The 72,089-nt window shown below is 41.1% G+C and overlaps 1 protein-coding gene across 1 annotated transcript; it reads left to right on the top strand.

Moving 5' to 3' along the window:
* The first annotated feature begins 46,769 nt into the window (after positions 1-46,769).
* cxcl14 (chemokine (C-X-C motif) ligand 14) lies at positions 46,770-71,651 on the top strand. The gene is made up of 4 exons (XM_034182005.1): positions 46,770-47,061; positions 60,921-61,026; positions 68,977-69,090; positions 71,274-71,651. Exons 1-4 carry the CDS (start codon positions 46,998-47,000, stop codon positions 71,287-71,289), a joined length of 300 nt encoding a protein of 99 aa, XP_034037896.1. The 5' UTR covers positions 46,770-46,997; the 3' UTR covers positions 71,290-71,651.
* The last annotated feature ends 438 nt before the right edge of the window (positions 71,652-72,089 follow it).

Here is a 72,089-nt window from a genome sequence, read left to right as displayed (position 1 = left end):
TTCTTCACTGTAGGGATGGTGCCTGATGTCTGGCATTCATGCCAAATAGTTCAATCTTTGAACAGAGACCTTTGTTTGACAAACTCCAGGTGGGCTGCCATGTGCTTTTTACTAAGGAGTGGCTTCCATCTGGTCACTCTACCATACAGGCCTGATTGGTGGATTGCTGCGGAGATTGTTGTCCTTCTGGAAGGTTCTCCTCTCTCCAACAGAGGAATGCTGAAGCTCTGACAGAATGACCATCGGGTTCTTGGTCACCTCCTTGACTAAAGCCTTTTCCCCCCGATTACTCACTTTAGACAGCCGGCCAACTCTAGGAAGATTACTGGTGGAGTTGAACTTCTTCTGTTTACAGAGAAGGCAGCCACTGAGCTCACTGGGACCTTCAAAGCAGCACAAATGTTTCTGTGCCCTTCCCCAGATTTGTGCTTTGAGACAATGCTGTCTCGAAGGTCTACAGACAATTCCTTTGACTTCGTGCTTGGTTTGTCCTCTGACATGCACTGTCAACTGTAGGACTTTATATGTAGACAGGTGTGTGCCCTTCCAAATCATGTTCAATCAACAGAATTTACCCCAGGTGGACTCCAGTTAAGCTATAGAAACATCTCAAGGATGATCAGTGCAAACAGAATGCACCTGAGCTGAATTTTGAGCTTCATGGCAAAGGCTGTGAATACTTATGTACATGTGATTTCTTAGTCTTTCATTTTTAATACATTTGCAAATATATATATATATATATATATATATATATATATATATATATATATATATATATATAATGAAACTTTTTTCACATAGTCATTATTGGGTATTGTATGTATAATTTTGAGGAAAACAATAAATTTCTTCCACTTTGGAATAAAACTTTAACATAACAAAATGTGAAAAAAGTGAAGTGCTGTGAATATTTTCTGGATGCACTGTAGAAGAAGAAGAAGAAGAGCCTTTATTGTCATACATATATACATTGAAATTTGTCCTCTGCATTTAACCCATCCTAATTACAGTTAAACACATTCGAACCACTAGGAGCAGTGGACAGCCACAGTCGGGTGCCCAGGTACCAACTCCAGATGTAGAGATGCTGCCTTGATCAAGGGCAGAGAAAGGAGCAGACCCTTAACATGTTTTGATTTGATTGTGGGAGGAAACCCATGCAGACATGGGGAGAACATACAGTCTCCACACAGAAAGGGCAGGAAGCGATCTTGTTTGTCTTGCTGTGAGGCACCAGTGCTGACCACTGAGTACTGTGTACCATGTGCCATATGTACTCTGGGCAAAGCATCCAATACAGCAGCAAAAATATACAAATACGAGGTCTGTTAGAAAAGTATCCGACCGTTTTATTTTTTCAAAAACTATATGGATTTGAATCATGTGCGCTTGCATCAGACAAGCTTGAACCTTCATGCGCATGCGTGAGTTTTTTCACGCCTGTCGGTTGCATCATTCGCCTGTGGGCAGGCTTTGAGTGAGCACTGGTCCACCCCCTCGTCGGATTTTTATTGTTTAGGAATGGCTGAGCGACTGCCGCTTTGTTCCATGAAAATTTTTTCAGAAACTCTGCCAGACAGCCAGATGGAAACCATTTGGAAGATTCAGATGGCTTTCGGTGAAGATTCTATCGGTATCACACGGATTAAGGGCCATTAAAACTGGATTAAAAATGGCCCACGGTGGTGGAGGGCGCACCACGCCCCGAGTGGCCATCGACAGACTGGAACGAGCAGATCACTTCCAAATTTAAGGCTCTGTTGATGCAGGACATCGTGAGACTATCAGAGAAGTTTCAGAAGAGGTCGGGATCAGCACTTTATCGGCACATTCCACTGTTAAAGGAGATTTTGTAATGAAAGACGTGTGGACGGATTCGCGCGTCGCGACGCAGCCACTCATGGCGCGGGACAAACAACACCTCCGTTTTGGAAGTCTCACAGGACAAGTTGGAACATGCCCAGCTGTTAAACAATTTCTCGGATACTCACTCAACTGAAAAGCCACCGAAAGCTGTCTGAATCTTACGAATGGTTTCCAACCATTCCAACCTCTCCGTTACTAACAAGACTTTCATTTTGAATGATTATATTCGGTCCAAGGACCTGGAATTTTTGTTTCTAACTGAAACCTGGCAGAGGGAGATGGAACACGCCCCCCTCATTGAACTCTGTCCCCAAAATTTCCGATTCTTCAGCTTGCCGCGTTTGTGTGGACGTATTGGAGGACTTGCTGCAGTCTGTAGGACCAGCTTTGTATGTCGACATGTCAGCTCAGAATCGTTTCCATCTTTTGAATCACTGATTTTAAAAGTTGGGAGAACTAATCCTTTTTATTGTGTTTTAATATATCGTCCACCTGGTCAATGCACTTCCTTCCTCAAGGAGTTTAGTGACTTTTTATCTACAACTCTCAAGCTGTCCAGACTTTTAATTGTTGGTGATTTTAATTCCATGTTGATGATGCTTCTAATAAATCTGCTGCTAAATTCATCAGTCTGATGGAATCTTTCAACTTGATCCAACACGTGTCTGGCCCACCACACAGCAAAGGTCATGTTTTAGATCTTGTTTTTACTCTGGGTCTTAATATTGAGTCTATTTATTCTGAGGATATTTTTATTTCTGATCATGTTTGTATTCTATTTCATTTGTCTCTTAATCTGGATTGTCCGTCTGCTCCTCCTGTGATCTGCTCTCGCATTTTTAATCATTTTACTGCAAATGTATTTTCTGCTGCTTTTAACCTTGATGAGTTGTTTAGTTCAGATGATGTTGATATTTTAGTTAATTCTTTTAATCATCATTGTCTCTCAATTTTGGACAGAGTGGCTCCTTTTAAAACCAGACACGCCCCTCTGAATAACTCCTCCCGCTGGATGAATGACAGTATTCGTAGTGTTAAGTGATCATGTCAGAAAGTGGAGCGGTTGTGGAAATCTACAAAGCTCCAGGTCCACCTCCTTCATTTAAAGGAGCTTTTAATCTCTTTTAATAATATGGTGAAAGATGCGAGGGCTGCTTATTTTTCCACTTTAATTTCTAACAGCCGACGGAATCCAAAAATTTTGTTTGACACAATCAGAGACATTGTTACACCTGCATCTCCTGCTGCTATCATTCAGTCAAATGAAGACTGTGACAAATTTTTGTCCTTTTTTATCAGCAAAATTCGTGATATCAGGGCAAATATTAATCCCTCTCTTTCTTTTCCTGTCCCCTATCTTATCCGGCCATCAGTTCTGGATAGTTTTAAACCTATATCACTGAAAGAGCTCACTGGTCTGGTGGACAGATTGAAACCTTCCTCCTGCCCACTTGATATCGTCCCTACCTCCTTTTTTAAAAAGGTCTTCCATTCTAAAAAAAAAAAAATTCTACTCCCAACACCCCATAATGACAACATGAAAAGGTTTTTGAAATTTTTTGCAAATTTATCAGAAATAAAAAACAGAAATCACGTACATAAGTATTCACACCCTTTGATCAATACTTTGTTGATGCACCTTTGGCAGCAATTACAGTCTCAAGTCTTATTGAATATGATGCCACAAGCTTGGCGCACCTATCTTTGGGCAGTTTTGCCCATTCCTCTTTGCAGCACCTCTCAAGCTCCATTAGGTTGAATGGGGAGCATCAGTGCACAGCCATTTTCAGATCTCTCCAGAGATGTTTAATTGGATTCAGGTCTGGGTTCTGGCTGGGCCACTCAAGGACATTCACAGAGTTGTCCTAAAGCCACTCCTTTGAAATCTTGGCTGTGTGCTTAGGGTCATTGTCCTGCTGAAAGATGAACCATCGCACCAGTCTGAGGTCAAGAGCGCTCTGGAGCAGGTTTTCATCCAGGATGTCTCTGTACATTGTTGCATTCATCTTTCCCTCAATTCGGACTAGTCTCCCAGTTCCTGCTGCTGAAAAACATCCCCACAGCATGATGCTGACACCACCATTCTTCACTGTAGGGATGGTGCCTGATGTCTGGCATTCATGCCAAATAGTTCAATCTTTGAACAGAGACCTTTGTTTGACAAACTCCAGGTGGGCTGCCATGTGCTTTTTACTAAGGAGTGGCTTCCATCTGGTCACTCTACCATACAGGCCTGATTGGTGGATTGCTGCGGAGATTGTTGTCCTTCTGGAAGGTTCTCCTCTCTCCAACAGAGGAATGCTAAAGCTCTGACAGAATGACCATCGGGTTCTTGGTCACCTCCTTGACTAAAGCCTTTTCCCCCCGATTACTCACTTTAGACAGCCGGCCAACTCTAGGAAGATTACTGGTGGAGTTGAACTTCTTCTGTTTACAGAGAAGGCAGCCACTGAGCTCATTGGGACCTTCAAAGCAGCACAAATGTTTCTGTGCCCTTCCCCAGATTTGTGCTTTGAGACAATGCTGTCTCGAAGGTCTACAGACAATTCCTTTGACTTCGTGCTTGGTTTGTCCTCTGACATGCACTGTCAACTGTAGGACTTTATATGTAGACAGGTGTCTCTTTTAATAATATGGTGAAAGATGCGAGGGCTGCTTATTTTTCCACTTTAATTTCTAACAGCCGACGGAATCCAAAAATTTTGTTTGACACAATCAGAGACATTGTTACACCTGCATCTCCTGCTGCTATCATTCAGTCAAATGAAGACTGTGACAAATTTTTGTCCTTTTTTATCAGCACAATTCGTGATATCAGGGCAAATATTAATCCCTCTCTTTCTTTTCCTGTCCCCTATCTTATCCGGCCATCAGTTCTGGATAGTTTTAAACCTATATCACTGAAAGAGCTCACTGGTCTGGTGGACAGATTGAAACCTTCCTCCTGCCCACTTGATATCGTCCCTACCTCCTTTTTTAAAAAGGTCTTCCATTCTATTGGCCCGGTTGTCTTATTGATAATAAATAGATCACTGCTTTCCGGCTATGTCCCTCAGTATTTTAAACAGGCAGTTATTCACCCTCTTTTAAAAAAGCCTAATGCTGATCCTTCACTCCTTCAAAATTTTAGACCAATTTCAAAGTTGCCTTTTATTTCTAAAGTCTAAGAGAAAGTGGTGGCCAAACAGCTTAATGAAGTTTTAGCTGAACATAATATTCTTGATAAATTCCAGTCTGGGTTCCGTCACTTGCACTCTAGAGAAACTGCCCTTCTCAGAGTATCTGTTGTGTGGGCCGCCAGAAGAGGAGGTACTGCTGGCCCACCACCAGTGGGCGCCCTGCCTGAAGTGCGGGCTTCAGGCACGAGAGGGCGCTGCCGCCACGGACACAGCCGGGGTGACAGCTGTCACTCATTATCTCTTGACAGCTGTCACCCATCTACTCAACATCATCTCACTCCATAAAGACCAGACATCAACTCCACTTCGTTGCCGAGATATCGTACTTCGTTGGAGGTAATATTCTCAGCCATTTGTGTTACAACATATCTGTATATTGTGAGTGTTTGCAGGAGTACCGGTCCCTCTTTCCGTGGAGGCTGAGTGAGTGCAGGACGGCACTCTTTTCCCCTGAGGAATCACTGCGGTACTCTGCAACATATTGAGTGAGAGGTGGAGGTGGCATTCCCACCGTTGTTGTTACTGGGTGTACACACACCCACACTTGACTGTCTTTGTTCTCGCCAGCAGTACCAGATCCGACAGTCGGGGACGGTGATCACCTGGGAATTCGGGACTTGGCGGCTCCAGTATTCACCAGGTTCGGTGGCGGCGGAAATCGTGTGGTTCCGGCTCTTCTCAGGACAGACGTCTTCTATCCTCGAGCCTGCCCACACGTCACCTTTGTGGATTGACTGTAATCATATTCGGAGATTGTCTGTATGTTCGTTGTGCATCTTCACAACATTAAAGTGTTAATTTTTGGCTCATCTATTGACCGTTCATTTGCGCCCCCTGTTGTGGGTCCGTGTCACTACACTTTCACAACAGTATCAAACGATATTTTAATGCACAGAGATGCAGGTGAATATTCTGTACTTGTCCTTTTAGATCTCTCTGCAGCTTTTGACACGGTGGATCATGGAGTCTTAGTCGAGAGACTAAGGACTTGGGTGGGCATTTCTGGGTCTGCTCTGGACTGGTTTTTGTCTTATCTTTCACACAGGACTTTCGCTGTTGCTGCTGGTAAATTTATGTCCTCCTCTGCCATGCTATCCTGTGGTGTGCCTCAAGGTTCTGTTCTGGGACCTATATTGTTTGCTCTATATTTGCTCCCACTTGGTCATGTCTTGAGCAGTTTTAAAGATGTCTACCACTGTTATGCGGATGACATCCAGCTGTATATTTCATTCACTCCTCTAACTGTCTCTAGGGTATCTGCTCTTCAGAGCTGTGTTGAGGTTATTGGTGACTGGATGGCGGCCAACTATTTGTCCTTAAATATAGCAAAAACTGAGGTCCTTGTTTGTGCTCCTGACGACTTTGTTCCCACTGTGGTTGGGAATCTTGGTTCTCTGGCCCCTTTTGTTCGCTCAGCAGTGAGGAACTTGGGTGTTACGTTCGATCACTCCCTCAATTTTGACGCGTATGTTACCCGCCTGGCACAGTCTTGTTTTTTCCATTTGCACAATATTGCCCGTCTGCGCAGCATTGTGTCTTGGGTGGAGCTGGAGATGATCATTCATGCATTTGTGTCATCACATTTGGATTACTGTAACTCACTATTTTTTAGCCTAAGCAAGTCCTCTTTGGACCGCTTACAAACGGTTCAGAATGCGGCTGCAAGGCTGCTGACGAGGTCATCAAAGAGGTCACATATAACCCCAATCCTCTCCTCCTTGCACTGGCTCCCCATCCATTTCAGACTCCAATTTAAAATTCTAGTACTGACTTCTAGAGCTCTGCATGGTCAAATGCCATCTTATATCACCGAGCTATTACATCCATATGTGACAAGTAGTTCTCTGAGGTCTTCGGACCTGGGCCTATTGGTTGTGCCTAGGACAAGACTGAAGACCAGGGGAGACTGTGCTTTCGAGGTGGTGGCACCTAAAATGTGGAATGCACATTTGGACCTACGCTCCGTGGACTCTGTTGAAACATTTAAAGTGAAGCTAAAGACCCTTTTGTATAGGCTGGCTTTTACCTAGTTTTTATGGTTTTATGTTTCTGCTGCTTTTTATTTCTTTGTTCTTATGTGAAGCACTTTGTGATTTCTATCTTGAAAGGTGCTATATAAATAAATCTTACTTACTTACTTACTTACTCTGGAGGTGCTATTCTGCAAAGGGGACAGGACGACAGCATATTGAAGGGAGGATGGATGGGGTCATGTATTGCGAGATTTTGGCAAACAACCTCATTCCCTCAGTAAGAGCATTGAAGATGGGTCATGGCTGGGTCTTCCAGCATGACAGTGACCCCAAACACACAGCCAGGGGAACTAAGGAGGGGCTCAGTAAGAAGCATTTCAAGGTCCTGGAGTGGCCTGGCCAGTCTCCAGACCGGAACTCAATAGAAAATCTTTGGAGGGAGCTGAAACTCCAAACCTGAAAGATCTAGAGAATATCTGTATGGAGGAGTGGACCAAAATCCCTGCTGCAGTGTGTGCAAACCTGGTGAAAAACTACAGGAAACGTTTGACCTCTGTAATTGCAAACAACGGCTACTGTACCAAATATTAACATTGATTTTCACAGGTGTTCAAATACTTATTTGCAGCAGTTACATACAAATAAATTATTAAAAAATCATACATTGTGATTTCTGGATTTTTTTTTGTTTGTTTGTTTGTTTTAAATTATGTCTCTCACAGTGGACATGCACCAAAGATGAAAATTTCAGACCCCTCCATGATTTCTAAGTGGGAGAACTTGCAAAATCGCAGCGTGTTCAAATACTTATTTTCCTCACTGTACTTTGACAAGGGTAAGACTGTGACCTTCCAGAATGTACCGTATATCCATGGAAATCAAAACAAAACTAAACATTTCACTGGGTACATCAAATTTCAACTCCAAGTCTGTAAAAATTTCAGCTTGTTCTCTTCCAGCATTTATATCAAATAATATACATAGATGGCAATTAAATGCAGTAATCACATTTGGTGAGTGCATTAATCAAAACGTTTCTTCAAGTGGAGCTTCTGGAAACATGACAAGATGATCAACCACATGACAGCCAAACACAGCTGTCATAGGTGTGCTTGTGAATGTGCATGCTAGTGGCACATTCACACTGTGAGGTGAAGTGGTTGACGCTGGCCGAAGTAGCAGATTCTCAAAAATCTCTGTAAAACTCCGGAGAAGGCTCATTCCATTGATTGTCTGATTTGCCAAAGGAAAGTGAAAAGTTGATTAATGTCAACCAGCGCCAAGGTCCGCCAGACTAAGCCAATGTCAGTCAGGCAATGCTGACCCTTTGTCAAAAGCCAGGCTAATCGTCAGAGTGTGAATGCACCCTAACCTACCTATCAGAATTAAATGTATTGCCAAGTAAGTTCGAACATACAAGGAATTTGATGTGGTGTCATTGGTGCATAAACAATAAGAAAAGAAAAACACTTATGTAAGTAAAAGAGATTAGAGAGTAAAAGGGATATAGACAAAACTATATTCACTGCTAAATAAATATAATGTAATGAAATGAGACTCTCCAAAAAAAAGATTGAAGTACAGATGTACAGTACCTTTCAGTGCAGGGATGACCAATCTGTACTTTATGGTAGTGGGGGGCAGGGTAAGTGGGGGTCTCTGGCATTATTTATAAGTCTTGCTGCGGATGGAAAGAAGCTGTTTTTGTGTCTTGAGGTTTTGGTCCTGATGCACCTCAGCCGTCTGCCAGAGGGGAGGGTGACAAAACGTTTGTGGCCTGGGTGAGAGGGATCGGCCACAATCTTCCTTGCTCGTCTCAGGGCCCTGGAGGTGTATAGGTCCTGTAGGGATGGCAGTCTTCAGTCAATCACCTTGTCTGTTGCATGGATGATACGCTGCAGTCTGCTCCTGGCCTTAGCAGCGGCAGCAGCGTACCAGACGGTGATGGAAGATAAGAGGATAGACTCAGTGATGGCAGTGTAGAAGTTCACCATCATTGTTTTTCGCAGGTTGAACTTCCTCAGCTGCCGCAGAAATGTGTGATGATCTCAAGGAGAAAATCTTGATGAGTGTTTACTTATGAAAAAATAAAAATGATACTCTTCATTTTAAATCTGGAATTTGGGGAGCAGCAAACAGTCGCAGAAACACACAGATTAAACATCAACCTGTTCAGTAATATCACAACTGGCTGTATTCTTCTCATTAAAATTTTATCATATGTTTATTTTTCTTGAATATGGTAGCAGTACTACTGATTGTTGATGTGAGCAAATGTGGTTTTTGTTTGTTTAAACTCATGAGGTTAATCAGCGTTCATGTAGCGGCGCTACAATCCTGCATGTTTGTTTGTTTTGCTGCATCGCTATGGTGCCGTCATTTTCATCACCATGGTGCTGGAATATTGTTCAACAAAAACTATTTTCTCATTTACTAACAAAATTAACTCTGCAGGCTATTTGGTGTGAACGACTCCAAAATTACCACTCATCTCAGGTTTATGATTAATTTCCTCCTGTCGTTGTTCCTCACGTCAGACTCTGTCAGTCATTACTTGCAGTTATGTGGCTCGTTAAAGTCATTAAGAGCACACAAATTATCTGGAAGAGCCTCGGGGTGGTGCGTGTGACGGATTTAAGAGTCAAGCTGCAGAACTCGTGCCTTCTTGTATGTCACAGCAGGGAAAAAAAAGAATTAAACAAAGGCACCTGGAACACAAGTTTGTTTCTCTGCAAGTTTGGTTCCTACTTAGGGACCATCTCAAAAATATCTGTGGTACCACAAGCTGCACAGTCTGTTGTATAAACATCTAAAATGTTTAGAACCTTGTTCACATTACATCATGGAGGAAGGACGACAAACTTAACAGCCAGGAATTGATACATTTTTTGTTCTGAGGATCTACCAGAACCTCTAAACTAAAGTTAAGGAATAGAGGAAGTACAGTCAAAAAAACTGTCAAAAAATTAAATATGTGCTGTCCCAGCTAAATTAAATTATCTTGCATGGATGTGCTTTTTTTTTTTTTTTTTTTTTTTTTTTTTTTTAGTTGGGGATATATTTATGTTTATTAGATGGAAATCCTTCACATAATTGAATTGAGTTCATCCACTGAGTCATTTTTTGAGTGTAGTTAGAAACATCAGATAGAAATGTGACATCATTAATGATGACCATGCACTACGTAGAACACCTTGAACCAGTGAGGAGACCAAGTCAAGTCTGGGAGCACTGGTTCACGTGGCCACATCCACAACCAGGTTTGGGTAGGATTACTTTGAAATGTAATCCAAAAATAATCAGATTACAAGTAATCCAAATGTATGTGCATACATACATATAATCCACATGTATTCTTTCAAAGTAATCCTACCCAACCTTGTCCACAACACTACAGAGCCACCCCGGGTCCTGGATGGCCCTTAGGCATTCAACCGAACCATCTCCACCCCTCAAAAGTAACCATCTATCTGCTGCAGTCAGGTGAAACATGGCTGACCACCTTGACCTTCTCCAGCAACTCTGATCCTCAACACTGAGGCACTAATAAATACTTTGCAGTATAACTTTTTTTACAGGTTATATACTGTCCTGTTTGGTGTCTCATGTATTGCGTTACTTTTTTCTGTTTGTACAAAACAGACCTAATGATACTATATTTTGTGTGTGCGTGTGCATGTATGTGTTTATATTGTGAAATGACAGAACGTTACTTTAAATTCTTAGAACCACTGTTCTGTTCCCGTCAATGATGGAAGGCCATGGTTTGGTACTGCCTGGCTGGCTGTAATCCCAGTGGGGAGGTTAGGCAGAAGTTATTAACTTCTCTGAAATGCCAGACAGCTTTTGAAACCATTTCAACAAAACAAGCTTGTTTTACGAAGGCCGTTCTTTTGTCACCAAACCTCTGAGCAGCTGCCACTTCCTTCATTTATAGTCGAGAGTTGTGTTGGCTGAATTTGAAATGTAATCCCTTACTGAACAGAAAATGCAATGCAGATGGAATACTTTGGATTACTTGTAATCTGAATAAAACTAGAAATATTTGTTTTACGTATATGATGTTTTGAATATTTCTGATTGTGTTTTAGTATGAAGTGCGTCGTTTCCAGTAATTGCTTCTGAAGTAATCCAAACGTACTCGGATTACAAATAATTCAAAGTATTCTTATTGTACTGTATTTTCTATTCAGTAACTGATTGCATTTCAAAGTAATTCTACGCAACTCTCTTTGTGGCATCATTCCAGCTTCATTCTAATGTAAACGGTGCACCTTTGCTGCTGTTCGCATTCAGCACAACATGTAATGTTTAAAATCCACCAAGAAGAGCAACATCAGTTCTTTTTTTAATGTGAGAAGATTTGGCTCAGACCACACGTTCAGCAGGGGACAGGATTAGTGTCAAATTAAACCATCACTGTAAAAGTTGCATAATGGCTGCACTTGCTCTTATATGTATTTTTAGTCTATTAAAACCTCTGCAGTTGCCGGTATCTGGAAAGGGATTTATTGGTTTATTTTAAGCCAATAACACAAAACCAATGACACAAATCCTATATATATATATATATATAGAGAGAGAGAGAGAGAGAGAGAGAGAGAGAGAGAGAGAGAGAGAGTTCAGTATTAAGTCAATGTAGCCAAGTGACTCCCTTTGAAGGTATGTGACAGATTACAGACAGTTTTTTTTTGGGGGGGGGGGGGGGGGGGGGGGGCTGTTTGGAGACGTTTCCATTATCTCAACTCTGATAAATTGATAACGCCACTGCACACCCAATTTGGAAGGTTGTTTTGCATGTTTTTCCATGTGTTCCTATAAAGTGTGGCACCAGGAATTCAGGAATGGAGGTGGAGGTGTTGGGGGGTGGGGGGGAGCTAATGGCTGAAATTCAAAAATGCCACAGTATCCTGGAAATGCTGAACAAACCAGCCATTTGAGGTGAAGAGTTGAACACGGATCATTTATATCACCCTTTGACACTGCCTTCAGTAAGAAAAGATGAATTTCTCACCGACTCACTGCGTTTCCTGCTGTCAGAGTTGCACTCTGTCATTTCATAACATCTGGAAGTCATTTGTCAGTATCTAATATCTTAATAGCTTCTGGTGTATAGTGATTGAGATGGATTTGGACAAACAACCTGTGAAAGTACGTGAAGACCGTTAATCCAACAGGAATGTGATTCTTTTATCACAATGATTCTGGCCTCTTTTTTACTTTTGAACTGTAACTTTCTGACGTCATGGACTAATGAGACGTGAAGTTACTTCATGTTCTGATTGTTAAGATGTGTGGAAACCAATTTTGTTTGGTATTTCTCACTTTCACTGAGCACAGCCGCTGTCACAACATTCTGCTATGACCGTTACCTCTGCCAAGGAGCTGGTGTTTTCATATACGAGGGCTGTCCGTAAAGTATAGGTCCTTTTTATTTTTTTCAAAAACTATATGGATTTCATTCATATGTTTTAACGTCAGACATGCTTGAACCCTCGTGCGCATGCGTGAGTTTTTCCACGCCTGTCGGTGACGTCATTCGCCTGTGAGCACTCCTTGTGGGAGGAGTCGTCCAGCCCCTCGTCGGAATTCCTTTGTCTGAGAAGTTGCTGAGAGACTGGCGCTTTGTTTGATCAAAATTTTTTCTAAACCTGTGAGACACATCGAAGTGGACATGGTTCGAAAAATTAAGCTGGTCTTCAGTGAAAATTTTAACAGCTGATGAGAGATTTTGAGGTGATACTGTCGCTTTAAGGACTTTTCACGGTGCGAGACGTCGCGCAGCGCTCTCAGGCAGCGTCATCAGCCTGTTTCAAGCTTAAAACCTCCACATTTCAGGCTCTATTGATCCAGGACGTCGTGAGAGAACAGAGAAGTTTCAGAAGAAGTCGGTTTCAGCATTTTATCCGGATATTCCACTGTTAAAGGAGATTTTTTTAATGAAAGACGTGCGGGCGGATTGCAGCGTCGGCTCGCAGCCGCCGCGACGCTCCGCCACAGGAAAAAAACCTCTGTTGGAAGCCTTGAGGACACGTTGGAACATCTCCAGCTGATAAACAATTTCTCATATACTCACTCCACTGAAAGCCATCAAAAGCCAACTGGATTTTACAAATGGTTATCAACACGGAGGTGTTTTTCCTGTGCCGCCGCGCCGCGTCGGCTGCGTCCCGACGCGCGGACCCGTCCGCACGTCTTTCATTAAAAAAAAAATCTCCTTTAACAGTGGAATATCCGGATAAAATGCTGAAACCGACTTCTTCTGAAACTTTTCTGTTCTCTCACGACGTCCTGGATCAATAGAGCCTGAAATGTGGAGGTTTTAAGCTTGAAACAGGCTGATGACGCTGCCTGAGAGCGCTGCGCGACGTCTCGCACCGTGAAAAGTCCTTAAAGCGACAGAATCACCTCAAAATCTCTCATCAGCTGTTAAAATTTTCACTGAAAACCAGCTTAATTTTTCGAACCATGTCCACTTCGATGTGTCTCACAGGTTTAGAAAAAATTTTGATCAAACAAAGCGCCAGTCTCTCAGCAACTTCTCAGACAAAGGAATTCCGACGAGGGGCTGGACGACTCCTCCCACAAGGAGTGCTCACAGGCGAATGACGTCACCGACAGGCGTAGAAAAACTCACGCATGCGCACGAGGGTGCAAGCATGTCTGACGTAAAAACATATGAATGAAATCCATATAGTTTTTGAAAAAAATAAAAAGGACCTATACTTTACGGACAGCCCTTGTAGTGGTGTTTGTTTGGTTTTCACAGATTTCACTGAAATTTGGAGAAATATTACCCCTGGGTCAGGGAAATTTTGATTACCATAATTTGTGGTGTGGTTGCAGATCAAGGTGTGGTTTTTGCCATGATCTTTGTTTCAAATACCTTTGATCCTAATCCATCCTTTGACTGTGGACCTCTGATCCTTATTCCTTTGATCCTGTAGTCATGATTGCTGATTAGCTTAGTGATCATAATCAAAGGTCGGGATCTACCTCTTGATACTGATTCCTGATCAGATGCCATTGGTCACAGGCATGATTTAGATCTGGTCCTGGAGACCATTTGCCCTGCCTGCTTTACTCACAAGGTTGTTTGTTTTTGTTTTCACTCTGGTGTGTCTCAGCTTTTGAACACACCAGACTGAGTTAATTAGCTGTGGGTGAAGCAGTGAAAGTTAGAAAACAAGCAGGACAGATGCTCTCCTGGACTACAGTTGGAGATTCCTGATTTAGATCAAGGAGCAGACCTTGTCTTAGAAATTAATACTGAGAAGGTTTAAAGCTCAAAGTTCCCCGAAAACACCTGTGGCCAGTATTACAAAAGACTGAATGGGTTCAAAGGTCAGCATTCAGGATCCACAGATATTAGAGGTCAATGAAATAATCTCATAATGAACAAGAGCAATCAGAGATTTCTGTTGTCCACCAATCTTCCTGCCCTGATATCTATCTATTAGGGCAGCAATAGGTCAGTTGGTAGAGCGGGTCATTATATGACCGAAGGGTCAGCAGTTCAAATCCAGGCTCCCAACCAGTTGAAAATCTGCATATTGCCATTATGTCCTTGGGTAAGATACTTAACCTTGCCTGTGTATGAATGAGGTAGTGGTCGGAGGCAGAATGGTAGAATGCCCCAGGGTGGGTGTCTTGATAGATGTTCTATAAATACAAGTCATTATTGTTATTATCTGTGGTGAAAATTTAGTCAGAATCCGTGAAGTAGTTTTGCCGTAATCCTTAAAAGCCTATAATGTGAAATCCTGAGTCAAAATCCAGATCCAGATCACCTCCAAAATTCAGTGGCGTCTTCCATGGCCTAATATCTATCTGTGGTGCAAATTTGGTGAGCATCCGTGAAGAGGTTTTGACGTAATCCATCAAAGCCTATATAAAGTGTAATCTTGATCCAGAAATCTTGATCCAGAATCTGGATCCGGATCCAGATCACCTCCAAAATTTAGTGGGGTCTTCCATGGCCTAATATCTATATGTGGTGAAAATTGGGTCAAAATCTATGCAGTGGCCTTCCGGTTTGGGTCAACATGTGAAGGCAGCGTACTTTCAGTCTCTTGCAGCGACAACTGATAAAATTACATTTTCTTTTAAAAATCCCTGACTGCCTTGAAGCGGAAAGCTATTATCAGACTTTTATTTATCCCGGGGAATATGTCAAAGCCATCTAAAGTGTCTAAAAAGAGCGAAGTGGACGTTTCCTTGTCGGACAACAGCGTGACGCTAAGTAGCATAGCCACCAGGTGACCGAGCGAGCATCGCAGCCAACTTCAAAATGTCGTTCACTGCATTGGAAGTGAGGCTTGAAAAAATACAACTGGCAATAACAGACCATGACCAGCGAATTGATACATTGGAATCGCATGCTAAACTGCAGGATCAATGAATTCAAGCACTTGAGAAGTGTGCAGCATTAGCCAATAGCAGTAGCAAGCTAACAGCTAAAACTATCGATCTCGAGAGCTGCAGCCGCAGGAATAATATCAGGATAATTGGCCTTCCAGAATCCATCGAGGGATCCAGGCCCACAACTTTCTTTGCTGATCTCCTGGTGGAAGTACTCAGTAACCAGACTCTACAGTCCCCGCCAGAACTGTATCGGGCTCACAGGACATTGACCACCAAACCTCAGCCAGGCACGCGTCCCAGGCCGGTGATTCTACGACTCCACCGTTACCAGACGAAGGAACTGATCATCCATGAGGCTCGAAAAAGACGAGGGAGTTTAAGTTACCAGGGTTCATAGATCCAGATTTTTGAAGATTACACACCAGAAGTCGCGATGGAGCGGGTTAAGTATCATTCGGTGATGGCGGATCTCTACAAACTCTCTTTATGGCCGGCCCTTCTTTTCCCAGCCTGTTTGCAGATCACTCTGGAAGGCGGCGTGACAAAGAGATTTGCTTCACCCGATGAGGTCTCCACCTTCATGGCACAATTTCAACGGAGCACTGGGAAGAGCTGAATCTCCTGTTGGTTGGCTGGACCTGATGGGCCCTGGGCTAGAAGTTTATTTTTCACCTTCTTTTTTTCTTTTCTTGATCCGTAGTAGTTGTTATCAGATTATTATGCTGAGTTAGCCCCAGAGCTAATAATACTTTGTAACTTTAACATAGTTGTTGTTGGGAGAAAAGGGGGAAAAAAGACTAATCTCATTTATATTATTAGAATTAGACGGCATTATAGTTGTTGTTGGGAGAAAAGGGGGAAAAAAGACTAATCTCATTTATATTATTAGAATTAGACGGCATTGCTTAAATTTTCATTGTTACGCAGATGATACCCAGCTTTATCTATCCATGAAGCCAGAGGACACACACCAATTAGCTAAACTGCAGGATTGTCTTACAGACATAAGGACATGGATGACCTCTAATTTCCTGCTTTTAAACTCAGATAAAACTGAAGTTATTGTACTTGGCCCCACAAATCTTAGAAACATGGTGTCTAACCAGATCCTTACTCTGGATGGCATTACCCTGACCTCTAGTAATACTGTGAGAAATCTTGGAGTCATTTTTGATCAGGATATGTCATTCAAAGCGCATATTAAACAAATATGTAAGACTGCTTTTTTGCATTTATGCAATATCTCTAAAATTAGAAAGGTCTTGTCTCAGAGTGATGCTGAAAAACTAATTCATGCATTTATTTCCTCTAGGCTGGACTATTGTAATTCATTATTATCAGGTTGTCCTAAAAGTTCCCTGAAAAGCCTTCAGTTAATTCAAAATGCTGCAGCTAGAGTACTGACGGGGACTAGAAGGAGAGAGCATATCTCACCCATATTGGCCTCTCTTCATTGGCTTCCTGTTAATTCTAGAATAGAATTTAAAATTCTTCTTCTTACTTATAAGGTTTTGAATAATCAGGTCCCTTCTTATCTTAGGGACCTCATAGTACCATATCACCCCAATAGAGTGCTTCGCTCTCAGACTGCAGGCTTACTTGTAGTTCCTAGGGTTTGTAAGAGTAGAATGGGAGGCAGAGCCTTCAGCTTTCAAGCTCCTCTCCTGTGGAACCAGCTCCCAATTCGGATCAGTGAGACAGACACCCTCTCTACTTTTAAGATTAGGCTTAAAACTTTCCTTTTTGCTAAAGCTTATAGTTAGGGCTGGATCAGGTGACCCTGAACCATCCCTTAGTTATGCTGCTATAGACTTAGACTGCTGGGGGGTTCCCATAATGCACTGAGTGTTTCTTTCTCTTTTTGCTCTGTATGCACCACTCTGCATTTAATCATTAGTGATTGATCTCTGCTCCCCTCCACAGCATGTCTTTTTCCTGGTTCTCTCCCTCAGCCCCAACCAGTCCCAGCAGAAGACTGCCCCTCCCTGAGCCTGGTTCTGCTGGAGGTTTCTTCCTGTTAAAAGGGAGTTTTTCCTTCCCACTGTCGCCAAGTGCTTGCTCACAGGGGGTCGTTTTGACCTTTGGGGTTTTTACGTAATTATTGTATGGCCTTGCCTTACAATATAAAGCGCCTTGGGGCAACTGTTTGTTGTGATTTGGCGCTATATAAATAAAATTGAATTGAATTGAATTATTATGGTATTAAATTATTATTATTATTATTATTATTATGGTATATATTATACTAGCTGGGGTACCCAGCGCTGCCCGGCTTAACCTGTTTTAGACATAAGCCAAATGCAAATAATTTTAATCAAAACAATTGCCCAACATTTGTTTTTGTAATGCTGATGTCTTATAAATATAATAGTTAATGGGCTAAAGTTTGTCCAGCAGAACTATAAGAGGTGGACTCCCCAAATTAAGTCGAAATACTTAGTTAAAAGACAAACATATTTGAAGTCCTTCATGCAGACTTTGTTTTGCAGTCAAATTTATAACAAAATTACACACAAAAGGTAGGTAACAGTAAATATAAATATCAATGAATCAGAATTGAGGTAGTGGTGTATTTCACTGTTTTTACATTGCAATTTTACAAACATAAAATGAATGTATTCAGACAGGAAGGCAAACAGGGTTGTACAGGACAGTCAGGTGCTTAACAGTTGATAAACATAGAGTAGCTGAGGAAAGGGATTAAATCAACAGAGATGGCCAACACATATACAGGGCTGGAAATTTGAATCTGCCTGGTCATAACCACAGCCTCAGCCTAAGCATGTTGTTGTTTTGCTGAGTGTGCTGTGGCTGTGCTGTGCTGAGTGTGCTGTAGAAAGGGATTAAATCAACAGAGATGGCCAACACATATACAGGGCTGAAAATTTGAATCTGCCTGGTCATACCCACAGCTGGCTATTTTAGGGGTAATTTTCAGTTTAACTTTTTAAAAAATTGTACCAGTTTGTTCCCCATGTGTAATGCTAGCAGCCGCTGTTTTTCTCTTTTCTGCAAATATATGTACTTATGTCTCCATATACATTTCTGCATGCTTTACTTTTTCTTGTTCCCCCTTTTTAATATTATTATATTTAAGTAAATATGGGAGGAGTGGGATACAATTAGTTATACCTAACAGCTAACGTTATCTTATCTAGCCGGCCTTAGCAACGTTCATCGTAGCTTACAAAATAGTTGGTTCCTTTGTGTTTGATAACAATCTTCTCCTGTGATGTCTTATCCTTCTTATGTCTTTTACTTATTATATTATATACGAGGTCTCTTAGATAATAAACCGACCCTTTTATATATTTTTTTAACTATATGGATTTGAATGACATGCGATTACACCAATCATGCTTGAACCCTCGTGCGCATGCGTGAGTTTTTTCACGCGTGTCGGTGACGTCATTTCCCTGTGGGCAGGCCTTGAGTGAGATGTGATCCCGCCCTCTCGGCTGAATTCCTTTGTTTCACACGCTGCTCAAGACGGCGCGCGTTGCTTTATCAAAATTTTTTCTGGAGCTGTGAGGAATATCCGAGTGGACACTATTCGAGAAATTAAGATGGTTTTCTATGAAAAGTTTAACGGCTGATGAGAGATTATGGGGTGTTTCTGTTGGTGTAAGGACTTCCCACGGAGCGGGACGTCCTGCAGCGCTTCCAGGCGCTGTCGTCGGCCTGTTTCGAGCTGAAAACATCCTAATTTAAGGCTTAATTCACCCAGGACATCGTGAGAGAACAGAGAAGATTCAGAAGAGGCCGGCATGAGGAATTTATGCGGACATTCCACTGTTTAAGGACATTTTTTTAATGAAAGACGTACGCGCAAATTCGCCGAGTCGTTTCCGTGACGACTTTGCAAATCTGTGTGCGCCGCGACAGGAAAAACACCTCCGTGTTGAAAACCATTTGTAGAATTCAGGCGGCTTTTAATGGCTTTCAACAAGTGAGTAACTGAGAAATTGTTTAACAGCTTGGGCATGTTCCAACTTGCCCGTTAAGATTTCCAACGGAGGTGTTTTTCCTGCCGCGACCCCCCGCGGTCGGGTCCAGCCCGACATGCGACTCTGCCCGCACGTTCTTTCATTACAAAATGACCGTTAACAATGGAATGTCCGAATAAACTCCTCATGCCGACTTCTTCTGAAAGTTCTCTGTTCTCTGACGACTTCCTGGGTCAACAGAGCCTGAAATGTGGAAGTTTTCAACTTGAAACGGCGAGACGCTGCCGCCTCGAAGCGCAGATCGCCGTCAGGCGCCGTGGACCGTCCTTAAAGCGACACTACCAGACCAAAATCTCTCATCAGCCGTTAAAATTTTTACCGAAAACCAGCTGAATTTATTGAATGGTGTCCACTCAGTTGTGCCTTACAGTTTTGAAAAAGTTTTTATCAAACAAAGCAACAGTCTCTGAGCCATTCCTAAACAATGAAAAAAATCGACAAGCGGGTGGACGACTCCTCACTCAAAGACTGCCCACAGGCGAATGACGTAACCGACAGGCGTGAAAAAACTCTTGCATGCCCACGAGGGTTCAAGCATGTCTGATGTAATCACACGTGATTCAAATCCATATGGTTTTTGAAAAAAATAATAAGGTCGGATACTTTTCTAATAGACCTCGTATACCTTTTTCTTGAGCTGCTTGGGTGGGTAGGGAGAGTTCCCATGGGATAAAAAAGCTTTTTAACCTACCATCCCTGGTTCTCAAGACCAGGCACCTAAGTGGATCTACTCTACTCTTTTCTACTCTCCTATTTTACTCTTCCTTTTTAGATATTTAGATATACCTTTGTATATGAGGTCTGTTAGAAAAGTATCTGACCTTTTTATTTTTTTCAAAAACCTGATGGATTTGAATCACGTGTGTTTGCATGAGCCAACCTTAAACCTTCATGCGCATGCCTGAGTTTTTTTCACGCCTGTCGATTGCGTCATTTGCTTGTAAGCAGCCTTTGTGTGAGGATGGGTGGAGTCTCTCGTCGCTTTTTCGTAGCAAGGAAATGGCGGAACGACTGGAGCAGCGCGACTGCATCAAATTTTGCCAGAAACTGGGCGACAGCCAGGTGGAAACCATTCGGATTATTCAGACGGCTTTCGGTGACGATGCTATGGGCATCACACAGATTAAGGAGCGGTACAACTGGTTTAAAGACGATCGCACAATGGTGGAGAGCAAGCTGCGCTCCGGGCGGCCATCAACATGCTGAAATGACCAGATCATTTCCAAAGTGAACGCTGAGGTGATCCGGGACCATCATGTGACTATCCGAGAAATTGTGGAAGAGGTGGACATCAGCACTTTTTCGGCACATGCCACTGTGACAGAAGATTTTGCCATGAAAAGAGTTGCAGCGAAATTCATGCCGATGGCTTTGGCACGAAGCTGATGGCGCAGCAAAAGCGCCACTGTGTTGAAGCCTCACAGGACATGCTGTAACATGCCCAGCTCTTCCACAATTTCTCGGATAGTCACACGACTGAAAAGCCACCGAAAGCTGTCTGAATCTTACGAATGGTGGAAGAGCTGGGCATGTCACAACATGTCCTGTGAGACTTCAACACAGTGACGCTTTTGCTGCGCCATCAGCTTCGTGCTGATGGCGCACAAAAAAGAAACGCTCTTCAGCGTTCTCAATATCTTTTGTCATATTTTTAGACCTCGCTACCACAGTATAGTAGCTATAGAAATGGGGTGTGTCTGTGTCTGTGTTTGTCCGTGACCTTCTCTGCTCTATTTCCCAATACCAGTCTTCACAGAACCAAGATATTTGGAAGATGAGCTCATTTCACAGCCCTCTCACATCAGTTCAGATACAACCAAGCTTGACATATTTTTATGGGTCAGAAGTGGGTCAAAGCATAACAATAAATCTGTGCAGTGATGTTACACCAAATTGTCATGAAACCAACATATTTAAGGTATACGTTCTTCTCACAACCATCTCATGTGAGTTCAGAGGGCACTGACATTGACCTCATTTGGGTCAAATGAGGAAGGATTCATTGTCAGTGAGAGTCTGAATACATGTCCCTCAAATCTGCAGTACAAATTCAGTGCGATGTACAAGTCTGTTTTTACTCTTGTATTAAATGTTTCCCTCAAATCATCCATGTAAGTGTTTTTCAGTTTACATTCATGGGTATTGTGAGCAGAAGGTTAAAAAGTCATGCACAGTACACTGTAAACATAAGAAAATTATCATTATTGCAGTCACGAGTGTTTTATTTTGAAAACAGTAATTACAATTTCACCTCAGGCTCATCCATTTAAAAATACCTCAGTGACAAATAGTCTGCACGCACAAAACAGTCATTTCATCTCCTGCTCCAGAAGATTGTGTGTTTTACTTGTGAAAAACCTGTTTGCTAAAAGAGTTTTCCAAAATGATGTGATTTTTGCTGGAATTGCACAAAATGTCGCTTCACGACAAATTATCATCTTAACTGTTTCATCATTCTCCTTTATGTCTTCTGTCTCTGTTTACAACTGCATTTTTCTTTTCTTTTTTGGTCTTTTTCTGACAGCTAAGAGCTTCATTGATCATTACACAACACATTGTGCCATAAATGATGCAATGCTACTACTTGTCAGTCAATTACAGACTAGGATAATACTGCGCAACAAAGAAGAGGCAAGAGAGAAAAAAGGAAACAAACAGTATAAAATGTTCAGAAAAATTGTTCAAAATTCGAAAGTACAGCTCAAATGTTCCGAAAAAACATCTCAGGGTTCATTTCTCAAAGTTTGCTTGTTTGAGTCAGCTGCATGCCATTGGCATCTTCTTTCGTTTTCCCAAATTTCCCAGTGTCTGTGAACTGCTTCGCCGCCTTCCCTCACTACTGTGTACCATCCGATCCAGTTCTTCACCAACATCTCCAGCTGCTGATAGCTGATACCTGCCAGGCCAAGGCAACCATGTCCTTAAAATGCAGTCACAGTCAACCACGGGGCCTTGTCCACTCCTTCAGCTCAGAAAACAGCAGATCTTGTGGCAATCATTCTTCAGACATCCTGATTATGTGTCCGGTCCATCTGAGTTGTGAACAGGTAATCATGGGTTCCATAGCCGGTATGCCCACCCGCCTCAGGACCTCAACGTTGATAATACGCTCTTTCCAGGTAATACCCATCAGTCCGTGAAGATGGCATTGGACCAGGACAGACAGCCCTCTGACATGGTGGGCATACATGGTTGACGCTTCAGCTCTACAACCCCGTATACGTTTAGCTCCGTGTTTTGTCTTATAAGTTTCACATTCCACAGCCAGTCCTGAAGGCATACGTACGCAGTTGAGGTCGATCTCACTGTCCATGGAGTTATCATTTGCCACGCTAGATCCCAGGTATGTGAAAGTTTCTGCCTCAACAAGTGGAGTTCCACACAACAAAAAAATGTGACTATCAAAAACTATTCCCACAGTAAAGATATCAAAGATCAGGTCCCCTGTGGATCACAATATAAATCATTACATTTTGGGGCTGAAACAATAATACAAAAAACTTGATTTTTTTATCCCCCAGAATGAAATACGGGGGATAAAGCAATCAGCATGTCCGTCTGTCTGTTTTTGCTTCAAGAACCAATTGACCAATTTCATTCATATTTAGCTTAGGATGCACTTGGGTGATCCCCCAACACCAGTTACAGTGACCTTGGGGTCCATTTCAAGGTCACAGCAAGATATTCAAGATATTGTCATAACGAGAGATGGGAGTAAGTCACAGTCAAGCCATTCTCAAGTCATGAATCAGCAAGTTCAAGTCAATTCTCAAGTCATAATGACCACCAAGTGTTTGACAGCTGACTTGAGACTTGACTTAGGACTTGCAGATTGATGACTTGACAATGACTTACTCCCACTTCTGGTCATAACCACTCTTGTTAGTGTGATATCTGAAGAAGCAGTTGACCAATTTCATTCATACTTATAAATGTGTACTTGGGCGATTCCATGGCACTTTGTGTAACTGATTTGTGGGGAATTTGTCATCTCCCGATGATTCTTGTTTTCTGCCTTTGAAAACTGTTGACGAGCCGTAGAGCAGAGATGTTCACAAGTCCTTTTTTGCAAGTCCAAGTCAAGTCTCAAGTCTTTATGCTTGAGTCCAAGTCAAGTCTCAAGTCTTTGAGGGTAATGCCAAGTCAAGTCTCAAGTCTTTTGTCCCAAGTCCAAGTCGAGTCTCAAGTTTCAGATTACTAGAATGAACGTTCTTTCATCAGATGTTATCTGAAATAATACTGCATTGCTGTATGTTTTGGATTGAAAGAATGTATTGTACTACATCATCTATTATAATTATACACACCAGTATCAACATTGATCAGAGCATGGTCACTTAGGAGGGCTATGTCAGTGTGCAATGTGGAGAAACATCATGAAAGCTTTGTTTGAACTTGATAAATATATTTTGAAATGCATACCACAGGATACATTAAAAAACAGTATGCTGTGTAACCTAACATGTTTCTACCCCCAGTCATGGCGCAAAAGCCACCAAACTGAAAATTATCATTTAACAACTGCAAATAACAAGAGGAAAATAACAATGTATAACAATTACAACATGAAAGTCTGCCTATAGGTGACCACCACATCTACTCTCTCCCTCTCTATCTCTGTCTGTTTCCAAAATCTCTTCCTTTTTCACACACACGCACACACACACACACACACACACACACACACACACATACATACAGTCAAGCACATACTCTGACTGAACATTTAATTTAAAGAACATTGCAGTGGGAATTGCAAGGCCAAAAATTGTTCTGATGATGCCAGGTGAATCTTAGATTAACAATCCCAGCTTTTTGCACCACTTTTTGAACATGATCTAGGCCAATATCCTGGAGAGAAAGGTTTTAGACAACAGAATAGTTGCATTTCAAAAACATTAATTCTGACAGTGTCTTTGCAGTAAGTCTGGCTCTGTGAGGGCGCATGATGATCCCACCCTGGCTGAACACCCTCTCTACTGGTGCACTGGTGGGAGGAACAGCCAGGACCCTCATAGCCACCAGATAAAGCCTTGGGAAAGCCTTCTGGTGCCTTTTCCAAAATTCCAGACATCCTTCATCCTCTTCATTAGCTGAACACTGAATATAATGGATCAGCTCTGCCTTCACAGATGAGCCATGGTCAGTACTTCTCTTGCTTTTTTTTGTATCCAGAGAAGAGACGTGGAATTTTCTCAGGTGGTGATGGCTCTTGGTCATCATCACCACTACTACTGCTGTCTGGAACAGTGACTTTGCGTGCCTCAGCCAAGACGTGATCATAAAAAAAATCAATAAATCCACACTTAGTCATAAAATAACAATAATATACACAGTGTTAAGGGTAAATTTAATAAACAAATGTATCTTATTGTTTTGTATTGTGTTCTATAATGTGATGTTCAGGTGTTTGGCAAAGCTGTGTACTGTATGCCTACCTATAATCATCTCCTTCACCTCACTCTTAACTTCATCTGGCCCTTGGATATCTTGCTCCAGCCCAAAGAAGCAGAACGATGGGTCTAGCAATGCAGACATCATGTAAACAGTATCTCCAAATGGCAGATCCACAGCCAGGTCATTGGAGTCATGCATCCTGACATTCACAAACATCCCCTCAAATCTGGAGGGACTTCTGTAGAGCTTTCACTAATCCCCCCAGGTGATGCGTCGAACTCAGCATCCTGATGAGGTGACTATTCAACGAGAGTACATAAGGTAGTGCTGCACTAATGGTAACCACTTTTTCTCCTTGGGTAAGGTCTGCGGCTTGCTGAAATGGGGCCAAAACATCAACAAGTTCTTTCAATTGACCCCATTCCCTGGCTGATAGGCACAAGTTTTTATGACCTTGGGCTTCAAGGAGTGCATTTAGACTTTGGAGGTCCAAGTCAGTGACTGCCTCCACAAGGCGGAGGGTACTGTTCCATCGAGTTGATACAGCTGAGGGAATGCTAGGGTTGGCTCCATACTCTGTCTCAAATGCTTCTTTTAGCCCACAAGTATATAGTAAACTGCAGAATTTGGTCACCTTTCCAATGGCACTGTTCAGGACTTTCGTCTCTTTCAGTCCATCTCGCACCACAAGCTGCAGTGAATGAGCAAAGCACTGCAGTCGTTGTTGACGGCAACTGCTCTGGATAGTTTCCAAATCATCTTGGTGCTCCTCACTTAGGTCCTCCCAGAGATCACTGTTTTCCAGGCCTTCATCATCATCATCACTACTTGTAGCAGATGGAAAACAAACGGTGAATGCTTTCTTCATGTTTGAAGCATTATCACAGATAATGTGATTTATTTTGTGCTTTATGTGATATTTGTCACAAACTTCTTCAAATGCATCACTAATTCTCTGACCAGTGTGTGACCCTGTGAATCTTTCACGACTTAAAAGAACTGTCTGGAGTCTTGGGCTACTTCTGTCTAACTCCATGAAGTGGGCTGTTACCCCTAAAAAGCCACGCATTGTCCTGTCTGTCCAACTGTCCACAGTCACAGACACAGTGTCTGTCTTTTCTAGTTTTAATTTGGTAAAGGCCTGTTTCTCTGATGCTAGATCACTCAGCCTTCTTGCAATCGTGCATCAACTTACTGGATTATATCTCTCCTCTATCACTGACAAAAATTTCTTGAAGCTGGGGTACTCAATCAAAGACAGGGGCAAATTGCATCCAATGACAAGGTCATTGACTACAGATTCAGTGATGATCCTCTGTCTAGGATGACCCTGGTGGTACACTTGCACACCTCTCATCTTAACCAAGAAAGTCTCAATGCTGCTCTGTCCCTCTTCACTGGTCCCTGTTTTTGCTTTGCTGAATTCTGCAAACCTGTAAATAAAATTACATGAACATGTCAATTAATTTACTTACTTACGTACTATACAATATGGATGACAAATCTAATCTTGTCATATAGACAAAATAGGTACTATAGGCTACTGTATGTGGAAATACATTTACCACTAAAACCCTGCTGCAATTTTATGTTAACTGTATTACAGCAATAATTTTAGATAATATTGCATTTTTCCTGTATTTTCCTCTATTTTACATACATTTGGGTTGTCACTGTCCAAAATATGATGTTTACTGCAGTAAAATTAGAGCAATACAACCCCTGGCAATAATTATGGAATCACCGGCCTCGGAGGATGTTCATTCAGTTGTTTAATTTTGTAGAAAAAAAGCAGATCACAGACATGACACAAAACTAAAGTCATTTCAAATGGCAACTTTCTGGCTTTAAGAAACACTATAAGAAATCAAGAAAAAAAAGATTGTGGTAGTCAGTAACGGTTACTTTTTTAGACCAAGCAGAGGAAAAAATATGGACTCACTCAATTCTGAGGAATAAATTATGGAATCACTCTGTAAATTTTCATCCCCAAAACTAACTCTCCATGGTCTGTGTTGATTTAAAATTTGTTGCTGCACGGACGTTACGTAGTGCGCAATATCAAGGGAGGGAAACTGTTCAATCAGCCTCCGATTTACCATAACGCTAGGCAACTCATTGGAAAATCTGAAACAAATGAAATAATGAAATAAATAATTCCATGAAATTACTATTGTTCACGAGTCACAACACCCAAGTCGAAGTCAAGTGTCAAGTCATTGAGGGCGAGTCTGAAGTCAAGTCGCAAGTCTTTGTTTGTGTGACTTAAGTCCGACTTGAGTCCGAGTCTCAGACTCGAGTCCCCATCTCTGCTGTAGAGACTCTGACTGTGGGGAGCAGGTGGCAGCACACACTTGATTTATTCCATGACAGCCAACTTAATCCAGGAAGCACAAGTGGGTCTCAACTTTCACAAATTATCAAGATTTATAAGCCGATCCACCACAAACTGCACTCCGAGATGGTCCTACATCTTATATAGGAGAGGACCATTGGTGTAGATTTTTTTTATACCTGGATTACACAGATTCCTTCCCTTGTCAAAGCCAATGCCCATGTGGAGCTGGGTGGACTAGGACAATGTAAATAAATTGTTCTGTCCAATGACACAGACCAACGTGACCAGGAATTGAATGCACATGTACATTATTAGTAGCCCAGCATGTTATCCATCTAAGTTACCTACTGCACATAGCTAAGGTGGACTGTCAGCTGTCAAGTGATGTTAACCACACTTTCTGAGCAGTCTCTGGTGAGCTCTGTGTTGCATTGGTGACAGCATCACGCTGGTTAGTTTCCTCATGTACATCACCAACAATATTCAAGAGTCCGCAAGATGCTGTCATAAACCGCCCATCATATTAACAAGACACAACAATAAATACTCTTGCAAAGGGTTTGATTCAGTTGACTGGGCTTGTTTCTGGGACATTTTGAGAATTTGTGGGATCAAAGGAGTTGCTGGAGGTCATAGACTGACACTTCAACATAGTGGATCATTTCTGAACACTCAAAAAAAAAAAACTTATGACGTGTCATGGGCAAGGAAGGCTCATGACAGTGTATCAGGAGGTGATGCCCAGTGTCAGAGAACTCTCAACAGCTCTCACCAAGTTTGAACTGGCCACCAGTTTGGGGAGCATTGTATTTGAAATTAGTGTAACATATACCTTCTGGTTTCAGCTAAATTAAGACTATGATTTGTTTTGTGTATTTTCAGTTGTTTCAACATACAGCATCAAATACAACTACACTACTACTACAACGTACAAATACAACTCAACAATCTTAAGTTAGAAAATACAACAAAACATGTGAATAATACTCAGAATTCAACAAAGAGTACACTTTTCCTGAATGGGGGTAGGACTTGAGCAAGTTGGGGTTTATTCACTTTTCCAGGGACATCTTAACATAGTGCATCTGCAAAGTATTCAGAGTTTCACTTTTTCCACATTTTGTTATGTTACAGCTTTATTCCAAAATGGATGAAATTCTTTTTTTTCCCTCAAACCTCTACACACAATACCCCATAATGACAATGTGAAAAAAGTTTTTTGAGATTTTTGCAAATTTATTAAACATTTTAAACTTTTTTAAGGACATGTCATTATTGAGCTCATTTGTTTTACTTAAACCAAATGGGTTTTGAGTAAATTCTATTTCTAATTACTTATATTTGATTACCTTTACATACATTTAAAAAAAAATTGAAGTAAACATTTTCCTCAACTTTGTCAGTTCTACCGACTTCATTGTATTTACATCTTGGAAGTGTTTTTTTTTCTTCTTCTTCTTCTTCTTTCTTTTTCACGTTTATCATTATTGCTAGAGTATGCAATGTACTCTGGGAGGCTTCCTTATGGTGAACCTGACCATAGGATTATCAAATTACTCCATGATATTTCCCATCATCTCATTTACTTTGCCCAAGGATTAGGATTAGGATTAAAAATATAACTTTGTAAGGTTGTCTTCAAAGCCTCGTTCAGATGCACAATGGCCCCTGAAGAATTTGTTGACACCACCTAAAATACTCCATGGTTACACTGTGTTTACATATATCCTGTTAAGTGTAGTTTCTTGAGTGTCTTTACATGTCCTTGAATCACCACCTGCAAAACAGTCTCTGCAAGGTGAAAATCACATAAATCACTATCATCAGCTCTATAACATCACATTTCTTCACAGACACTTCAACTGTGGTCCTGTTGGGTGGATATTTTCCACAGCAAAACAAACATCTTGGATGATGTTTGATGGCTGTTTGCATGAGTGACGCCATCCAAACAGTGTTTTTGTTTGCTGAAAAGGATGTTCTGGGTTTGCTTTCTTCAGGAAATAGGAATACAAAGAAGGCCATGGGATCGATTCCCACCTGTGGGTGTTGTCTTTGAAGTTTGCATGTTCACCTCGTGTTTGGGTGGGTTCCCTCCAGGTACTCCGGCTTCCTCCCACATCCAAAGACATGCAGGTTAGGTGGATTGGAAACTTTAAATTGTCTGTAGGTGTATATACAGGTGTGAATATGTTTGTTTGTCTATATGTGGCGTCCTGTCCAGGGTGTCCCACCTCATGCGCCATAACTGCTGGGATAGGGTCCAGCAACCCTGTGACCCTTAATTGGCCTTAATTGAAGAAATATATGATTAAAAAAAACAAACAATCAGCAATGTAAAATAACATTCCCATTACATGCAGCCTCATCCAGGGCTGTGGAAGCTTTTTGTCTTCACAGCATGGTTTTGTGATGCGGCTCACTGTAGCATCTCTGAAAAACACATCAGGCTCGGTCTGGGTCCAGCAGCAGAACGTGATGCCCTTTCATAGGACAGCAGCTTCGGATGGGTCGCGTTGTTATTGCCCGACTACCTGCTGTCTCTGTTCACCTTGCCCTGTCTCCCCACAGGCAGCCGTGTCTGAGAAATTAGGTTTTGGCTTCCTGAGGCCTCCTCCTGTTTGGATGCACGGTGTTGTGGACGCGGGCCGTGCATGAGGACAAGTGCAAGGACTTCTTTAAATGTGCAGCAGAGTTGAAGTATTGTTGCATTTTGGCAGGGATGCACATCAATATCAAAATGCCTGTGCATTGTTTGATGATCCATAATTCGGGCATAGATGTGGCAAAGCAGAAAAATAAAAGTTATCTTTAAGTTGGTGAACCTGTATTCGCCCTCATCTCCCCGGCTAATAACTCTGGATCTGGATATTGTATATCCCGCTTACCATAAAGTGCAGAATCTCTTCAGTTTATTCAAGACCCCATGCTCATGTGGGTTGACTTCAGAAACCTTCTTGCTGCAGTACATTCCGTGACTGTCACCAGGCAAATATGTTATTAAGTTATGACAAAGATTAGATGGCAGACACTGCGCTTCCATGAATCCCACTCAGGGTCCTTCAGCGCATGAAGTGTGTCATAAAGTGTGTGCGTGCTTGGAGGGTTGCAGAATTACGTCAATCACTTTTATGCAGCCTTTTGTGGAGTAAAGAAAGGTGTCCTTTGTTCAGTGTCAATATCGTTTCCCGTCCAGCCCAAACAAGCAGGCGGACGCCACGTGAAAGCATCTCAATGATTCAAAATTTAGAAAGATTCTCATTCAGCCTGTGGTGACTCAGTGCACAATCTCGACCTTTTGTATTCACCTTTCCGCAAACCGTTTTTTTGGCGGGGGGGCGGTTGCTGTATCCGGCGTTACATTCTGTCAGACTCAGACAGTAGAGAGCAAGCACGGGCTTGTTCTGTACACAGAGACAAGCTCAATTAAGGCCATTTCATGAGATTAAGTGCAGTCTGGGAGCACGCACTGCTGCCGCCTGTCGCCACATCGACCAAACCATAGAACTGCCTTGGGTCCTGGATGGCAACCACCCAAGCAGACAACCACTCAGATTCCTTTGACTTCATGCTTGGTTTGTGCTCTGACATGCACTGTCAACTGTGGGACCTTATATGTAGACAGGTGTGTGTCTTTCCAAATCATGTCCAGTCAACTGAATGTACCTGTCTCCTCCAGCTGTGCACCTAATAATCGCCTCTGCAGACTCCTGGCCCGAAGAAAACATGCAATCTTGTTATCCACATCCATCATATCTTCCATATTTACGGACTGTTGTGCTGCTCACCAAGTTTTCAATTCGTGGACTTTTTGGGCGTGTAGATGTGATTTAGCCGGGAAGTTTGCATCGTAGCTCTGGTGGATCATCTTGGAATGCCATTCCAAATTCCCTTCAGTAAAGCCATATTTGCATTTCAGATAAGACAGATGGACTTGGCATTTGAATAAACAAAAAATAATCCTCCTCCCACTCTGAATGAAAATGGTACGTTTTAGCTTTGTTAGCTTCTGCCATTGTAGTATCCACTCGACCTACTGTAGCTTCTTACGCCCTTTTGAACCTGCGTGTGTGCAGATAGAAAGAAGCGCGTGAGATTTTTTTTTCCCTTCATGTGATCAACTGATTGGGCACGCTGGCTCTATTCATTCAGGACTTCTGTAATATATGTCACAGAAATGTACAACAAACCATTTTGGAATTAATGTATGCTTATCAGTGTTTCTGCTTACACAGGCAGATAATTGTGGAACTCTGAGAATCTTTAACATGAAACTGAGCCATATTTAACTGTGACATTCTCAGAAATATTTTGCACAATATGACCCTTTAAACCTTTCAGCTTTGAGAATTGTAAGTGTGTGTGTGTGTGTGTGTGTGTGTGTGTGTGTGTGTGTGTGTGTGTGTGTGTGTGTGTGTGTGTGTGTGTGTGTGTGTGTGTGTGTGTGTGTGTGTGTGTGTGTGTGTGTGTGTGTGTGCGTGCTTGTAAATGCCTTCCAAACACTGGCCTTATTTACTGACATGAAATATTTACTTACTATGGAGAGGAAGAAGAACCCATTCATCCAGTTTCTATGTCGTCATTTATGCCTGAGTCACAATGTGCTCCAGCTCCACAATGAGCCGGATTAATGTGCATGAGATCTCAGAGCTATCCCTTTACGTGACACATGAATTTTTCAAATGTCTGGTCACATTTCTGTGGGTGTGCACCGAGTCTCACGCAAACATCAGCTGATCATCCTCTGTTTTAGACTATACAGTCAAAACTATGTGAATGTTCACTTCTGCAGTTTGGTGTAACAGCGATGATTTACTGTAAATTCATCAAAAGGTGCCAACACGTGTCCGGCGTACATTTAAATCTATTTTTTTTTTTATTTTACTTTCTAAAAACATTTTTTTATTTTGTTGTTTCTGTTCAATAACTTTTCATTATTTAAAAAAAAAAATTTCTTTGCATTTGTTTCTGAACATAATTTTAAAATGAGTACTTAAAATGTCGGTGTAATTCTGACCACAAATGTAACCATTGATGAATTATAGCCATTTTTATTCATAATCTGTCCACTTTCAGAGATCATAATTAATTGGACAAACAAAAAGTTGATACAAATCACAACTCAAACAGTTTGGAGCTCATATGGATTAAAGATGGTGGAAAGGTTGTGTAATAGTTTTGGGGAAAGTGTTTACATTTTGGACAGAATTCATTAATTGCCAACACTGCAGTGAACCATATATTATAGAAGGGGTACCCAACCTTTTTTGAACCAAGATCTACTTTTAAAGTTGACAGTGTATCGAGATCTACCAAGCCATATCGAACGCCATAGCGTAGCTGCAATTTATCGCGCACCAATATAATAACACAATTTTCCTGGTACAAAGATAAAGTTTTAACAATAATAATGTATTATTGAAGTAAATGTGCAAAGAATAAGCACAAGTAGGCTTAGGACTGCCCTGTAACAACACAACAACGAACAACTCGAATTACACAACGCCTAATTAAAGCTGGAAAAGTTGTTCCCTACCTTCGTGGGACTTCTGGCACTGAGAGGAGGCAAGAAATAAGAAAGGCTAAATCCAAAAGCTGTGCATATTCAGCATGGTTTGAACATTTCAGAATTTTTTTTCATTTCGGGCAACAATTCATGAAACTGTTCCAGAAATTTACGTCTGTGTGCAGCAGTCCTCCAGCTGCACATGGAATAACAAAAAAATAAATAAAATACAATAAAATAAAACCACAAACACTGTCATCTTTATCAAAAGCAGGAAATCACAGTATTAATAGTCACAGTTTATCTCTGTATTACACTATCACAGATTTCGACTGGTTTGTGAACAATATTTGAGGGAAATGGTGATATTGTGTACGTGGAAAAAGTTTTAGATCTTTGAGTTCATCTCATACAAAATGGGAGCAAAACCAAAAGTGTTGCGTTTATATTTTTGTTGAGTATATATTTATAAACTGTTACAGAATCGGTTAACCCGTGTCGCTTTTGGAAAAATTACACAAAATAAATGCTCAAAAAAATTTAATAAAATCTCAAACACAGTCATCATCTTTAACAAAAACAGTAAATGACAGAATTAATAGTCACAGTTTGACTGAGCTAATGGCTCACTATTTGCGTTCACAAACACAACAAATGCATGAAAAATAAATTAATAAATATAGACTTTTGAACTGTTTACATACCATTTTTGTCGACAGTGTAACTTATTTTGGCTCTTTAAGCTGTTATGTTGCTTCAAAAATGTTTTTTTCTCAATTTAATTTTTTTCTCCTCTGCATCCTTCATCATAGAAGAAGAGGAGTAGTAGTAGTAGTAGTAGTAGTAGTAGTAGTAGTAGTAGTCCTTTTCTTCTTTTATGGTGTTTAACGGCAGCCGACATCCTTATTGGTGCAGTGCTGCCACCTTCTGCATCAGTCTGTTATAGCAGCACTGTCCGTTACAGCACCAGTGTCATGCGATCGATGGAACTCAGCTGGCGATCGACCAGTCGATTGCGATCAACTGGTTGGGCACGCCAGTATTATAGTATCATTGCATCACAAACGTAAGTAAGTCCCTTCGGCTCACACCAAGGCTGATATGCATGTTGATTTGGCACAGGTTTTACACCAGATGTCCTTCCTGACAGAGCTCCATGCTATATGGAGAATGGGCAGGGATGGGTTTGATCCGGAAACTTGTCCCACTGGAAACAAACACACTTAACTGCTTGGCCACCACCTCTGCCATCACTGATTCACAAAACAGAAATTTATATTATTTGGTCTTCAAAGCCTGCATGGAGTAGGTGTTGGGTAGGGTTGTGGAAACTAGTGACATAATTGCCTTTGTTCACAAAAAAAAAAAAAGAGGTTTGACCTCGAGTTCGCAGACGATGCTGTGATCTTTGTGGAATCAATAGATACCCTGATTGTAGTACATGAGAAGCTGAGTGAGGAATCAGAGTGTTGAGGATTCCAGCGGGTGGAAAAGGCAAAGGGGATGCCCACGCTTCACCTGGCTGTGGCAGATCGATGGCATTGGTTACCATCAAGAGGTGGGAATGGACCAGTTGTCTACTTCTGTGGTTGCCATCAAGGAACCAAGGTGGGTCCATGGTGTGTTGGATGCAGAGATGTGTGACACCTGCACATACTCCCAGACTTGATGTCAAGTACGTATATAAGACGTGGGTGTTGCGATTCCTTGTATATCTTCTTTGAGCCCATTTGTATTCTTGCTTGGGAACCTGCACCATTAATAAGGGACCTTAGTACTTCTGGGTGGGATCCAGGGAGATAAATCAGAGGACTTTGACTCTCTTCAATGAAAGAAAACATAATTTCACAGTTAAATTGGACATTATATCTTGGTTGCTTTTAAGCAGATGATGCATTCGGCAACAGTTTACACAGCAATGGCTGTAATCAACCTGAAAGGCTGTTGTCTGCTTTAGTTACAGACTGCAGCCTGTAGTTAAATATTGAGGTGCTCGGTCTGGTTGCTAACACACATCACTCACAACAAGCTGACTCTCTCTCTCTCTCTCTCTCTCTCTCTCTCTCTCTCTCTCTCTCTCTCTCTCTCTCTCTCTCTCTCTCTCTCTCTTCAACTGCTTCTCTCTTTCCACTTTGCCTCTTCTCACACATTGACCACATTTCATTCTAAAGTAAACAGCACCATTTCACTCTCTGACATGTTTGACTTTGGGGTAAACTGTACAATTTCAATACGAATTTAGTCTGCATTCGCAGTGCAGCCAAGTCTGTGAGACACAGTGCAGCTTAGTTCACGAACACAACAGGGTTTTAAATTGCTGAGTGCACTCCAGGTTCATCTAAATCAGTGGTCCCCAACCCCTGGGCCGCGGACCGGTACCGATCCGTGGATCAATTCGTACTGGGCCGCCGGCTGCCCAAGAAATTATTAATTATTTCCATTGTATTTATTATCCGAGTCTGAATAATGTCTTATTTTGAAAAATCTTTTTCTCGGTTACATCTCTATCACTTGAGCGCCAAAAACTTAACCCACAAGTTAGCAAAATGAGTAAAAAACACGTCTTTGGAAGTTTCTCTTCGAAGGGGAAAAGGCCCAGTGAAGAGACAGAAGAAGAGCCTACAACTTCCAAGAAAAAGAAAGCTTTTAACAGGCAATACCAGGAGTTCTAATTGAAATATAGATTTATCGTGACAGGTGATGCCCACAGACCAAGCCCGCTCTGCATAATATGCGGCGACCAGTGTTGGGAAAGGGTCGTAACACGAACCCACAACAGGGGGCGCAAAAGAACGGACAATGGATAAGACAAAGAGTAACAATTTAATGTTGTGAATCGCACAACTAAATACAGATACAGATAGTGCCAATTGTACACAAGGTGACGTGCGGGCAGGCTCGAAGATAGGAGACCTCTGGCGATCTGAGAGCCGGGACCCACACAGCTTCCACCACCAACGGCCTGAAGAACACCGGAGCCGCCAAGTCCTGAGTCCCCAGGTGGTCACCGCCTTCTGTTGCAGACCCTGGTACTGCTGGCAGAAGATGACAAAACAGTTAAGGTGAGTGTGTATCCACACACTCAGTAATCCTTGGAACTAGTTCCTTCGGGAGGGAGAACCTCCACCTCCAATAAAGAACAAACGTGCAGCTCCTGTCAGTCGCTTCCTTAGGAGGAGTGAGAGGCGAGGACGTCGCTGACTCTCACTGTATACCACTCCAGCAGGGACTGAGACGCAGGAACACGGCTGCAAAGCAGAATAATAATGATAATAATATCGTTAGATACAGCAGAGAAGATTACCTTCGACGGTAGTAGATTTCTCGGCGAGGAGGTGGAGTAATGATCCGGCTTTTATAGAGATGACGGTGATTGTGGACAGCTGGTGTAAATGAGTGACAGCTGTCACTCTGTCTTGGCGCCCTCTCATGCTTGAAGCCCGCACTCCAAGCAGGGCGCCGACTGGTGGTGGTGGGCCAGCAGTACCTCCTCTTCAGCGGCCCACACAACAACCAGCTCTCTAATGAGGCAATGAAGCCTTCGAAACTGCTTCGCCACTTGGAGACCAAGCACCCTGGATTAAAAGACAAGCCCTCCTGTTTATTTCGAAAGAAAAAAACAGGAACATGAAGGACAGAAAAAATTACTGAGAGCATCATACTTGGTGGCTAACCGTATTGCTAAGGCTAAAAAGCCATTCACTATTGGTGAAGAATTGATATTGCCCTCCCCTGAAGACATTTGCCGTGAACTTCTAAGAGAGGCTGCTGTTAAAAAGATAGCACAGGTGCCTCTGTCAGCTAGCACCGTGACTCGGCGCATTGAGGAAATAGCCAAAGATATTGAGAAACAATTGTTGGAGAGGATTAATACATCACCGTGGTACGCACTCCAGGTTGACAAATCTACAGATGTTGACAACAAGGCAATACTACTTGTTTATGTGCGATATCTTTATCAGGAGGATGTACATAAGGATAATTTATGTGCACTATCGTTGCCAACCAACACCACAGCCGCAGAACTATTCAAGTCGCTGGATGGTCATATATCAGGAAAACTGAAATGGTCCTTTTGTGTCGGCATACAGTAGTGTTCAGAATAATAGTAGTGCTATGTGACTAAAAAGATTCAACCAGGTTTTGAGTATATTTCTTATTGTTACATGGGAAACAAGATACCAGTAGATTCTGTAGATTCTCACAAATCCAACAAGATTAAGCATTCATGATATGCACACTCTTAAGGCTATGAAATTGGGCTATTAGTAAAAAAAAAAAAGTAGAAAAGGGGGTGTTCACAATAATAGTAGCATCTGCTGTTGACGCTACAAACTCAAAACTATTATGTTCAAACTGCTTTTTTTTAGCAATCCTGTGACTCACTAAACTAGTATTTAGTTGTATAACTACAGTTTTTCATGATTTCTTCACATCTGTGAGGCATTAATTTTGTTGGTTTGGAACCAAGATTTGCTCATTTACTAGTGCGCTTGGGGTCATTGTCTTGTTGAAACACCCATTTCAAGGGCAAGTCCTCTTCAGCATAAGGCAACATGACCTCTTCAAGTATTTTGACATATCCAAACTGATCCATGATACCTGGTATGCGATATATAGTCCCAACACCATAGTAGGAGAAACATGCCCATATCATGATGCTTGCACCACCATGCTTCACTGTCTTCACTGTGAACTGTGGCTTGAAATCAGAGTTTGGGGGTCGTCTCACAAACTGTCTGCGGCCCTTGGACCCAAAAAGAACAATTTTACTCTCATCAGTGCACAAAATATTCCTCCATTTCTCTTTAGACCAGTTGATGTGTTCTTTGGCAAATTGTAACCTCTTCTGCACATGTCTTTTATTTAACAGAGGGACTTTGTGGGGGATTCTTGCAAATAAATTAGCTTCACACAGGCATCTTCTAACTGTCACAGCACTTACAGGTAACTCCAGACTGTCTTTGATCATCCTGGAGCTGATCAATGGGTGAGCCTTTGCCATTCTGGTTATTCCTCTATCCATTTTGATGGTTGTTTTCCATTTTCTTCCACGCATCTGTTTTTTTTTTTTTTTGTTGTTGTTGTTGTTGTTGTTTGTTTTTTTGTTTTTTTTGTCCATTTCAAAGCATTGGAGATCATTGTAGATGAACAGCCTATAATCTTTTGCACCTGTGTATAAGTTTTCCCCTCTCCAATCAACTTTTTATTCAAACTACGCTTTTCTTCTGACCAATGTCTTGAACATCCCATTTTCCTCAGGCTTTCGAAGAGAAAAGCATGTTCAACAGGTGCTGGCTTCATCCTTAAATAGGGGACACCTGATTCACACCTGTTTGTTCCACAAAATTGACGAACTCACTGACTGAATGCCACACTACTATTATTGTGAACACCCCCTTTTCTACTTTTTTTTACTAATAGCCCAATTTCATAGCCTTAAGAGTGTGCATATCATGAATGCTTGGTCTTGTTGGATTTGTGAGAATCTACTGAATCTAATGGCACCTTGTTTCCCATGTAACAATAAGAAATATACTCAAACCCTGGATTAATCTTTTTAGTCACATAGCAGGCCCGGCGCCAGAAAAAAAAAATTAAGGGGTGATGAGTTTATCACAGGGGGCAGGGTCACCCTCCCAAAAAAAGAGCGCACCGGAGGGGACGTGCCTCTGAGTGTGCATAATGAATTGGGTGCGCTCCTAGAAAGCTCGTGTATTTAGGCTACACCGTTGTAAGAGACTGACTGAGTAAGAGTAAAGAGTGATTTCCACGTGTATTTTTTTAATAATTTATTTAGGGGGCAGAGAGGATGTTAACAGAGACTTTGATGTTAAACAGATGTTATGTTGCATACGAGTACACAGTGGATTCACGCTTATTATTGTATTTGCAATATAAACAATCTACGTACCCCCCCCCCCCCCGGTCCATGGTAAAATTGTCAAGCGTTGACCGGTCCACGGTGATAAAAAGGTTGGGGACCACTGATCTAAATGGTAGATGGAGGAGCCCTCGTTCTGATGGAATACAGTCAGATTGAGAGAATTGTGGCCTGGGGGACTGGCCCTGCTGCTAACTATGCAACTAGATGACTTTTTACAGCAACACAAAGAAGAAAACAATTATATGAAGCATGTACAGTAAAACTCACCTAAACCATCATTGTATAAACTGGGTATTCGCACTTACCAGACAAAAGCAAAAGTCCCAAAGCTTTTGTATGGTTTTCTATGTAATAAACACCATATATAACAGATTTTTGCTCATATCAGTCACAACATTCTGAAAACATCCATCATAATTTATTCCATTTAAAGCCCCTTGCAAATACAGGACAGAGCAGTAACAGAGGTATGAAATGAAGTTCAGCACTGAGACTTGCCGATTCGAGGAAAGTCGGCACCATATTTCCTTGATTAAAAGACCAGACGTTATTTTTTTCAAACCGTGCTCAGACACAAGACCTAAACGAGGCAGGGCGTAATTCAAGGCCGCTGATTATTAACAAAATGCTGCTTTTTGCCTGCAGTGTAATATGGTGTTAAGTTCACACGTGTCCCTGGGTGTGATGAACCAAATCGCTTTAGATCAACACCCTCTGCGTGGCTGTGAACCTTCTCCGGAGCCTGACGTGCACCTGCTAAACGACAGACACTGCAAAAAACTGTGATTTGTCACTTTTATGTTTTCACTCCTTCCTCTCCTGCCATATTTTAAATTTTTTACAGTGCGCCCACCGATTATATTTCGATCATGGATCAAATATGTTTGACAGAAAAGATCGCAAATATGACAAACGTCACAACACAGAGTCGGAAAAAGACGGGCGAATGACCCGCAATTCATGGAGGAAATTATACATACTGTATCATTGGTTTAGAGGTTGTTGGTTGTATAAAGAGGTGGAGCTTGATGAGCGACAAATTAATCCAGAAAAAGCCACTGTTCCTGCTGTAAATTTCATAAAGACGCGACTGAGAACTTTAAAATAGTCACGTGTACATCATTGCATGGCCACAGAGTTACGGAGTTGGAGAAGCATAAATCCACAGCTGACTTAGAAAAAAGAGTAACTCGGCCAGATGTAACATTTTTATGCACATAATGCCTGGCGCTTATTTAAGGCGGGGTTTTATTATTTTCAGATGAAGTTTTGACCCAGTCATTAAACAAGGCGGGTCCCGATTCAAGGTCAGGCTTTTAATCAAGGAAATACATAAGCCTAATTGTTGTTGGGGATTCCCTGTAGATTGTTCGGAGCCCTCTGGCTGTAAGTAATCCATTACATACATATAACGGCTTTTATCCATTTTACACGTGTCATTGGATTTTGTCAGTTTTATAAATAGAACAGATTTCGATTATAATGGACAGAATCCACTGATCCACCTGAATCCATTATATGCGAGTTTTAAGTCTCTTGTTCAAAATCAACACCATGACATGCTCACAGTAAATTTTCTGCAAACACACACACACATACAATTAGCAAACAGTGACACTGAACATTTGTGCCCAACATGCAAACAGGCCATTGGTGCAGACAAAAATTTCATGGATACTGGTTTGAACAATGATGGATGTTGGTTGCAGCCGTGTCCAGGGTAGGAAGGTGAACAGTATGCATATGTGAAAGCACACATACTCTCACAAATCCCTCATGATGCAAGATGTTGATGGATGCTGTTTAATCCCATGGTCAGAGTGTCCCGGGTGGGAGGAGTCAAACCATCTTCTCAGGGCTATCTCTTACAGGCCAAAGGTTCTGGTTGACTGCTTCACACACACAAATAGAATAGAATAGAATAGAATTGAATCAATGAATCCAATTAAAGTGACATAAACGATAAACCAAAATGTAACAAAGGGGTACATGGCATTAAAAACACAGTTTTCTGTCAAGACCTCTGCTCTACTGGGACTAATAAATCAATCAATCAATCAATTTTTTTATATAGCGCCAAATCACAACAAACAGTTGCCCCAAGGCTGATCAGAACTGTGACAACATTAGGCAGGTTTCCATTAACCATTAAACAGTACAATTGGGCAAATCAAAATTGAATGTCAAATTGAAAATACACTTAATGAAAAATAACAACAAATAAACACTATTACATATTCGGCTGTGACATTCTGGGTTCCGACAAATACTTATGAGGATCAGTGAACATCCTATTTTGGACCATGTTGGCCTCTTTTACCCTGCACAATGACAGGTCAGATCTGAGAGCATGCACTGATGCAGCATGTTGCTGCATCCACCACACAATGAACCTGCCTTGGGTTCTGGATGGCAACCAGCCAGGCAAACAACCGGTCCAACCCTACCTTTTGAAATGTGGGCATCTCCTTGGCTTTGTCCAGCTGCTGAGGTCTGCAACACAGAGGAATCTGCATGCTGGATCATGCACAGAAAAACATGCCATATGTCCACAATGTTGTAGATGACGTTCCCTCACAATGCAAGTGATAGTCCTCATCTGAGTCTCCATATATAACTGTTCATTTGACACGCAGAGACTCATTGTAGACAGGTTCCTTGTGTAAGTTTAAGTTTTGTGGACATTTGGGAAACTACAGTTTTAGAAAACTTAGAAAATGAGGAATCAAAAAAACAAAAAAAACAATGTTTTTTCAAAGGATGTTTTGGCGACCATCTTGATTTTCCAAAATTGGCAACCTTGTGAAACTAACTTTGCATTTTCTTGAATTATGGTTATTTGTAAGTCAACTTTGTGGTATGCAATAAACGAAGAACAGCATCATTCTTGATTTAAGGGTTCCTAACCTTCATTACATACTCCAAGAAGGATTTAACACAATTTTTGTTTGTTTGTTATATTAGGCAGGTACACTTATCTGGATGTGATTAGTAAGGAATAGACACCCACATGGATCAGGCTCCTATGTCCCAATAAAAGTCCAAAATGGCAGCAGCACACACTATCAGCTTCAGTAATTTGTAATTAGTATCCCTGAATCCTTGCCCTCCACAATTCTTATTTTGTCACTTCAGTCATGATCCTAGATTAACCATAAGTCCAACAAGTGATCAGTTAGTTTTTGAAGGTTTCCATTTTTAGAAATCCAAGATAATACATTTTATTTGTAATGCACTTTACATTCCATGGAATCTCAAAGTGCTACAGAGCAGAGACTAAAAACAAACAATGTACAGGGTCAAAAACAATAAAATATATTCATAAAACATAACCACACATTAAAATCAAACATTTTAAACATTTTAACATTTTTAACATTTTAAAAGGCCCTTTTAAATAAAAATGTCTTGAGGCCTTTTTTAAATGCCCCCACACTCTGTGGGGCCCTCAGGGTCTCTGGAAGGGCATTCCAGAGCTGTGGGGCGACTACCTGGAAGGCCCTGTCTCCCATGGTGGAGAGCTTGGATCTGGGCTGGTGCAAGCGGTAGGTGTACGTGGTGGAGCGGAGGGTTCTTGGGGTGGTGTGCGGCGTGAGGAGTTCACTAAGGTAGGCAGGGGCAGTTCCATGTATGCATTGGTGTGTAAGGAGACAGAGTTTGTACTGAATTCTTTGTTGAATGGGCAGCCAATGAAGGGATCTGAGGACTGGAGTGATGTGGTCATATTTGCGCCTCCTCGTCAGGACCCGGGCAGCACAGTTCTGAATGTGCTGCAGCTTTTGTAGACTTTTGCCGGGGATCCCGACGAGGAGGGTGTTGCAGTAGTCCAATCTGGAGGAGACAAAGGCATGGATCAACTTCTCTGAGTCGGATTGGGAGAGGGAGGGGCGGAGTTTTGCAATATTTTTAAGGTGGAGGAAAGAGACCTTGCAGAGGTGACGGATGTGAGAGTCGAATGTGAGATGTGAATCAAATCTGACACCAAGGTTTGTAACGGATGAGGACAGGGAAATGTTATGGTCAAAGATCGAGATACTGTTTAGGTTTGAGAAGGACTGGGTTTGGTGAGGGGTACCAATAAGGATGGCTTCTGTTTTGCTACTGTTCAGTTGAAGAAAGTTGTCAGCCATCCATGCCCTTATCTCCTCCAGGCAACAGTGAAGTGCAGATGGCAGAACTGTGGTGGGAGTGGGGTCCATTTTTATATACAGCTGTGTGTCGTCTGCGTAACAATGAAAAGAAACCTTGTGTTTATTGATTATCTGACCGAGTGGGAGCATGTAGATAGTGAAAAGGGTCAGCCCGACCCTTGAGGCACTCCGCAGCTAACTGTATGAGGTGATGATTTGGACTGTCCTAGGGTCACAAACTCTGTCCTGCCCGTGAGGTATGACATGAATCAATTCAATCAATCAATTTTATTTATATAGCGCCAAATCACAACAAACAGTTGCCCCAAGGCGCCTTATATTGTAAGGCAAGGCCATACAATAATTACGTAAAAACCCCAACGGTCAAAACGACCCCCTATGAGCAAGCACTTGGCGACAGTGGGAAGGAAAAACTCCCTTTTAACAGGAAGAAACCTCCAGCAGAACCAGGCTCAGGGAGGGGCAGTCTTCTGCTGGGACTGGTTGGGGCTGAGGGAGAGAACCAGGAAAAAGACATGCTGTGGAGGGGAGCAGAGATCAGTCACTAATGATTAAATGCAGAGAGGTGCATACAGAGCAAAAAGAGAAAGAAACACTCAGTGCATCATGGGAACCCCCCAGCAGTCAAAGTCTATAGCAGCATAACTAAGGGATGGTTCAGGGTCACCTGATCCAGCCCTAACTATAAGCTTTAGCAAAAAGGAAAGTTTTAAGCCTAATCATAAAAGTAGAGAGGGTGTCTCTCTCCCTGATCTGAATTGGGAGCTGGTTCCACAGGAGAGGAGCCTGAAAGCTGAAGGCTCTGCCTCCCATTCTACTCTTACAAACCCTAGGAACTACAAGTAAGCCTGCAGTCTGAGAGCGAAGCACTCTATTGGGGTGATATGGTACTATGAGGTCCCTAAGATAAGATGGGACCTGATTATTCAAAACCTTATAAGTAAGAAGAAGAATTTTAAATTCTATTCTAGAATTAACAGGAAGCCAATGACGAGAGGCCAATATGGGTGAGATATGCTCTCTCCTTCTAGTCCCCGTTAGTACTCTAGCTGCAGCATTTTGAATTAACTGAAGGCTTTTCAGGGAACTTTTAGGACAGCCTGATAATAATGAATTACAATAGTCCAGCCTAGAGGAAATAAATGCATGAATTAGTTTTTCAGCATCACTCTGAGACAAGACCTTTCTAATTTTAGAGATATTGCGTAAATGCAAAAAAGCAGTCCTACATATTTGTTTAATATGCACTTTGAATGACATATCCTGATCAAAAATGACTCCAAGATTTCTCACAGTATTACTAGAGGTCAGGGTAATGCCATCCAGAGTAGGGATCTGGTTAGACACCATGTTTCTAAGATTTGTGGGGCCAAGTACAATAACTTCAGTTTTATCTGAGTTTAAAAGCAGGAAATTAGAGGTCATCCATGTCTTTATGTCTGTAAGACAATCCTGCAGTTTAGCTAATTGGTGTGTGTCCTCTGGCTTCATGGATAGATAAAGCTGGGTATCATCTGCGTAACAATGAAAATTTAAGCAATGCCGTCTAATAATACTGCCTAAGGGAAGCATGTATAAAGTGAATAAAATTGGTCCTAGCACAGAACCTTGTGGAACTCCATAATTAACCTTAGTCTGTGAAGAAGATTCCCCATTTACATGAACACATTGTAATCTATTAGATAAATATGATTCAAACCACCGCAGCGCATAAGAAGATCATTTGTAACCTTCACTAATGCTGTTTCTGTACTATGATGAATTCTAAAACCTGACTGAAACTCTTCAAATAGACCATTCCTCTGCAGATGATCAGTTAGCTGTTTTACAACTACCCTTTCAAGAATTTTTGAGAGAAAAGGAAGGTTGGAGATTGGTCTATAATTAGCTAAGATAGCTGGGTCATGAACCAGTTGAGTGTGGTCCCAGTAAGTCCAACTATAGACTGGAGGTGATGAAGTAGGATGGTGTGGTCCACGGTGTCAAAAGCAGATGATAAATCCAGTAGTAAGAGGAGTGATGGTGAGCCCTGGTCCACAGTCATAAGCAAGTCGTTCATGACGCGGACCAGGGCTGTCTCTGTACTGTAAGCTGATCGAAAACCGGACTGAAATTTTTCATACACGTTATGGATGTGAAGATGACTGTGGAGTTGGGCTGCTACAACTTTTTCCAGGACTTTGGAAAGAAACGGCAGGTTTGAAATGGGTCTGTAGTGGGCCAGGATTTCGGGGTCGAGTGAGGGCTTTTTCAGATGGGGGCGAATGATAGCAGTTTTGAGAGCTGGAGGAACCTGACCGGCATGTAATGACTGGTTAATTATTGCTGTGATTAATGGACTGATGGCTGTAATGTGAGATTTTAATAATGCTGTGGGGAGAGGATCCAGCAAACAGGTGGATGGCCTCATGCTTTTTATGATCCTCTCCACCTCTGTCTGAGTGACGCCTGAATTGACAGAAAAACTGTTGAGTGGAGTTGAGACAGTGATGTCAGAGGGAGATGGGGCTGTAACAGGGAGGGCTGACCGGATTGATGCCACCTTATTTGTGAAGAATTCCATAAACCTATTGCATTGATTTGTACTGCTGTCGGCATGTGCGTGTGTGGGAGATTTGAGCAGAGAATTTATTGCTGAAAATAGCTGCTTGGAGTTTCCAGTGCTGTTTGAGATTTTTAGTGAGAAATATTGGGACCTGGCTATGGCAAGTGCTCTGGTGTATGATTTTTGATGATCGCGGTAGGCCTGTTTGAATACTTGTAAGCCACTGGAGATGTATTTCCGCTCCAGGGCACGGCCAGCGGTTTTCATTTTGCGGAAACCGCTGATGACCACCATAACTTTTGAAAGAAAAAAGGAAACATTGTTTTGTGAATTCCTTATTTTTAAGTTTTTGAAAAATAGTTTACCAAATCTAAAAAAAAAAAAAAAAAAAAAACTTTAACAGAATTACACAGGGAAACCAATTATTTCTGAAGGTCGCCAGTTCTCAGAAATCCAAGATGGCGGCCATAACAAGCTGTGGAAAAATAGAAACTTTTTTAGTTCATTATTTCAAAAGCTTTCTAAAAATGTATAGTTTTCCAAATCTCCAAAATAAAAAAACATTTAATGAACCTATGAATCTTTTCATTTTGTTTGTTTTTGTTTGTATGTTTGTTTTGTTTTTTTTAAGATAACATTACAAAATACATTACATTTTCATGACGTGGTCACCCTTCGCCCACTGATTTTAACCCTTACCCTAACCATAACCCCAAAGAAACCCCCTCCCCCCATCCCAGTGGTAGTCCAAATTTTTTATTTTCTCCTCCCTGTCTGCATATATAGTAATGGTAAATGCCAGACTGGCAGAACTATTTATATGCATAAATACACATATATGCAATTTGTTCTTGCAAAACAGATAGTATGTAGTTCATGAGTGAACATGGTGTGCATGTTTGACACCCATCTGGCCTTTCCAGTGGTAGTCCAAATTTTATGTGCTTGTCATGAAATTGTTGTCATGATACAATCACACAAATCTATTTGTTGTGATGGTATCACAAACTATTAGATTAAATCAGTTTTCTTGACACCATCAAGAACTTCGGGATGGAATCATCACATAAGAAACCTAACTATTACCTTAGGTCACTGTTTAGAGTCCAAAACTCACAATCTTACAGTAAGACAGAAGCACCAGGATCCTAAAGACTTGGACCTTCATTGTCCTGCAAAGACAACATTGACCATAACATAAAATAAGGATAGAAATTTGCTTGCAAAGCCTTTGTGACAATCACATGGTCCTGATGGCCACTCGGGCTTCTTTTCCTTGTTTTTTAGTTGATCATATGTATTTGTTTTTGTATTTGTTTGTTTGTTTGTTTTGTTTTTTCTGCGCTTCCCCCTTTTCCATGTTGTGCAGTTCTCCCCACAAGTGTTTGATTCGCTGCCTAGTCATGCATGTTAATGAGAAGCTGCCTGCCTCTCCACTGCAAGAAAGAGAGAGAGAGAGAGAGAGAGAGAGAGAGGAGAGAGGAGAGAGAGGAGAGAGAGAGAGAGAGAGAGAGAGAGAGAGAGAGACCAAAAGGCATGATTGGAGGTTCATCCAAGCACTGAAGAGACACAGACGGAGTTGCGCAATCAGAGCTGGACTCTAAAAAAGGCAGAAAACCCTCAGTGCTCTTTCAGTCCTGCTGCTCAGCAGTCAAGCTGGAATCATCTGCACAGCAAAAATCTGTTTTTGTTGTTTTTACTCTTTAGAGAAGTACTGAGGAGCTGTTCTATCAGAAAAAAACAGCACATTTTTATTTTTATTATTATTAATTTGTGAAGACATGCATCGGTGCAGAGCAGTGCTGCTTCTGTTGATGGTGACCTTATACTTCTTCAGTGCAGAAGGTAAAGAAAAAAAGTTTGTACTCAGTTACATAAATGTATTGTTTCACACTGTAACATTTAAAATTTTCAATTTCAATTTATTTTCATTTATATAGCGCCAAATCATAACAAAGTTGCCTCAAGGCGCTTCACACAAGTAATTCTACAAATGCTGATGGTTTCTAGCAAATGTTACTTTTGATTTGAACTATTGATGTTGCTGTGAAAGATCTCAAATCTCTGAAACAACACAGTCATTGATGGGTTGAGAGTGATAATTTTCCAGTAGTTTTACAGATTAATCAAAGAATTGTTTTGTCAGTAAAATGTCAACAAATTGTAATGTTTAAAAAAAGCGCAAGAAGACATTGACCTAAAGGCCAGAAAGGTTTAGTTGACAGTCAAAAACAATTTTATTACAGTTTTACCTCTTTTAAATCCAGTTTTAACCAGTGTCCATAATTTAAGATGTTTAAAATCAGTTTTTAAACGGCTGGTTTAAAACCAGATTCGGCATTCTCTACCCTTGATGTCATGTAATTTCAAACTAATGGAACCAGATTATCCCTAATTTAACTGATTTACAACTTGTATTTTATGTCTTTTCACCCACTTTAAGATGTCGTTGAAATGGTTTGAAACCACTTATAACCAGTTCAAGTCTGATTTAATCTGAAAACAAGCAAACATTTCACAAATATTTTTTTCTTAACAAATGACAAAAAATAAATAATTGTATAAATAAACAGATTCAAGGCTGAAGACAAAAATACCTCATAGATACTGATGTCATGCAGCTGAAATCATCACCATCATCATCATCATTAGGGAAGGTGATGGTCTAGTGGATAAACATTAGGCATGAGACCAGTGGATCCTCGGTTCAAATCCCAGCCTGACTGAAAAAATCACTACGGGCCCTTGGGCAAGGTCCTTAATCCCCTAGTTGCTCCCGGTGTGTAGAGAGCGCCTTGTGCGGCAGCAGTCTCACACCGGGGTGAATGTGAGGCATTGATGTGTAAAACACTTTGAGCGTCTGATGCAGATGGAAAGCACTATATAAATGCAGTCAGTCCATTTACCATTTATCATCATCATCATAAATTCAGGCATTTAAGGAATTGTGCAACTGTTGTTTTAAATGAAGAGGAGCTGCTGTTTGCCACATCCCCTAAACGGATGGGAGAAGGAGCAATAACAGCTGCACTGTTGCCAATTTAGCATCTTTACTAGATTTAGCAATTTTTTAACTTCCTTAATCATGACCCGGCCTTTACATGGATCCGGACTCCACTGCACAATACAGTAATTGCATACTGATCCAGAATGATGGTCTGACTGATCAAGATGTTGAAATGTGATATTTAATTCACAAGCTGAAACAAAATAGTGTCTTCCTGATCTTGGTTTTACATTGTGATGTTGTATCCGTGAAGTAGTTTTGACGTAATCCTTAAAAGTCGACAAAGTGAAATCCTGGTCCATAATCCAGTTCCAGATCACCTCCAAAATTTCATGAAGTCTTCTAAGGCCTAACACCAATGTGTGGTGAAAATGTGGTGAAAATCCATTTAGTTTTGACGTAATCCTCAAAATCCGACAAAGTGAGGCGTACAAATTGAAATCCTCATCCGGAATCCAGATCCAGATCACCTCCAAAATTCAGTGGAGTCTTCCATGCCCTAATATCTATCTGTGGTGAAAATTGTGTCAAAATCTATGCCGTAGTTTTGACACAATCCTGCTAAAAGACAGACAAACAAATAAATAAATAAACACTGATGATTTTATTACACCCTTGCCGGATGTAAAAATATATCACTCTTATTAAAAACTATTATACAAATATTTCAATGTATAAAAATATATGTTCAATGAACTTTACAAAAATGGTGCACCTTGAACATATCCAGCATAATTTATTGTTGCACTACAAAATGTAATTTCAAAAAAAATTATCACCTTAATTGTGGTCGTGGTGGTATCGTGATGTAGCAGTTTTCACATTGCATATCAGGTTTTTATTTTATTTTTATTTATTATTATTTTTACTTTATTTTTTGTAATTCTGGAATACAGCTGTAATCCTGAGCTATTGAGAATGTGTGTGTGTGTGTGTGTGTGTGTGTGTGTGTGTGTGTGTGTGTGTGTGTGTGTGTGTGTGTGTGTGTGTGTGTGTGTGTGTGTGTGTGTGTGTGTGTGTGTGTGTGTGTGTGTTGGGGGGGCCTTTTAATAATCTGAGGTAACATTAGAGGATCTGAGGGGATGGGGGGTATTTCTGTTACACATGTCACAGAGGTGTTAAATAAGCTGTGTTAGTCATAAATTCTGCTTAACTCAGGAGAATATCTGTGAAAACCCTCATGGAATTGTGGGACTTTGGAGATGTTCAACATTAAATATCAAAACCATGAAAATGTAACAGTAGCCAAAACATGATTTGCCACAGTTTGACCCTTTTAATTATTATCTTATTGGATCCAAGGCCATTTCATTTTCAATTCTGCCCATTGATCAAGCATTTTTAAAATTTTAAACCTGTAAGAGCTCCATGTGGCTGTTAATTAACGATCGCTAAGACCTAACTACCGTTTACCGCAAAATGTCAGTTTACACATAAAATCCCCATATTTGAGATTTGGGTCATTCCATGTCAATTCAACGAATACTGTATTTGAGGGGCCTCACGCACTTTGTCTCAGATTTTCTTTAAATTTTAATTAAATATTCCCAGACTATTCAGAACAACAAAGCTGAAGTTTGAGGCATGTAGGCCAAGTAGTTTCTGAGATATGGCCAATTTAGTGTGCATGGGGTCTGCCGTTTTTTTTAGGCAAAAATTATGGCCGTCATTTCTGGAGCCATGTTCAAGTTACAGTATCTCAGCAAATAATGGACTTAGAGGCCTGAAATTTTCTGTGGCATTTGTCATGTACACCCAGACTTGAACTATAGTCAAACAACAGACATTGACACTGAACTGTGAAGTTTATGTATGCTCAAACTATAGTATAGCTGGCATTAAGGAGCCAAGAAATGGAGAGGCTTCTTTGAGTGTAATGGTATGCTTCAGTGTCTCAAACATGGATGCTTGCAATAGTCAATGTAATATTTTCCATAGTTTGAGCATACATAAACTTCACAGTTTAGTGTCAATGTCTGTTGTTTGACTATAGTCCAAGTCTGGGTGTACATGACAAATGCCACAGAAAATTTCAGGCCTCTAAGTCCATTATTTGCTAAGATACTGTACCTTGAACATGGCTCCAGAAATGACGGCCATAATTTTTGCCAAAACAAAACGGCAGACCCCATGCACACTAAATTGGCCATATCTCAGAAACTACTTGGCCTACATGCCTCAAACGTCAGATTTGTTGTTCTGAATAGTCTGGGAATATTTGATTAAAATCTGAAGAAAATCTGAGACAAAGTGCATGAGGCCCTCATTGAATTGACATGGAATGACCCATATATCGAGAGTTATTTTTGTAAGCAAGTTACTTTTGTATGAAAGTATTTTACAGGTATTTCACCTACATGTGTCATTGGGCAACAGGAAACAGGCCCTTTAATTCCTCACATCACAAAAAACATAAAACTAATCCATGCGTTGTGGATGTCCTGATAGGGTGGTGCTAATTTAAAACAGAAAAAAAAAACTTCTGGTCTGATGTTATTTAAACCATTCTTTATTTACCAACTTTTAGCAACATTTCAGAGAGCCAAGAGTAACTTCTCGTGGGATTTTTTTGGCAACATTAAACAGCTGAGCCATGTTTTCCAGCAGACTGGCTCACAGAATAAATCCAAGCTCAGATATGAACTTCGGTGACATACATCATGGAAATCAAACCAAAAACAAGCTTAGCTTTCAGCCTAAATTTGACTTATATCATGGAAATTAAATCAAAAACAAGCATAGCTTTCTGCCTAAATTTTACTTATATCAGTACACACTCTAAAAAATGAACTGCTGTGTAAATGAGAAAAAGGGATGTAACAATTTGAATAGATTTTATTAAAGTTATTTCAACTTAACTAAAGTTATTTCAACTTAACTAGAAAAGTGTTGTGGCATTAACTCAGTTGAAAGTTGAAATAACTGAGTTGAAATAACTTAAAAAAACAATGCAAATTGTTACATCAATTTTTTCCGTTGAGACAGCAGTTCCGTGCACAACAAAATAATGAAACTTTGGGGCTGTTTCTTAAAACCTCAAACCTTTAAGTGTAAAAAGTAGTTCAACACTTAAGCACAATGTGACCCATTTAACCATTTAATGTCTAAGCCAAAGGAAAAAAGAAGAAACTTAATGACATTGCTTCTTTTAAGTAAGAATCACATGAATTAAGTTCATCCAAGATAAAATTAGTACTTGGTGTAAATATTGTTCAGTTCATTTGGATCAATCTAATTCTTTTAAGTGATACCAATTGAGGTTTTTTTTTTTTAGGTTGGTCCAACAATTTCAGTGGAATAATTCCATGTGATAATATGCAAATGCTGACCAAAAAAAAAAAAACAGCTCCACAGATTTTGAATCCATAAATCTGAATACTTTCTTGTCATGGCAACTGATGCAGAGCTCACCCCTGCAGGGCTCGATGCTCTCTGTGTGTCTGCCAGGACAAGTGAAGCTCTCCATATGTAGCCCAAATATTTTAAAGCCAACGTCCTCAGGGCCAGTTGGAGTGACAGTGGGGCTGGTGAACAGGAAGGAATAAAACACCGTGGCCCTGTCCTCACAGTATGCACTGATATATTAATCTCAGTGTCGTTTTTATTGTCCGTTGTTGTGCACGGTGTCTGCACGGTGCCGGCAGCGCGGTGGGACTGGTGACACGTTTTATGGTCGGCCGTGAGAACAGACAGCAGGTGATGGATAAAAGAAGCAGTGGACTTTGTGGGTCATCACCTCCTGTTATGACTACACCACCGGTCAACTGTGACACCGTCTGTGTTCACTCAGCAGGATGGTCACATGGTCATGGACAAAAGGTTTTATTAAGACGAAAAAAGTGAAGCACAACCAGTGGTGGGCACAGCTAACCAAAAAGTTAGCTTCGATATCCATTAATCCCATAAGTGAAAAGTTATCTTTTATGAGGCTAAACAGATAAACTGCTAAACAATGTATCTTTATTACAGATAACCGATAACTTTTAGTATTGATTCAGATGTGGCCACATCAGATTACACTGTCAACTTCTGATAAACCAGTTTCACTTTCATTTTTCACTCTGTACACACAGCGTCGCCGTGAGAGCTCCTCCCCCCCACCAGCTCTTGTCCATTAAATTACAGCCACAAAGAAATAAAATAAAATAATTTTAAAATTAGTCCGTTTTGCTTTTGGGTCGAGCAGACTCACTCACTGTAACGTCCAAAGTGAACCTGAACTACACTACCCACAATGCTCCCTGTGTTGACCGGCCAGTCATGTTTTGCACTTAATGATGACGTCATCAGCAAGAGACAGGCAGCCAGTCTGCTACAAACACACAACAGATGGCCTAAAATGTTTGATTTTAGGGTTTACAAATGTTTCTGACAGTTAAACTTCGCTCACTTTACCAGCAAACAAAATGTTATCTGACTGAAAGTTATTGGAACAAAATTTATCGGACGATAACTGGTCTGATGATGGTTTTAAAACTTATCTGAAAAGCTAATCCACTAGCAGAAACATTAGCTTCAATAATTATCTGTTATCGGATTAGCTGAACTCTGCCCACCGCTGAGCACAACACAGTAAAGCAACAAGTGATCAAGAAGTGAAACAGCAAGTCACTACAGTTACAGTGTTGGAGAAAAAACATGGGTGATGAACGGAAGTGAAGTTGAAAACATTTTTACAAGATTTCAAGATTTTTCAAATCTTACTCTTTTTGTTTTACATATAAAATTTATTTATTCCTTACATTACAAACCCATTCTCGCTTTCATGGACAAGCATTCCAGAAGGTCACAGTTTGAAGTTTCCCATATGTTGGAAAACCTTAGATGGTCTGCGAGGGTGTTTGTGAAGAACCAGGATCATCTCATATGGTGCATGCTTTGGTAATTCCTTGCATTTCCATAGAGCTCGCTGTGTACATGTTGGGACATCACCAAGATGTTTTCTGGAAGCACCAAGGTTGTACTAAAGTTTTGCTAAGACATAAATGGTACAAGTCCAGCATGTTACATCATCAAACCTCATGCTAGGTCACATTTGTAAGTAACCGTGCCAGTTTACCACAGTTACAGACTGTAGTATTCCGGGGTGCCTGTTCGTCCAATGACAACAGGACTTTAAGGAGGTAATGATAAGATGTTTGTCACCAGAAGAAGTAAGGTCTATATATCGGCTCAAAGATCTATATATAGGCTTTATAGGCCTGTTTGTGGCTGTATTTATCTCCAGATTCCGTAGCATGCGGCAGAGGGACATTGTGATGGGACATCAGTCTGAGGCTGGTTGCTTCCCCAGCCAAGGTTGGTACCCATTTGCAGCTGGGTGGAGTCAAGCAATGCAGACTATGTCTTACCCATGGACTCAGACAGGTAGCCTGAGCTGGATTCCAAACCAGGTCTACATAATGGCAGGCCAGCTCCTGATCCACTGAGCTGCATGCTCTTTGTCACCAGGGTTACTTGAAAACTTTTTTGAATGTATTTTTCAGGCAGTGTGCTGGAGGGGTGGGGCATAGCCCAAGGAAGAACACTTTAAATCACAGAAGAAAAGATGTGTTTATTTTTATAACACTGTCTTCTGTTCGGGCAGCACGGTGACTCAGTGGTTAGCACTGTTGCCTCACAACAAGAAGGCCATAGGATCAATTCCCGCCTGTGATCTTTCTGTATGGAGTTTGCATCCAAAGAGATGCTGACTGGGTGAATTGGAAACCAAATTGTTTGTAGGTGTGAATGTGTTTGTCCTTTTGTGGCTCTGCGACAGACTGACGTCCTGTCCAAGGTGTACCCCGTCTCACAACCTATGACTGCTGAGATAGGCTCCAACCCTCCCTCCTCCATCACCCTTAACTGGAGTAAGTGGTTGCAGATGAGTGAGTGCCTTCAGTTTCCCTTGGTAGTTTTTCCAAATTTTCCAATGTGGAAAAATTCCTTAAGGGCTTGACCAATGTTTGTGCTCTACTGCAGTCATTACTTGTGGTGCTGAGATGAGAAAGAAAGAGAAGCGTGAGAGAGAGCGAGAGAGAGAGAGAGAGAGAGAGAGAGAGAGAGAGAGAGAGAGAGAGAGAGAGAGAGAGAGAGATTTCCAAGTACAGTCAACAATGGAGTTGAAATGAAGCAATCAAGACATTCTTTTCATGTTGACTTTCAGTGGGTTTAACAAAAATATCCCATTAACCATTCAGAAATTACATCCGTATGTAAATTGGAGAAACTAAGTATGAGGATTATCTCATCTCATCTTCAACCACTTATCTGAGATTGGGTTGTGGGGGCAACAGCTCTAGCAGAGGACGCCAGACTTCCCTTTCCGAGGATTATTGTGAACCTAATACCCCATCACACGTACACCGATTGAGGCTAAATTGCATCAGAATGACACATCCAGCCTCAATCGGAAAGTAATGACATGCAGTCTGAAGACCTACGAATGGCAGTCTGTGAACGTCTACATATTTGGTCCCATTCGCTCGGTTGTCTCAAGTGTTCAAAACACTCTTGGCGCCATCGAGATGGAACACACATCTGACGGCGGTCTATATGCAGTTTTTGCATCAGCCGATCACAGTCCACATATTCTGACAGCATCAAAACAGCATCTGAAATGATCTGATCACGGTTGATTGAGCTCTGAGGTCGATCGGTCACAACAAAGCCTGCCGGCATCATGTGCCACGGATGTCCACCTCCACTGGAGGGCAAAGGACATGTTGATATGTAATAACATGTATGTGGCATACATTCATCATGTACAGTGAATGTGAGCAGTGCACTATCAAACTGAAAGCACCATGTGTCGCTGAGCCTCTCTGTGGTCTCATGCACAGTAATCCATCATAGCGCACATCAGGCACACAGCTGAATGGATCTCACCGCTGTAATATACATATTATTACCTGATCACCATCTAAACTCTGTAGGAGGTGTGACGTGGAACTGTATCGCCAGGCCGTGACAAGATTATTAAACATGAAACTCACCTCCAGCATGGAACCAGGATAGTGCAGAGCGCAGAGGATCTAAACCACAGCCTGTGGTGAAAAGCCTCTCACCAGGCTACTATGTGCTGCAAATAACCAGGCAAAAACTGACTTCCAATTTTCAGTTTCAATTTATTTTCATCTATATAGCACCAAATCACAACAAAGTTGCCTCAAGGTGCTTCACAGAAGTAAGGTCTACCCTTACCAACCCCTATAGAGCAAGCACACAGGCGACAGTGGTAAGGAAAAACTGCCTCTGATAATTTGAGGAACAAACCTCAAGCAGACCAGACTCATGGTCATGGCCCAAGCAGAGGGTCACTCCTCTGCTTGGGCCATGCTACCGACACAATTAACAATACAAATATACAGGAAATACTGGGAGTCCATGCTGGTGCACAGGATGGGAGGCCTGCAGAAGGACACCCACTCCCATCTCTGGATGGAGCCGCACCTCAAACAGAGAGAAAAACAGAATCGGGCAGCAGAAATAGATAGATAGATAGATAGATAGATAGATAGATAGATAGATAGATAGATAGATAGATAGATAGATAGATAGATAGATAGATAGATAGATAGATAGATAGATAGATAGATAGATAGATAGATAGATAGATAGATAGATAGATAGATAGATAGATAGATAGATAGATAGATAGATAGATAGATAGATAGATAGATAGATAGATAGATAGATACACTCAACAAAAATATAAATGCAACACTTTTGGTTTTGCTGCCATTTTGTATGAGATGAACTCAAAGATCTAAAACTTTTTCCACATACACAATATCACCATTTCCCTCAAATATTGTTCACAAACCAGTCTAAATCTGTGATAGTGAGCACTTCTCCTTTGCTGAGATAATCCATCCCACCTCACAGGTGTGCCATATCAAGATGCTGATTAGACACCATAATTAGTGCACAGGTGTGCCTTAGACTGCCCACAATAAAAGGCCACTCTGAAAGGTGCAGTTTAATCACACAGCACAATGCCACAGATGTCGCAAGATTTGAGGGAGCGTGCAATTGGCATGCTGACAGCAGGAATGTCAACCAGAGCTGTTGCTCGTGTATTGAATGTTAATTTCTCTACCATAAGCCGTCTCCAAAGGCGTTTCAGAGAATTTGGCAGTACATCCAACCAGCCTCACAACCGCAGACCACGTGTAACCACACCAGCCCAGGACCTCCACATCCAGCATGTTCACCTCCAAGATCGTCTGAGACCAGCCACTCGGACAGCTGCTGAAACAATCGGTTTGCATAACCAAAGAATTTCTGCACAAACTGTCAGAAACCGTCTCAGGGAAACTCATCTGCATGCTCGTCGTCCTCATCGGGATCTCGACCTGACTCCAGTTCGTCGTCGTAACCGACTTGAGTAGGCAAATGCTCACATTCGCTGGCGTTTGGCACGTTGGAGAGGTGTTCTCTTCACGGATGAATCCCGATTCACACTGTCCAGGGCAGATGGCAGACAGCGTGTGTGGCGTCGTGTGGGTGAGCGGTTTTCTGATGTCAATGTTGTGGATCGAGTGGCCCATGGTGGCGGTGGGGTTATGGTATGGGCGGGCATCTGTTATGGACAAAGAACACAGGTGCATTTTATTGATGGCATTTTGAATGCACAGAGATACCGTGACGAGATCCTGAGGCCCATTGTTGTGCCATCCAAGAACATCACATGTTGCAGCAGGATAATGCACAGCCCCATGTTGCAAGGATCTGTACACAGTTCTTGGAAGCTGAAAATGGCCCAGTTCTTGCATGGCCGGCATACTCACCGGACATGTCACCCATTGAGCATGTTTGGGATGCTCTGGGCCGGCGTATACGACAGCGTGTACCAGTTCCTGCCAATATCCAGCAACTTCGCACAGCCATTGAAGAGGAGTGGACCAACATTCCACAGGCCACAATTGACAACCTGATCAACTCTATGCGAAGGAGATGTGTTGCACTGCATGAGGCAACTGGTGGTCACACCAGATACTGACTGGTATCCCCCCCCCAATAAAACAAAACTGCACCTTTCAGAGTGGCCTTTTATTGTGGACAGTCTAAGGCACACCTGTGCACTAATCATGGTGTCTAATCAGCATCTTGATATGGCACACCTGTGAGGTGGGATGGATTATCTCAGCAAAGCAGAAGTGCTCACTATCACAGATTTAGACTGGTTTAGAACAATATTTGAGGGAAATGGTGATATTGTGTATGTGGAAAAAGTTTTAGATCTTTGAGTTCATCTCATACAAAATGGGAGCAAAACCAAAAGTGTTGCGTTTATATTTTTGTTGAGTTCTTCCCACACAATCACATCAGACAAAAATACAATTAATCCACAATTACTACAAGTTGAACGTAATAATGGCACACATCAGAATTAGAACACCCATACATATACATTTGATTGTTTATGTACGCTAAACTTTAAGACAGTCCATCATCTCAATTGTGGAAATGTGAATGGGGCAGGGGGGCAGCAGTGTTCCACCCAGCCACAAGCTCAGGGGATGTGGCAGGGCGGAGACGGGGGTGTAGAGGGGGGGAGAGATGGGGCATGCGTAGGGCAGAAGAGGGCAGCTGAATGGTTCACCAAGGCCGTAGAAATTCAGACAATAGATACAGTATAATTTGTCATCATTAAGCAACACAAAAAAAACAGAAGAAATACTAATGTGATCGCCGGCCACTAGCCCTAAGCTTCACTAAAAGACCCAGACTTTAGATAAAGTTGAGGCCGCGGCCCGCTCTCTTTACTAATAAAGTGAATTTAAAAGAGTAAAAAGCATAGAAACATACTATGCTAGTATGCTAGCCATATGAAAGGGAAAATAAGTACGTCTTAAGTCTGGATTTGAAAGTCTCTACAGAATCTGACTGTTTTATTGACGCAGGGAGATCATTCCACAGAACAGGGGCACAATAAGAGAAAGCTCTGTGACCCGCAGACTTTTTATTCACCCTAGGGACACAAAGTAGTCCTGCACTCTGAGTACGCAAAGTCCGGGCCGGTACGTAGGGTTTAATTAGGTCAGCTAAGTAAGGAGGTGCCAGTCCGTGAACAGTGTTATAGCTGTAAAACCTTAAAATCTGGTCTCAAAGGGACAGGAAGCCAGTGAAGAGATGTACGGACATCACGGTGCACAGAGTTGTGTTGTGCTCCTGAAGTGAGCAAAAAAAGAAATTAAGTTCGCTGGAAAGGCTCCGTCTGACACATGGTGTGACTGCTTGGCCCACTGGCAGCAAACCTTCAGCAAAAGTGTCCAGTGGCACGTGCGCACATACGTGTGCCCTACGCACGCTTACTGGCTAATGCAGCCATTATGAACACAGACACAGACACACTGAGTGATAATTTCAGCCCTACACATGTGCGCGGGGCACACGTGCGCGGGGCACACGTGCGCGGGGCACACGTGCGCGGGGCACACGTGCGCGTGAGGAGCAAAGCGCTCCCTCCCACTCCGGTCCCATGTTTGCCATCTAAATGTTTGGACATCAGGCAGTCTTCAGCGCCTTTTATGACCATCTGACGGCAGTCTGTGTCACCTGCCTGTTGTCTACATGCACTTTGGATGCCAACATACAGGTGTGGACGAGGTAGTCTGGGTGCGTTCTGATACTGCTGACCATGTCTTTTTCCCTCCTGACTGCGTCTAATGATGGTAATATTTGCCATTTCGGCCTGGTTCCTACACATTCTTGCTATGTGTGACAGGGCTTAAACCTGCTTATTCCAGTTGAGGGTCACAGGGGGACGTGTATCCAAGTGGTCACTGGGTGAAAAGTAGGGTACACCCTGAAGAGCTAGACAGGCTCTCAGAAAAAAGTTGGGTTGGTACAGAAAATGCAAATTAATAGTAATTCTCACATTTACTTGGACTTCTATTTCCTTGCAAGTACTCTGAACCAAAGATATCTTATTGTGTTTTCTGTGGTCAACTTCATTTCCTTTGTGCATGCATTCCTGCCTGTAAAGCCTACAACACCTTCAACATAAATTTGGGATGCTGTTGCCCCTCCTCACGACACAGAAAAGACATTTTTGCATTGAGGATAGAAGCAATACAACGTTTCAGGTGTTATTTTTTCCCATTCTTTCTGAAAACTCATTTTATGATGTGCAACAGTGTGGGGTCATTACTGTTGCATTTTTTCATTACTAAATTCTCTACACATTCTTTATTGGGTACCAATCAGGACTACAGGTAAGCCAGTCCAGTATCCATACCTACCTCTTCTGCAGCCATGCTCTTGTATCTTCCGCAGAATCTGGTTTTCTTTGGTTTTGTTAAAAAATGCATGGCCATCTCAAGAAAAGATGTTGTCTTGAAGGCTGCTTACATTGTTGTGAAGACTCAGTGTACTTTTCTGCACTAATGGTTCTATCACAGGAGTAAAAAATTACCATTACCAAGGATTCTGACACCATGAAAAGGCCTGGTTTTTAGGCTTGTTGCTGATAACAGTCTAGGTGGTGTTTTCATCTTTGGCCTAGAGCACAAAGTGTCCTTTATTTGCCAAAAAGATCTGTAATATTGATGCTCCTGATAAAAAAAAAACACATTTCCGCTGTGTTATGGTCCATCCCAGATGCCTCCAATCCCAGAGAACTTGAAGTTGCTTCTGGACAAGGTTGACATCAAGCTTCTTTTTGCACAATTAGTTTTAAGTGGTATTCGTGGATGTAAGTCCATATTGTATGCTTGCTTAACAAACTTTTCCTAATTTAATGCCTGTGTGGCTACATCAGGTATTGATGAATGACTGTTCTTGATGCAGTAAAATCTGACTGATTGAAGATCACAGGTGTTCAGCTAAGGCTTATGCCCTTGCCCTTTACACATTGGCCTTGGCTGGGAAAGCAGCCTGTGATTGGGCTGCTGTCCCATCCATGCTATGGAATCTGGGAATAAGCATCTGCACCAGTGTGCCTAGAGGCCCATATATAGGACCTGCCTTCTTTAGACAAGTTAGGGGATGGATACATGGACATTTACAAATTGGAAATATGTTTTACATAAATATATCAGAAGTCAGCAATATCAAAAATAGGATGACTGTGCAACAAGATGATTAGTGAGGGAAGAAACCAAAACACCCAGACAACTCTGAAGTACTTACAGGCTTCTACAGCTGTGATTGGAGAAATCGGGAATTGTGTACTTAGTTTGTCTATGTATTCCTGGCCTCTAAAATGGAGGGACTGTGTATAAAAATGCCTGTAATTTGTTAATATTTAATACCATATATGTGTGTAATTTTTTTAAATGAAGCCAAATGTCTATACTGCAATCACATCTTGACTGCTCAATTTCAGAGGCAGAATTGTAAAGTGTCTCACTGTCCGAATACTTATGGACCTGTCTTTACAAAATCTGAAGTCCAGAAGACCACAGTTCCAGGGACAGCTCATAAACTGTGCAGAACGCTCAAATGTCAGTTTTCAGAACACATGAAAATTCAGTAGTAAGTTGCCAGATTCACATATTAGAACTAACTATCCCCCTCTAATTATGACAGAATAAGCCTTTCGATCAAGTCAATGTCTGTTTCTATTACTAAGGTGTGAAAGTAATCCAGACATGAATTTAAGCCATCTGTCAGAGAATTCATTGCCCATTATTGTGGTTTGAAGTGTTCTTCATGATGTTGCTGTTTGTAAAACTTACATGAACATGCGTATTTGCTTTCTGAACAGCCTACAAGTGCAGGTGCACCAGAAAAGGACCAAAGATCAGATACAAGGATGTACAGAAGCTGGAGATCAAACCCAAACACCCGTTCTGCCAGGAGAAAATGATCTTGTGAGTTATCCTTTTCTTTCTTTTTTCCTCCTTACTCACCTTCCTCAGCCCATCATCTTTATGAAGTGTCTCTTTCTCTGGTTGCCTGCTTATGTAAGGCGCATCTGAGTGTTTCTCCCTCTAAGTACCAGAAATACATTTCTTCTTCTTCATGTTGTTCTTCTATCTGTTTCATCCTTAGTGTGTGTTATGTGTGTGTCTGGCTGCTGTAATGTCTATATTTATACCTGTTGGACATGTGCGATATATATACAACCAGACTGCTCTCTAAAGCAACCTGTAAATATGTGGCAGCTGGGTAGGTGCTATTAAAACATCCGGTCACCTGCACTTAAGAACATTGCAGATTTATGTGTGCTAATAAATAAAATAGTTGATTTATTTTCCAGTCACACAAAATGATTGCGTACTGTTTGATATTCTTCTTTCATCTGATGATGTTTGTTGTATCCCAGGATGCTTCAATAACCATTTCAGGGATAAACATGTGAATTTCTAATCCAATTACATTTTTTCTGCGAAACTGATTGATTAAGCGTGTGGGATATCAGACATTTGGCTGTATTACTCTGCGCCCTGACCGGTGTTTTGACGAGATGTCATTCCTATTGAATATCATTCCTGTCCTCCACACAACTGCGCATGCTCACGCATGCGCGCACATGCGCAATTGCGCGGAGGATGCAACTGCCCCCGCATGAGCACGCATGCGCAGTATTGTTGGGATGTGGAACTGTTGATTTATGCTACAAGACACACAATTCAACAGAATACCGGCCACATGCACTGCTAGCTGAGAGCGAGAGAAAGTCGTGTACCAACGACGACGATGACGCCGAAATGGGTGAATTTAAGCTACCATACAAAAGTATTAATGTGGATTCTGACACAGAATTATCGTTTCACATTTGATGGATTATCACGTTTGATGGATTACTCTGTGCCCTGGCCGCTGTTGGAGCGACGCTGCCTTGGCTCGATGGTAAGCCTCACTGATCGAATTACCTACAGAAAATTAAACCATGTAAAAGCTCAATTTGCGACTGTATAATCAGCATGAACGTCTGCAAGTCATCAGACACAAAAGGGTTATTCCCTACATCTATGTTTTTCAAAGAATGCAACGCTTAGAAACATGTGGATTCACAATATTGGAAGGACTGGAAATAAGTGAAAGTCTAGTTAAGTGAAAGTCTAGTTAAGTTCAAACTGACATCAACCCACCAAGTCTGCAACAGCCAGAAAACTTACATCAGGTTACTTTATTAGACACACTTATGAGTTTTTACACTCAAAACACTTCCATCAAAACCACCACTATAGTAGTTTTGTCCACAACTTGCTGCCATTTGACATGTAATTTAGTAAATCCATTTGCTATAAAACCTCTAAATATGTGCAATAACTTACTACATCACTCTCAAGGTAATAATGGCTAGAAGCGAGTGAGTTGGAACTTACCTCTATCAGATACTTTTTCTTGCTTTTTAAACTTGCAGTTCTGCACTTTAACCATCTTTTTAGTTCCGCTACTCTTGCTGCCTCAAATGGTGAGTTAATAACAGCTCCGGGTACATCTTCTGGGTCCAAAATTAGCTTAAAAGTACTGGATCCATCTTTGTTACAACCATAAACGCGGCCAGTAGGCATGCAGATGATCCCACAATGTATTTGGCTGTGTATTCACCCGGCCAGGCCTGGTACACAAGGCGTGGCAAGATGCCTATTCAGCCGATTGTCAGTTGAATAAGGTGCAAATAGTCTATTCGCCCGAATAGATGGGGATGGGAACCGTCCCAGATGGCTCAGACGGCTCAGACCACCTTACGGAGACCGTTAATGATCCTTCTGCAGGTTCACCTTGTAATGACTTTTACTTCCTCTAGATCAGGGGTGGCCAATCATGAGTCATGAAGGGCCGAGACACTGCAAGTTTTCCTTGCTATCAATCACCTCAGCGGGTGATTTCATTGATGATCAGGCGTTCATGTTCAGGGGAGAAGCTCTCGCCGGGCGAATAGCAAACTTTGACTGTGGGCAGCCGCTGGGTCAGTAGTCACTCCCGATGCATTGCACGAGGGCTACTTCCGGGCATGCGCACTGGCACATGCAATCCCTATTAGGGACACATTGTGAAATGCATGCATCACATATGGCAGACAACTAGAGAATATTTTAATGCGTTCAGACAGACAGACAGCAGTCATATCTAATTTAAACCATTGTGGAAATCAACATGTATCCCCCCTGATGTCCCACTCCAGACAGATCCAAACTGACGTGACTTTCCCTTTGGTATTAAAAAGTTAAATACAACCCTTTGATTATAAAAATAAAACATAAAAATAATAATAATTAATTAAATTAACAGTCCTGTTTATGGTCAGATGGGACCACGTGTTCTGTGTCAGCCCAGAACTTTATCCACATTTTACTATTTGGCCTCAAAGCATCAGTTGAAGATGTCATGCCTTCCGCTGGTCAGTTTTAATGGTCACTGGGAAATCTCTGCTGCCACCTGTTGGCAATTTAGGGTATCAATTATGTGGAGGAAAAGGCTGGTTTGATGTGTGCAAAAACTGCAGATGTTTCTGCTCTAATTCTTTCGTCATCATACAGACCACGTCATTTTGCATTGTGTACAATCAGCAAGAAAAATGTTTGTTTGTTAGAAGAGTGTGGCTGAAGGTCTGCATAAATAAATCACCACGCAGACAAATGCACGTGCAATTAAGACAATCATACAGAGTCAAACACTAAAAAAGCACATGCATGTGAACCCTGGGTCGACTGTAATTTTTTTTATTTTTTTTTGGTTGGTTTGTTTGTTTATAAAGAAGTTTGTATGGAGTAGTTTGCCTGAAACTTTGCGTGGCAGTGTAACATGAACCAAGAAATGAACCTTCAAATTTTGGTGTAGCTGTAGATTCAAACAATGATCATGTTTTTTTCCTCTTGCATTAGCTTTGCAAATTAGACTGTTTACTGCACTTTTTGTCAATTTCACATGATATAACGGTGCATATTAATGCATGGACTTCAAGGTTTGAAGTCACACATGTAGAATTAGTCTGTAAATATATGGGATTTCCTGTGGATAACAGAAATGATACAGATAATCACCGCATGGCAACCATGCATGTACAAAAACAAAGTCATTTGTTGGATTTTATCACACTTCCACACAGAGTGGCTACAAACCAAATACTGTTAACAATATATTGCAGCAACAATATTTTTAGTTTTTCTGGGATTTCTGCCATGTCCCATGCTTTTTTGCCAAATTTCAAAATGGACACACAAGTATCACAATGTTTTAGTTTGTTTGTCTTATTTTGTATTGTTCTTTACAAAACCCCTCATAAAGTAGCAGCACTGCAATGCTTTGTTAATCACAGTATGGTGTCACTGGGTTCTGTCATATCAACTTCAGAGCATTTAAGTGTCTCAAACCTGTAGCCGCTTATACTTCAAATACAACTCTTGTACCTGTAGCCACATTTTATTTTGTAATAAAGCCTTAAAAACAGCACCTCAGGATATTTTTTCCCAAGTACCTTAAAAAAAGACAAGGCCCAAAGTAGTGCATTATGAGCAGATCTGGCAACTCCAGAGTGCAAAGCCAAGACACTCAGTAGCACGCATAAATATCACAACATAAACTGTGAAATCCCACCCAATTCCTTTACACAGAGAACAGCATACAGGCTCATATTTATATTACAACCTGTTCACCCATACAGCCATGAAAAAAAAATAAAGAACAACTCTATTACTATTTTAGAATAAGTGTTGAGTGTAGTGGGATGGAAGGATTTTTGTGTGAGTTTTTATTGTGTAAAAAAGGTTTTTTGCTGCAAAACTGTCCTCAGAATTAAAGAATTAACTTCATTTGCGCTTTTGCTTCTGCCTACACCCTTTCAGGCACATGGGTACATTGTTAAATTGTTTTCCTTATGAGCTTTTTTTATTTTTATTTTTTATTTTTTGCTATTTTTTAATCTTTGTGCCAAATAAATAAATTAATTCATAAAAAAAAAAAAAAATCATTCAGAAAAAAACATCTTGCAAGCAACAAATTAGGTCTATATTCACTCACAGGTTGGTGTGTGTGTGTGTGTGTGTGTGTGTGTGTGTGTGTGTGTGTGTGTGTGTGTGTGTGTGTGTGTGTGTGTGTGTGTGTGTGTGTGTGTGTGTGTGTGTGTGTGTGTGTGTGTGTGTGTGTGTGTGCGCACACGCCACTATTTAAGGTGGTTTATTAGCATGAGATGGGAGCCACCGGTTGATGGCGCCCAGTGAAAAACAAGCCTCGGCGAGCTCCGGAAAGCCACAGAAAGAAAGAACGGGAGAGAAATGAGCGACAGAGCCTCTTCTGTTGAGGCTCACTTTGGAATTCTGAGTGGCCATTCACAACCACGAACACACAAACCTGACCTCCCCCAACTCCCAGTTTTTCCTCTCTTACTGTATGTCTTTTCTTTCACTCTTTGCTTGGCTCCATCCCTTGAAGCACATCACATGCTTTTCTTCATATTTCCTCTCTGTGTTCTGTCTTTATCACTTCCACTTCTCCTCCAACACTCTTATATTCTACTTTTTACCCCTCTTGAATGATAATGAGGAGGTACAAAGCTGTTAACTCAGTGATTCAGTTAAATTACACCTGCGGGCAAACAGGCTGTACTTGCAGATACAAGGTCAATGCATGCACGCACACACACACACACACACACACACACACACACACACACACACACACACACACACACACACACACACACACACACACACACACACACACACTTTTTTGTCTTCCATAACAAAGCAATCAAACAAACTGACAATCAGTCTGTCAGTGAAATAGATGCTGAACCGTTATAACTACTGAATGAACCTTTTTCATTCGGCATTCAGTTTGGTTTTGGCTCTGTGAAGGTTTGCATGCTTGCAAAAGCCCTGTGGCATGATGGGTTTTTACACATTTCTTGCATTTGGCCTGAATATGCCACATGCAGGCAGACCGTCTCTGCAGCTGCCTTAAGCACCGAGCGAATAATAAACTGCTGCGACTGCTTTCGTGGGCCTGAATGTAGCTTGAATGTAGAATGTAGCGCCATAGTGTTGCTTCATCGCTAAGTAACAGCTGGGTAGATTTGTTTATCCGTTGGTAATTATAGGTTATTTATTGTACATACTCTGCCTATGGCTTGGAGATCAGCTTGTTCAGAGCAACGTTTTAAAGGAACAACATGCATATGAACCTGCAACAGACTGTCCAGGGTCTACCCTCCTGCCCCCTCACCCAGTGACTGCTGGGATACTTTCCAGCCCCCTGTGACCCTTAGTTGGAGTAAGCGGGTAGAGAAAATGGATGGATGGATGGATGGATTCATTGCAACTTCCTGCTCTTGCTATAGTTTTTGACACCAGTCTGCGGGTCACAGAGCTTTCTCTTATCGTGCCCCTGTTCTGTGGAATGATCTCCCTGCTTCAATAAAACAGTCAGAGTCTGTAGAGACTTTCAAGTCCAGACTTAAGACCCCCTTATTTTCCCTTTCGTATGGCTAGCATACTGGGATAGTATGTTGCTATTCTTTTTACTCTTTTAATTCATTTTATTAGTAAACGGAGCATGCCACGGCCTCAACTTTATCTAAATTCATCTTAATTATCTTCACTAAATCTTTTAGTGAAATTTTGGGCTAGTGGCCGGTCACCTTAGTATTTCTTGTTTTTGTTGTTGCTTAATGCTGACAAATTACACTGTATTTGTAGTCTTTCTGATGTCCGATTCTATTTTTTCTGTCTGTTTGAGGTGCGGCTCCATCCAGAGATGGGAGTGGTGTCTACTTCTGCAATCACAGCTCAAGCTGTGATTGGAGACATTGTGCATAGTGTATGTTTTGCATTTTGTATGCCAAGTTATACAACTTCATGATGCAGTGGTATAGATGACGGTTTTCTTTCACCAAAACATCAAATCTAGGCTTGCATCTCAGATGTACCTTCTGGCAAATTGTAGCTGAACTTTCATGTCTTCTTTTGAATAAAACCCTCCTCTGTACCACTTCATCATGAAGCTGTGTAACAGGGGATTCAAAATGCAGAACATGCACTATGCACAATTTCTCAGCCACAGAAGCCTGTAACTTTTTCTGGGTTGTCTTGGTGGCTTTCCTCACTCTTCTCCTTCTTGCACAGTCACTCAGTTTTTGAGAACTGTCTACTCCACACAGATTTACCATAGAGTGCCATACTGTTTGTATTTCTTCATAACTGATGTCAATAAAGTTCAAGACATATTCAGTGACTTGGAAATGTTCATGTATCCATCCCCTAACTTGTCTGAAGAAAACTGGCAATTAAACTGATTATTTACAGGTATTATACCAAAGGGGCTGATTACTTATGCAACCCATCATCTTGGCTCTTATATTTTTAATTAATTTAAACAAAGTTGTAGAGATTTACTTTCAGTTTGAGTCTAAGGAAGATAATTTTAGAAATTTTTATATTGAGAAGCCTGATTTACTTTTTGTATTTTAAATGCCATAAACAAATTAAAATGCATGAAATACAAATGGGCTGAATACTTTTGCAAGCCACTATATTATCTCTTACCCTCAAAAGATCCTTAAAAGCAGAAGGTTCCTGGTTCAACACCACCTGTGCCCGTTCTTGATGTGTTCTTGCATCAGGAAGGGCATCTGACATTAAAAAACAATAAATGTGTGCCAAATCAACATGCAGATACATATCAGATCTGCTGGAGTGTTTCCAAGAGAGAAGACAAAAGACTTTATTTTTAACTCAAATTTTTCAATATTTCATGGTTCCACAATTTCCCAGGTGATGTCACATTTGCCAAAGTTCAGTCATTGGGGACCTGGTTATGGCTGCATGTCTGTTTGCTGGCTTACTCCTCCCAGGTCCTTTAGCAGATTGCAATAAAGACTGTCTCCAAAATTGCCCACTGAAAAAAAAATTGGCAAAGGTCAAGGATAAGGAATATGATTTTTTTTTACTTTATTTGGCACATACTTTGGCACATGCTTCAGTAGACTCCAAATTGCCCTGACTACTGTCACCTTTTGTGCTTTATTACATGTACATCTGTGCAATTTATCCTGTGCAATAATTTTACCATATCTAGCCATACTTATACTTACTCGTACACTCACTATATTTTATTTTTCATGTAATCTGTTCACATCAATATTTATGCACCCACCAGCAAACATCACAATATACTTTAGTCACCTTTCTTTACTGTATATAAAAATATATATAAATATATTTATTTTTCTTTACTGCTGTACAACTCTTGTTGCTGCAACAAGTGATTTTCCCCACTGTGGGATCAATAAAGTTGATCATAGTTTATGCTGTCACTGTGGCCACATGTCAGATTGTTTTAGACATTACTGTCTTCTTGCTCATGGGTACTATTACCTAGTCTAATTAATTTGTTTTGGCTTCTCCTGTTTTGCTTGGGGCTGCCACAGCTGATCTGGTGGAGGTCTTCATGTTGATTTGGCATGCATTGTACATTGGATGCCCCTCCCAGATATAGAAGCAGGATGGAGCACAGGTGTCCTCAAACTGGGGAGCTCGTTATTGGGAGGCAACTTTTGGTTTAGTTCATCATCATAATACTATGATCTGAGCAACATTAATCTGTCTGTTTGCTCCCTACTCCTGCCAGGTCCTTTTGAACAATTTCTTCCAAACTTAATGTGTATGAAGCTCAAGCTTGAAATTGCCCTCACAGGGTTTATTTAGGCAAAGGTCATTTTGACACTTCCTCCAACTGGGAGAGGAGGTATGCACCTCCTTTTGAGTGACCATCAAGTATTTTATAAAACGCCGTGATTTTGCTGTAAAATGCCTGTTGATAAATTTGGTTAATTGATGAGATTATATTTTGTATTTGTTTCTGCTCTTCAATAGTGTGACCATGGAGAATGTTTCCCGGTTCAAAGGACAAGAGTATTGTCTTCATCCCAAACTTCAGAGCACCAAGAATCTAGTCAAATGGTTCCGCATCTGGAAGGACAATCATAGGTAAAATAAATAAATAAATACAGAAATGATTACATTAATTATACAAGAATTCACCTTTTTACATTCCTAATAGTGTGCCGTTACTCATGGAAGCTTTATTATGTTAATGTGAGATATTTTGAAGGTGCACAAGAGGCAACAACTTGCAACTTTTTATCATGTTGTCCATGGAAAAATTCATGACTATGGTGGCTGTTGAAGGTCATTCTAGATTGGGTAGTGTTTATAAGCTAGGTAGCTGACATTTTTGTGGTAAGGGTGGTAATAAATTAAGCAAAGCTTGTATAATGATTTGGAACGGCGTGTGAGTCCAGAATGTTTTAGAACGTTAGTTAACAATTTTTACAAGAACTCAGCCCTTTAATTTCCTGTGTAAATTTCTTCATGTATTTACAAAGTGTTTAACTGACTTGTTATCATATACACTATTATTATTTTATTTCTACTTCTATTTTGCCATTTGATTTTTAAATGGACAACAATGGAAATAAGTGTTTTCACTTTTCTTGTGTCATCCATGTTTTGTTTTGTTTTTTAACGTATTTACAATTATGTTATGTACTTACATTGAACTTAAAATCACTCACCACAAATCAGGCTTTTAATAACTTACTGCCCCCTGCTGGAATGGCGCGAGTCCAGAAAGTAGTTAGGAGCATGCATGCACACATGCACAGCTGCTGTAAACAGGTGGATTTAATTTGACAAACGAAGACAGTCGCTGAAGACATTAAAACCACAAAACTTTTCACTCATGGTACCAAAATGAAACTTAAGTCAGTCATGGTAATAGCAACATGAGATTGATCTAAATTGACTAAACCAATTGAGCTACAAAAATGCAATAAATCAGTAACACTAACAACACTGTTAAACATAAACCTCAACAACAACATTTAACACCTCAAAACTCTGAACTCCAATGGTGCATTGCAACACAACATCCATTGTTTTGGTTATCTACAATTGCTAATTTCCCCCAAAATATTTGTCCTATCAACTTTTCGTTGTCACAGCGTTTGTCCTTGACCCAAATACATAAGCATACCAAACAGCAACTGTCAGCTCTCCCCACTTTTAGCATGATCAAAGCAAGCTAGATAGACAGACAGACAGAGAGATAGCGCAAGCCCACTTGGCTATTACTATATATATATATACAACCCCAATCCAATTCCAATGAAGTTGGGACTTTGTGTAAAATGTACATCAAAACAGAAATCAATGATTTCTGAATGAATGAAATCAAAAGGAAAAAAATATTTTAAAGTGACTTTTAGGATGGGATTTTTCTTTTCATTTAAATTTACACCAAAATGAGAAATAAATAAATCCCCCATATAAATCACACATGCATAGTGTTTGTGTAAAACCTGTGTTTTAGCAGTTGCAGAGCTATACACTGCACACCTTGTCAAGCCAGCATTTACACAAAAAATGTGTTTCCTGTCACCAAAAGACCTTAATTCCATTCATGCTTCAAGTCTGTATTCTCTAATCAAGACTAGATAGGAAGTTTTTTCTTTTTTCTTTTTTTCATTTTGTGACGATGATTACAATAACAAAAAGGACAGCATTCATTTCTATAGGGCCTTCAAGACATATGCAAGGAATTGCTTCACTTCATGAAGAAAATATTGTCAACACAGAGGATAAGAAAATAAAACTGCAGTAAAAACAACATCACAGAAATTAATAAAACATATTAACAAAACAATGTCAAACAATAAAAAATATATTAAATATAAAACAGATCTGGAGTTAAAATCACAAACAATAATGTTGAAATTATATCCTCAATTTTAAAATAACAAAATACATACTGCAATCATCCGACGTCATGTGAGAGACCGCCATCATAGCTGACTGACAGGGTAATTGAATCACATTGTGTGTTTGTTGTATGTGGATTGATATTGATCACTAATTAAAAGTATTGGCAAAGGTTTTGAACAAATGCTCTTTGGATCAAGTAAAAATTCATCATTACAGCTCCAAAGGGAGAATAAACCTTTAGATTGTGCATCCAGTCAACCAAATGAAATACAATCATCTTGAATCTCAAAATATCTGATAAACAAAAATCCTGAGAGGAAAACTGAATCCCAGTCAGTTGACTAAGGTAAAATATATAATTATATGACATCACGCTTGATCTAACACAGCTTCTTTTTCTTCCACAGGGTGTACGAAGCCTAAAGGTTTGGCTACATGGCATGCATCACTGAAATGAGGGGGAAAGAAGGCAACAACAAGAACACCACCACTGGGACTGTTTCTGTGAAGTATAAGATGTAATCTGCAGTCAAACTGTACTTCTCCCTCTTTTGCCCGCCCAGCACATTAAGAGATGTACTTCATGTATAAGCTGCTGGGTTTGTTTTGTCACAGTCTCTGTCACTGCAGTGGAAACCTGTCAAATAGTCTTTGAGACTTTATCACAGTCTGTACTCAAACTGTTGTAGTCTATTCAGTTATTATTTAAAAGGAGTACACGTACATCTGGTGTGGGCTTTTTAGTGAGAAATGTGTAAAAATTCAAAAGAAATGGGCAAACATTACTTTGAAAAGTATTGTGTGGGTGTTTCAAAATCAAGATTTAACTTCTGTGTGCAATATGATGCGTCTATACTGCCAACATCTAGGACCTGGCTGTCTGCTTTGAGTCCAAATGGAGTGATAAATGTTCTTGTGCTGAATTCGTACATGAGGCTCCATCACTGTTTGGTAATTTATGGCTCGAAAACATGACTGTTGCTGTTGTTCAGTCACATCTAGGTGTGAGGTTGCTGTATCCCGACTTGTTTTGTGTCAAACAAGCATTTTACTGACTGAACTCGAAAGGTTTTGTTTTGACAGACGATTGCATAAAGCTCACGTGTGCCATTGTGTTAAGCATTACACTGTGCAGCATCATGCTAAATTTCAAATCTTGATTGCTGAATTCCATAAGAAAATTGCAATCAGATGAATTCCCATGCTGACCACCCTGCAAACAA

Source organism: Thalassophryne amazonica, chromosome 11 (assembly GCF_902500255.1).
Source record: "Thalassophryne amazonica chromosome 11, fThaAma1.1, whole genome shotgun sequence".
Lineage (NCBI taxonomy): Eukaryota > Metazoa > Chordata > Actinopteri > Batrachoidiformes > Batrachoididae > Thalassophryne > Thalassophryne amazonica.
The sequence above is the reverse complement of the archived record's forward strand: the minus strand, read 5'-3'. Positions and strand labels throughout refer to the sequence as shown.

What these genes read in the sequence shown, in the direction of transcription:
- cxcl14 (XM_034182005.1), top strand. Translation starts at nt 46,998, where the DNA reads ATGCATCGGTGCAGAGCAGTGCTGCTTCTGTTGATGGTGACCTTATAC. An exon ending in ATACTTCTTCAGTGCAGAAG is followed by an intron (nt 47,062 to 60,920) that starts GTAAAGAAAAAA and finishes CTTTCTGAACAG; the next exon opens with CCTACAAGTGCAGGTGCACC. An exon ending in TGCCAGGAGAAAATGATCTT is followed by an intron (nt 61,027 to 68,976) that starts GTGAGTTATCCT and finishes GCTCTTCAATAG; the next exon opens with TGTGACCATGGAGAATGTTT.